The 56588-nt window shown below is 40.7% G+C and overlaps 1 protein-coding gene across 2 annotated transcripts; it reads left to right on the top strand.

The window, feature by feature from the left end:
* The first annotated feature begins 30640 nt into the window (after positions 1-30640).
* On the top strand, positions 30641-46974 carry SKA1 (spindle and kinetochore associated complex subunit 1). 2 transcript variants are annotated; one of them, XM_032602810.1, is made up of 7 exons: positions 30641-30866; positions 31501-31599; positions 34266-34390; positions 36530-36627; positions 40074-40211; positions 44154-44323; positions 45167-46974. In XM_032602810.1, the coding sequence occupies exons 2-7, from the start codon at positions 31512-31514 to the stop codon at positions 45313-45315; spliced, it is 768 nt and encodes a 255-aa protein (XP_032458701.1). In that variant the 5' UTR covers positions 30641-30866; positions 31501-31511; the 3' UTR covers positions 45316-46974. The 2 variants fall into 2 exon arrangements, with proteins under 2 accessions (XP_032458701.1, XP_032458702.1); XM_032602811.1 differs by lacking the exon at positions 30641-30866 and adding an exon at positions 31007-31030.
* Positions 46975-56588: the final 9614 nt, after the last annotated feature.

Here is a 56588-nt window from a genome sequence, read left to right as displayed (position 1 = left end):
TCCCCCAAACCAAAGGAGACAAGCAGCCTTAACAGAAACAGCCAAAAGACCATTTTTCATCCACCTTCTCAGTTGCAGTTGACTTCAGGACTTCATTTCATCTCCTCGTTGGATATGGCTGCAGGTTATAGAAGCCCTTGGCTTAAGTTTAGAGCTGACTCTTCAGTGAAAGAATGACCACCATTCTAATTACCCATTATATGGCTCCTCTGTTTTAGTGTTTTCCATGGGACTAGGGATGCAGGAAATTGATATCATGATGATTGTGCTTTTGCTAACCACAATGAACTGTCTGAATGTATTTGGGCTTGTTGTGTCCTAACCAACTGAGTCTATGGAAGCGTGGTAAGCAACTGAACAGCTATAGTAGTGATTCATGTAACCTCATTAACCACCACACTAGTGCTTAAGGAACGCTTGTCCACTTGAGAGTTTGGGGCACTGAACACTAAGACTCCCTGGGATCCAGTAACAAATGCTCTTGCCTAAGTGGTGGGTGATGGGGGATTAAGTGTCCCCCACTGTCCAACCTGTTAATGAATGTTTACAGACTGGGCAGCAAGAAGTAGGATTGAAAGAAGTCACCTGACTGGTGCTTTGGTGGTTGTTCACTCACCTCCAGTGCAAGAGAAGAAAGCAATGTCATCAGGATAATGGGAGAGCAGACCCTGCTGCCTAGGTCAAAAGGCAGTGTAGGCTATGGGTAGTGAATTAGGGGATTGAAAAACTGAAAATAAATAATGTCTGCAATGAGGATATAGAGCTTTGGGTAGACTAAAAATGTTATGAGTTTGTATGCTTAGCATGAGTGGGCAGCTGCAAGAAGCTTCAAGTATATGCACAGCCTTGCTTACTGGTGCTGAGCTACTCTCTCCCTCCCTGATCTCTGCTTTACTCTGACCTTAGCTGCTTTAAAAGGGAAAATGTCAAGTAAACTGGGGAATTCCGGGTAGAGGAAGGACTCAAATTTTTACTGAGTTGGATTTGTTGGATACAGGTGCCCAAGTCTTCATCCTACCATGGTGGGTGGGGGTGGGTGGTGGTTGAGGCACAGGGGTAGCTGATTGTACCAAGGCCTGCAGGACTAAGCTGTGGCGTGTGAGGAGGAAGAAAGAGCAAGCCTCGGAACCCAGGTGCTCTCCAGACACTGGGAGATACACAGGGGTGGAGGACGCATCCAGTGGGCAAGGAGCCAAAGCATAAAAAAGGCTTCCCAGTTGCTCCAGCCAACTTCTACAGCCTAGCCTCCACCATCCTCCAGCAATCCTCAGGCTCTCAGCCAGAATGTAACATGATCTCCTGATAGAATTTGGGCAAAACTTACAGTGAAAAGGGGAAAAAAATTAAAGTTACCATATAGGTGAGGGCCCTGGGACAATTAATCTACTGTTGCTATAGCTTCCTCTGCCAAATATATAATAAAATTGATGTGTTATATGCTTTAACTATAAATGCTCATAAACTTCCAGGAAACATTCCCCCCTTTGGGGTAGAGCTACAGGTAGAGAAGTATTATGGGACAAATTCCCCTGCCATTGGCACCAGTGCAAGGTCAGGATATAGCACAAGTGCTTCTATCCCGATTCCAAAGCTTTCTCTTAATAGATGATAACCTGTTGTTTGGCAAATCAAAGTCTCAGTGTCAAGAAAGTCTCACTTTTGGGCTTCCCTGGTGGCGCAGTGGTTGAGAGTCCGCCTGCCGATGCAGGGGACACGGGCTCGTGCCCCGGTCCGGGAGGCTCCCGCGTGCCGCGTGAGCGGCTGGGCCCGTGAGCCATGGCCGCTGAACCTGCGCGTCCGGAGCCTGTGCTCCGCAACGGGAGAGGCCACAATAGCGAGAGGCCTGCGTACCGCAAAAAAAAAAGAAAGAAAAGAATGTCTCATTTTTGCATGAAAAGCTGGCAACTATGCTACAGCTGCTGTTAAAGCTGTCAGCTATGTAGAATCAAAAGCAGATGTCGTCTGTGCTCCATGGGAAGAACTCAAAAGGCATTTTCATAGTTGCAACCAGTACTTCCCTTCAGGAACCCGTTTTGTTTTGCTTTGTTTACTGATTCTTGGGCTGTTTGGTCTGCCACTTAAGCGTACAGACTGGCAGAGTAAGACTCTCTTCTCTGGGGCCATGAACAAACTGCAGCTGCTAACCAGACCTTCTGGTCGCTCATGTAGATGCTCACAGTAAGGGATTATTCTCTGATGAGACTGACTGTAATCAAGCTGCTGATCAAACCGCACTGCTCAGATCACCACCAGACACTGCAGTGCATCCACCATCTGGGATGGCCACAGAGAAAAAGACTTTGGCCCCATCTGCTCCTGATGGATTGACTACATAGAACTCTTGACCCGCTTTTAGGGATACCAAGGATGACCCACCACTCCTGACACTTTTCAGCTTACAGTGAGATTCCAGGCTAATCAGCCAACTCTAGCCATACCATTCGGCCCAAGAATTCATTGGAACCCTCATGCATTGGTGGGAGTATAGTATGGTGCAGCTGCTTTGGAAAAGATTTCGGCAGCTCCTTCAAAAGTTCAACGTAGAACTACCATTTGATCTGGCAATTCCACTCATCCAAGATAATGAAAACGTATGTCCATACAAAAACTTGTAGATGAATGTTCATAGCAACAAATAACCAAAAAGTGGGAACAATCGAAATGTCCATCAACTGATGAATAGACAAACAAAATGTATTATAGCTCTACAATGTAATATTATACCATTACATAAAAGAATGAAGTACTCATACACCATGCTATCAATACGACGTGCACGAACCTTGAAAACATTGCTAAATAAAAGAAGCAAACACAAATGGTCACATATTGTATGATTCCATTTATATGAAATGTCCAGAATAGGCAAATCTATAGAGACATAAAGTAAACATCTTTGCTTTGTTGCCAGTCTTGAGGGAAAGTATTCAGTATTTTCCTATTAAGTATGATGTTAGCCGTGGGGTTTTTTGTAGATGCCTTTTATCAGGTTGAGGAAGTTCCCTACTATTCCTAATGTGTTGAGTGTTTTGTTTTTGAATCATGAAAGGCTGTTGAATTTTGTCAAATGCTTTTCTGTGTCTATTGAGAAGATTAATATTCTATAAATTTTTATTTATAAAGATTAATTTTTTTTTTCGCGGTACGCGGACCTCTCACTGTTGTGGCCTCTCCTGTTGCAGAGCACAGGCTCCGGACGCGCAGGCTCAGCGGCCATGGCTCACGGGCCCAGCTGCTCCGCAGCATGTGGGATCTTCCCGGACTGGGGCACGAACCCGTGTCCCTTGCATCGGCAGGCGGACTCTCAACCATTGCGCCACCAGGGAAGCCCAAGATTGATTTTTTATGTTAAGCCATGCTTGCATTCCTGGGATACAACCCACTTGATCATTGTGTATGATCTTTTTTATATGTTGCTGGATTTGATTTGCCAGTAATTTATTGAGGATATTGTTTTATATTCATGAGAAATCTTGATCTATAGCTTTATTTTCTTGTGATATTTTTGTCTGGTTTTTGTACCAGAGTAATACTAGCCTCTTTTGATAAGTTGGAACTGTTACCTCCTCTTGTATTTTTTTTTTGAAGAGTTTGTGAAGAATTGACATTACTTAAACATTTGGTAGAATTCACCAGTGGAGTCATGTGGGCTGGGCTATTCTTTGTGAGAAGTTTTAAAAATTACTAAGTCTCTTTGCTTGTTATAGGTCTACTCAGATTTTCTATTTCTGTTATAGTCATTTTTGGTAGTTTGTGTCTTTCTAGGAATTTGTCCATTTCAACTGAATTATCTAATTTATTGGCAATGATTTATACTATTTTTTAAAATAATCATTTACTTCCGTAACGTTGCTATTTCGCTTCTGATTTTAGTAATTTGAATCACTTTTCTCTTGGTCATTCTAGCTAATTTGTCCTTAAAGAAATCTTTTCATGGGAATTCCCTGGCAGTCCAGTGGTTAGGATCCCATGCTCTCACTGCCAAGGGCCTGGGTGCAATCCCTGGTTGGGGAACTAAGATGCCACAAGCCGTGTGGTGAAAAAAAAACCAACAAATCTTTTCAAAGACCTAGCTCTTTGATTTTGCATCTTTATTAACTTACACTTTAATCTTTATTATCCTTCCTTCTGATCACTATGGGTTTAATTTGCTTTCCTTTTTCTATTTATTTTAATCTGAAAATCTACATTGTTGATTTGAGTGTAATGGACTCTAAAAAGAAAAACTATATAAGTGGGCAACCAAAACTCAGTTTCCAGTAAAGCACACAAGATAGGCAATAATGTGGAAATTCTAGGAAGCATGCCACCAATTTGATAGAATGCTCAGCCTCATGGTTGGGTAGGGGAATAAAAGTCCCAAGCTGGCTCTAAGAGACCCAAACCACATTATTAACTCACTCTTCTTTTACTTTCCATGCTTACCCCTGGGAAACTGGGCTACTGGAATTTAACCGTGGCAAATAAGAGCAAGGTGTGGGTGAGGACTCAGATCTGGTGCTTCCTTTACCAGTTGGCTATGTTGTCCGAATGTGAGCAGTTGTGGGTATTGTTGACAATGATCATGCATATGAAAGCTCTAATTTTATCATTGGCAACAAATGCCATCAACTGTTTTATTTGAAGTGATGGTCTCACTATCATAGATTGTTTATTGATTATTTGCCTCTGACAGTTTTGAAAGCAGGAAGTGTGAGTCCACCAACTTGTTATTCTTTTAAAATATTGTTTTGGCTATTCTGAGTTCCTTAAATTTCCATACAAATTTTATGATCAGCTTGTTTAATTTTTCAAAGAAGTGAGCTGGGATTTTGATAGGGGTTGTGTTGAATCTGTAGATCAATTTGGGGCAGTACTATCAGGTAACAACATTTAAGTTTTCCATCCAGAAACATGGGATGTCATTCTTTCCCCTTAACATGAGCCCTGACTGCAGGTCCAGCTGGGCTAGTCTGGGCCCAGGAATTGGAGGCAGCTGGACAACTTTCTAGGGTCTAGGGCCCAGGTCATTAACTCCCTTCTTTCCCCTTTCCCTTCCCATGTCCAGCTCCCTGCCCTCCAACTCCTCAATTGCCAGGGTTGCCAAGTAGGGAGTGTCAGGCCTTTCACCTTCCTGTGCCCCAGAAAGCCAAAACGTTGGCTTTACATTTTAGAGCCCCTGGTACGTCAGCCGCCGCCACACTGGCAGGATGTCACAAATTGCAGCGACCAGTGAGGAGTGCTTCAAGGTTCGGCGTCCTGGTTGCCCCGGGCTACCAGCTCCAAGAGGAAGGTGTGTGGCGCTGTGTCTACGTCTGGCCGGAAGTGGGCAGCGTGACCATGGGAACCTGGAACGCCGAGACCAGGTACTTGCTCTTGGCTCGAGGCTTCGAGATTCTCTCCTCCACCTCTGGATATTTTCGGGGTTCTGCCCGGAAGGCAAACCATGTTCTAGTACGTCTTTCCCCTTGGCAAAGTCGAAGGTATAAATACAACTCCAATTTATACAACTAATTGTATCTTATAATAGGTATAAAGGTTTGGTTAGGTCGCACCTGGTACCAGGAGTGCACAGTTCGGGCTTTCTTAGCACGTCGGGAAGATTTGTGTTATTTTGTTGTTTATTGTACTGGCTTAAAATGGGGGTGGGCGGGCAGGAGTGCCCCTCCCGGATCAGGCGGAGGAGAGCGAAGGTCGTGGTAGCATCCCTTCCCCGCCTCCCACAGCAGCCGCGGCTCCGCCCCCCGCCGGGTCCCCTCCGCTGCCTGCGGGTGCCTCGGCTTTGGCATCGGCGGGAGGGGCCCCAACCGGAGACCTCGGGCACTCCAAGAGCTCCACAACCCGCCAAGGAGCCCCGGAAGTCGAGTCCCGCGTGAGGTCCGTCCGCCCTCTGCATGTTTGTCCAACGTCTGAAACCGCTCCTGGGAGGATGGGTCTTCATATTGGAAATCCTGCATGCCCCGGCAATCAGCGCGTACCTGGAGCTGGAGGGGCCTCGGCTCAGCGACAGGATGCCCGGGCTGTGCCCGAGCCCAGCACTCTCCTGGGGAGACTCCTCCAGACACTACCCACCGGCAGGGTAGCTCTCAGCCGAGCCCCGGGGACCGGGTGGAGGCCGGGCGTCTTCCTGGCCGGGTCTGCAGCCGGCCGCCGGGCGCCCTTCACTCTTACGGAGAAACCCATGTCGACATAACGGAGAGTTTAACTGAGCTACTACTCCTGGGTATTGCTGCCTCCTCATCCATTTTGTTTGGCCAAGTGGTTTGCAGGGACCTTAAACTGACACTAGCCCCCTCATGCAAGCGCACACCCTCCATGGCAGCCACAGAGTCACAGGCAAACAGAAGTTCCTGGTATGCCTTCCCCAACAGCTCTTTTGATCAACAGTCTCCCCCGCTTCCCAGCGCCTGTATGCCTTATGCACCCCTTAGATAGAACTCCTTAGGCTTACCAAAATTCTGGTTTGAATTGACCTATCGGATCCTAGCCTGGGAAGCCCAAAGCACTCCACCCAGGGACCCTAGCAAGGGCATGTGCCCCTGTGTCCTGCCTTCTTGCACTCTACCTTGACCTGACAGCTGCTGTAGAGATGAAGTGTACTTTCTCCAGGACCTGTGAGTAATAAACTTCTCTAATTATTCTTGTGGTCCTGTTGTCACCAACCAGCACCCTGTGCCTCACTTAACAAATGTTAATTTAACAAAGTCACAAGACAGTGCCACTCTCTTCCCCCTCAAGGACTCACCCCTCTGCCGCTGCCTAGGGAGAGCCAGATCACAGAGCCCTGGCCCAACCAGTTCAGATCCGGTGACAGGTGGCATAAAGAGCGTGTGGCTTGGGAACTGGGTTGACCTCAGTAAGCCAGGAAGTGCATCACGGGTCCCTGGGGGACCATGACACAAGGAGAAGCAGGAGTCAGAAAACCTGCATCACTGGCTGGCTGGAGTTTGCAGCCCATCAGGGATAGGTGTCACCTGGACAGGGGACGTGAGGCTGCTTCCTTGGGTATCTGACTGCGTTTGTCAGCCTCCATCCTCTGTACCTTCTGTGGGCCATGAGTACTAGGATAGAAAGAGGAATCTCATCAGCAGTGGGAGATCTGCTGGAGGCCGCTGTGTGATAATTGTTATTCTCTCCCAGGCACCACCTTTCACAACACAACTGAATTAAAAGTTACTATCACCACTTGCCAGATTGTCTTTTTTTTCTAGTATTGTGATATGACTTTGTTTCCCTCCTGTGTCCCCAACTGACCCTTTTCTTCTCTTGATGATTTAGGAAGATAAAACAAATGTTTGCAAGTTTCAGAATGTTTATGGTAGGCTACCATGTTATGTCTCTGCTTTGCGCTGTTTTAAAAAGTGTAATTGTCCCAACATTCTTTTGATCTCAAGCATAACAGGGAATTGTGTGAAAACAAAACAAAGAACCAAAAAAAAAATTCTTGTAATTTCTTTGAAATAGTTTGGAACGGTTTTTACTGTTTTATCTTAATATAGATAGTGTTTTTGTTTGCATTTCAAAAAACAAATGTAGTTATGAAACATTGTATTGTTTGTTCTTAAATGTATTATGTAATCTTTATGAATTTACAATATATGTGCTTATATTTGCTCATTAAATAAAGGATTTTTTGAAAAATCATTTGTAATACTACAAAGAAGAATGGCAAATACAAAGGTTACTGTTTTCATTTCATAAATATTTTCCTTTGATCTGACAAAAACGGGAGAGGAGGGAAGTCACTGACTTTTTTTCTACCATTATAGTATTTTAAGATTAGTTACAACTCTTCCTTGATAAGGTAACTGTTTTTAACCTCAGCATTGTACAAGCAACTTCTTCAATCCATCAGGAAGAGTCTTTGGGCCAGACCCTTCCTTTTAGGGTGTTTGGAACTCCTTTGCTGCAACATGTTAATAATTATACTATTTATAATTTCATCTTTACCAAAATGTCATATAAAAGGAAACTTTTCACATGGGCCTCTTTCACTTGGATTAATACTTTTGAAATCCAGCCAAGTTGTTGCATGTATCAATAGTTCCTTCTTTTTAATTGTGTTAGTATTCTTTGTATGAATGTACCATATTTTATCTATCTACTGAAAGGCATTTAGGTTGTTTTCAGGTTTTGGTGGTTATGAATAAACTTGCTATAAATATTTGCGTACAATTTTTTACGTGAACATAAATTTTCATTTTTCTTGAGTAAATACCTACTTGGGATTGTAGGGTGATTTGGTAAGTTTTTTAAAACTGCCAACTTTTCCAGAGTGGCTGTACCAGTCTCATGAGCAATGTATTTTATTTATCTCATTGTTTTTTGGAAAACATCTTTATTAAGATATAATTCACATGTCATAAAATTTACCTGTTTACAGTGTACAATTCAGTGCTTTTTGTAAATTCACAGTTGTACAACGATTACCAAAATCAATTTAGAACATTTTCATCACCTCAAAAAAGGAACTCTGTACCCATTAACAGACATTCCCCACTTCCCTTCAACCACTCCATCCCTAAGCAATCACTAATTTACTTTTTGTTTTTATAGATTTGCTTAGACTGGACATTTCATATTAACGGAATCATACAATATGTAGACTTTTGTGACTGGTTTCTTAGCAAAATTTCAAGGTTCTTTCATGTGGTAGCATGTATTAGTACTTCATTCCTTTTTAGAGCCAAATAATATTCCATTATTTGGATATACCACATTTTACCACTCATTCGTTGATGGACATTTGGGTTGTTTCCACTTTTTTAGCAGTTATGAACCGTGCTGCTATGAACATTTGTGTACAAGTTTTTACATAGACATAGGTTTTCATTATTCTTGGGTATATACCTGGGAATGGAATTGCTGGATCATATGGTAACTCTACTTTTAATCATCTGATGAACTGCAAGGCTGTTTTCCAAAGTGGCTGCATCATTTTACATTCCCACCAGCAATGCATGGGATAATTGTGACCTCCTGTGTCTTCCATCATACTGTACACATTGCAGAATCAATGTGGGGCTAAATCAGTATGTCTGTAATTGCATAAATGCAAATGGAGGGGTTACTAGAGTGTTGTACTGGTTAGGCAGAAACAAAGGAATTTGGGTGCTTATACCAACAATTCTACGGTGCTATGCAGAAATTATCAATATTCTATGGCAAGCAGCATTCCCTTGGTCTCTTCCACAACCATAGTCCTTCCAGGCGCCTGTCCTTCCTCCAGTTTCCAGGTCTGCAGGGTCAGTTCCGCCAAGCATCTCTCAGGGTAGAACTGGTCACATAAAGAAGTCATAGAAGGCTGAGGGACATAGGCATGAAATTCACAGCTCCATCACATACCACAGACCACACTCCAAGAGGTGCAGAACTAGTTCCATATCTCAAGCTGGTTAACAGCCAGCTCAGAGCCCAGATCTCCTGCCTCTCAGCCCTGTCACTTGGGACATAACCTCTCAGCCCTGTCTCTTGGGACATAACCTATCACAAGTGGACAGCATCCCCAACCCCCCTCCCCGATGTATCTTGGACACTGAAGGACATTCAAGACCTCAAATGATGATTTTCCAGAGACATAATTTATATGTTGAGTCTGACTAGTGGGGTATATTTCTTAGGAGTAGGGTACGTAGTGAACTCACCTGCCAAACCGCCCTAGTGAACCAGAGCACAGTCCCCTCTTAACTGGAGCCCTGACTGCGATCCAGTTGGGTGTGCTAGGTTGGGCCTAAGGATGGGGAAAGCCGGAGAAATCTAAGGGTCTCGCACACTCCCGCCAACCCCCGAGTTTTACCATGATAACCATTGGGAGTGGGGCCCTACACCTCCCGCTGCAGGACGCCTATCAGCGCCCTGCGCTCAGAGGGGATACTTTCCAAGTAAGAGACCGGAAGCGGCTCTGTCTCCATGGGAACCGAAGACTCCAGGACTCGCGACTTCCTTGAATGGCTGAGTCTGCGCAGTTCTCATCTCACCATTGGTCACGCCCATAGGCTCCGTTCTTCGCTTGCTCTCAGGTTCTGATGGAAAGGTGCAGACGCTCAGGAAATCGATTATGTAACTACCATAACAGTCCTTTCCCATGAGAAACTCACGATGTAGTTGGAGAGACGATATAAAAGCAAACACTTTCATTAAATTGTTAAAAGCGCATCAATAATAAAGGAACGCAAATTTCAGAAAAATATGACCTAGTCTAAACGGATCAAGGAAGATTCCCTGCAGAGGTAATTATTGACTTAAATTTTGAAAGATGATTCGAATTATTCACAGAGGATAAAAAGATTTTGTGGGCCGAAGGATATTCTGGACAGAAGAAGGTGATGAACAGAAACTCAGAGGTGTCAAAGAGCATGCTTGTACTGGTAGGGTGCGGTTGGAGGCACACAGAAGTGGCAACCTCCAGAAGCAGCTGTTTGGGTGGGATTAACTGCTTGGCTAGAGAGGCTGGTTGCTGAGGTAGGCAGGAGCCAGGGCAACCGGTATGTCATACCAAGGAACCTGGGCTTTCCTTTGAAGATGATAGGGAGCCATGAAGGCACTTTTTTCAGGGGGAAAAAAGAGTGAGTCCTGCCACAATCACTGTGCTCACCCATGACCATTGTGTATCAGACATTCCTGATCTGGTTCCCCTCCTGTCAGCTGAACTCCAATTCTGACCCTGTTTTTCTTTCTTTTCACTTAAAAATTTTTTTTATTTATTTAATTTATTTTTGGCTGCATTGGGTCTTCGTTGCTGCCTGAGGGCTTTCTCCAGTTGCGGTGAGCAGGGGCTGCTCTTCCTTGCAGTGCTCAGGCTTCTCATTGCAGTGACTTCTCTTGTTACGGAGCAGAGTCTCTAGGCGCACGAGCTTCAGTAGTTGTGGCGCAGGGGCTTAGTTGCTCTGCGGCATGCGGGATCTTCTTGGACAAGGGCTCGAACCCATGTCCCCTGCATTGGCAGGCAGATTCTTAACCACTGTGCCACCAGAGAAGTCCCTGACCCTGTTTTTCTAAACAATAACAAATCTGAGTGTGATGAGGATATTGTCAATTCCAAATTTGTCATGAACATCTATGCGGCAGGCCAGATGGAAGGGCAGGACCTCCAGGAGCTGGTCAAGAACAGAACAGCACAGTAGATCATGGGCCAGATAATCCAGACATTCCATTTTGGATGATAAATAGCTTAGCAATAGAATGTACAGGGATAGCGGATCCTGTATTGCACTGCCCTGTGGGACATATTCCCCCAGCTGCAGGTAGTGTTGTTAGAAAATTCACCAAGAGGCTTTATTGAGGGTCTAAAACATGCACTGGGAAAAATGTTCATGGAAAACAATGCTAAAAGCAAAATGATTAAAGGCTGGGATATTTAGTTGTATAGAATGATTTACTGATGGGCTGATTAATTGATCTGAGCTGGGTTTTTGTTTGTTTTGTTTTTGTTTGTTTGTTTTTTAAATTCAAGGGGGAGGGGGTTAATTACATAGGAAACAGAGGGCAGAATCTAATGGGCAAAGTCCAGAACAAAGAGGGGGACATTGGTCCTTAAGGGGAGGTTGTTTGTTTTTTTTGCTATTGAGCTGCATGAGCTGCTTGTAAATTTTGGAGATTAATCCTTTGTCAGTTGCTTCATTTGCAAATATTTTCTCCCATTCTGAGGGTTGTCTTTTGGTCTTGTTTATGGTTTCCTTTGCTGTGCAAAAGCTTTTAAGTTTCACTACGTCCCATTTGTTTATATTTGTTTTTATTTCCATTTCTCTAGGAGGTGGGTCAAAAAAGATCTTGTTGTGATTTATGTCATACAGTGTTCTGCCTATGTTTTCCTCTAAGAGTTTTATAGTGTCTGGTCTTACATTTAGGTCTTTAATCCATTTTGAGTTTATTTTTGTGTATGGTGTTAGGAAGTGTTCTAATATCATTCTTTTACATGTAGCTGTCCAGTTTTCCCAGCACCACTTATTGAAGAGACTGTCTTTTCTCCATTGTATATTCTTGCCTCCTTTATCAAAAATAAGTAACCATATGTGCGTGGGTTTATCTCTGGGCTTTCTATACTGTTCCATTGATCTATATTTCTGTTTTTGTGCCAGTACTATACTGTCTTGATTACTGTAGCTTTGTAGTATAGTCTAAAGTCCAGAAGCCTGATTCCTCCAGCTCCGTTTTCCTTTCTCAAGGTTGCTTTGGCTATTCAGGGTCTTTTGTGTTTCCATACAAATTGTGAAATTTTTTTGTCCTAGTTCTGTGGAAAATGCCATTGGTAGTTTGTTAGGGATTGCATTGAATATGTAGATTGCTTTGGGTAGTAGAGTCATTTCACAATGTTGATTCTTCCAATCCAGGAACATGGTATATCTCTCCATCTGTTTGTATCATCTTTGATATCTTTCATCAGTGTCTTATAGTTTTCTGCATACAGGTCTTTTGTCACCTTAGGTAGGTTTATTCCTAGGTATTTTATTCTTTTTGTTGCAATGATAAATGGGAGTGCTTCCTTCATTTCTCTTTAGGATCTTTCATCATTAGTGTATAGGAAGGCAAGAGATTTCTGTGCATTAATTTTGTATCCTGCTACTTCACCACATTCATTGATCAGCTCTAGTAGTTTTCTGGTGACATCTTTAGGATTCTCTATGTATAGTATCATGTCATCTGCAAACAGTGACAGCTTTACTTCTTTCCAATTTGGATTCCTTTTTCTTCTCTGATTGCTGTGGCTAAAACTTCCAAAACTTCCAAAACTATGTTGAATAATAGTGGTGAGAGTGGACAACCTTGTCTTGTTCCTGATCTTAGAGGAAATGGTTTCAGTTTTCACCATTGAGAACAATGTTGGCTGTGGGTTTGTCATACATGGCCTTTATCATGTTGAGGTAAGTTCCCTCTCTGCCTACTGTCTGGAGGGTTTTTATGATAAATGCGTGTTGAATTTTGTGAAAAGCTTTTTTTGCATCTATTGAGATGATCATACAGTTTTTCTCCTTTAATTTGTTAATATGGTGTATCACATTGATTGATTTGTGTATATTGAAGAATCCTTGCATTCCTGGGATAAACCCCACTTGATCATGGTGTATGACCCTTTTAATATGCTGTTGGATTCTGTTTGCTAGTATTTTGTTGAGGATTTTTACATCTATGTTCATCAGTGATATTGGCCTGTAGTTTTCTTTCTTTGTGACATCTTTGTCTGGTTTTGGTATCAGGGTGATGGTGGCCTCATGGAATGAGTTTGGGAGTGTTCCTCCCTCTGCTATATTTTGGAAGAGTTTGAGAAGGATAGGTGTTAGCTCGTCTCTAAATGTTTGATAGAATTCACCTGTGAAGCTATCTGGTCCTGGGCTTTGGTTTGTTGGAAGATTTTTAATCACCGTCTCAATTTCAGTGCTTGTGATTGGTTTGTTTATATTTTGTATTTCTTCCTGGTTCAGTCTCGGAAGGTTGTGCTTTTCTAAGAATTTGTCCATTTATTCCAGGTTGTCCATTTTATTGGCATAGAGTTGCTTGTAGTAATCTCTCATGATCCTTTGTATTTCTGCAGTGTCAGTTGTTACTTCTCCTTTTTCATTTCTAATTCTATTGATTTGAGTCTTCTCCCTTTTTTTTGAGTCTGGCTAATAGTTTACCAATTTTGTTTATCTTCTCAAAGAACCAGCTTTTAGTTTTATTGATATTTGCTATCATTTCCTTCATTTCTTTTTCATTTATTTCTGATCTGATCTTTATGATTTCCTTCCTTCTGCTACCTTTGGGTTTCTTTTTTTTTTTCTTATTTCTCTAATTGGTTTAGGTGTAAAGTTAGGTTGTTTATTTGAGATGTTTCTTGTTTCTTGAGGTAAGATTTTATTGCTATAAAGTTCCCTCTTAGAGCTGATTTTGCTGCATCCCATAGGTGTTGGGTCATCATGTTTTCATTATCATTTGTTTCTAGGTATTTTTTGATTTCCTCTTTGATTTCTTCAGTGATCTCTTGATTATTTAGTAGTGTATTGTTTAGCCTCCATGTGTTTGTATTTTTTACAGTTTTTTTTTCCTCTAATTGATGTCTAGTCTTATAGCATTGTGGTCAGAAAAGATACTTGATATGATTTCAGTTTTCTTAAATTTACCAAGGCTTGATTTGTGACCCAAGATATGATCTATCCTGGAGAATGTTCCATGAGCACTTGAGAAGAAAGTGTATTCTGTTGTTTTTGGATGGAATGTCCTGTAAATATCAAGTAAGTCCATCTTGTTTAATGTATCATTTAAAGTTTGTGTTTCCTTTTTTATTTTCATTTTGGATGATCCGTCAATTGGTGAAAGTGGGGTGTTAAAGTCCTCTACTATGATTGTGTTACTGTCGATTTCCCATTTTATGGCTGTTAACATTTGCCTTATGTATTGAGGTGCTCCTATGTTGGGTCCATAAATATTTACAATTGTTATATCTTCTTCTTGGATTGATACCTTGATCATTATGTAGTGTTCTTCTTTGTCTCTTGTAATAGTCTTTATTTTAAAGTCTATTTTGTCTGATAATGAGAATTGCTACTCCAGCTTTCTTTTGATTTCCTTTTGCATGGAATATCTTTATCCATTCCCTCACTTTCAGTCTGTATACAGCATATATACGGGTCATGTTTTTGTATCCATTCAGCCAGTCTATGTCTTTTGGTTGGGGTATTTAATCCATTTACATTCAAGGTAATTATCGATATGTATGTTCCTATTACCATTTTCTTAATTGTTTTTGGTTTGTTATTGTAGGCCTTTTCCTTCTCTTGTGTTTCCTGCCTAGATAAATTCCTTTAGCATTTGTTGTAAAGCTGGTTCAGTGGTGCTGAATTCTCTTAGCTTTCACTTGTCTGTAAAGGTTTTAATTTCTCTGTCGAATCTGAATTAGATCCTGGCTGGATAGAGTAATCTTGATTGTAGGTTTTTCCCTTTCATCACTTTAAATGTGTCCTGCCACTCCCTTCTGGCTTGCAGAGTGGAGATAAATGAAATATAGAATAGAAAAATAATAGAGAAAATCAACAAAAATAAAAGTTAGTTCTGAGGAAAGATTAACAAAATTTAGGTAGAGAGTGTGTGTGAGAGAGAGAGAAAACACAAATAACTAAATCAGAAATGAAAGTGGGGACCTTACCTCTAATCTTGCAGAAATAAAAAGGGTTTTCAGAAAATACTATGAACAAATTTACACCAACAAATGAAATAATCTATATGAACTAGACAAATATCTACAAACACAAAAATTACCAAAATATCTCAAGAAGAAATAGAAAATCTAAAAAGAACTATAATAATTAAAGAAATGGAATGAATAATAAAAAAATCTCCCAGGTAGTTGCCAGCTGCAGGGGAGGAGGGGAATGGTGAGTTATTGCTTCATGGATGCAGAGTCTCAGTTTGGGAAGATGAAAAAGCTCTGGAGATGATGGTGGTAATTGTCACAGAATAATGTGAATGTATTAATGCCACTGAACTCTATATTTAAAAATGGTTTAAATGGTAAATTTTATGTTATGCATATTTTACCACACAAAGAAAGTGTGAAAATTCTTTTTTAAAAGTCTCCCAACAAAGAAAAGTCCAGGACCACACGATTTCACTGGTAAATTTTACCATACTTAAAAGAAGAATTAACACTAATTGTTCTCTAACTCTTCCAAAAAAATAGAAGAGGGAACACTGTCTTAGTTATTTGTGCTGCTACAACAGAATACCATAGACTAGGTGGCTCATAAACAACAGAAATTTATTTCTTACAGTTCTGGAGACTGAGAAGTCCAAGATCACGGCACCAGGAGATTCTGTGTCTGGTGAAAGCCTGCTTCCTCGTTCATAGGTGACAGTCACCACGCCGTGTCTTTACATGGTGGAAGGAGCAATGGCACTCTCTGGAGCCTAAGAGCACTAATCCCATTCGTGCGGGCACCACCTCTTGATCTAATCACCTCCCAAAGGCTTCATCTCCAAATATTGTTACATTGGGGATTAAGTTTCAAGATATGAATATAAGGAGAGACACGTTCAGTCTATAGCAACTTCATAACTCATTTTATGAGGCCAGCAGTCCTGATACCAAAGTATAACAGGAAAAGACATCACAAGGAAACTACATACCAATATCCCTTAAAAATATAGAGGCAAAAAATCCTCAACAAAATACTAGCAAACTAAATTAAACAGCATATTAAAAGAATTATACACCATGATCTAGTGGGACTTACTCCAGAAATGCAAGGGTGGTTCAACAAAAGAAAACCAACCAATGTAATATGCCACATTAATAGAATGAAGGGGAAAAAATGGTCATCTCAATTGATGAAGAAAAACATTTGACAAAATCTAACACTTTTTGGGCTTCCCTGGTGGCGCAGTGGTTGAGAGTCCGCCTGCCGATGCAGGGGAAACGGGTTCCTACCCCGGTCCGGGAAGATCCCACATGCCGCGGAGGGGCTGGGCCCGTGAACCGTGGCTGCTGAGCCTGCGCGTCGGAGCCTGTGCTCCGCAATGGGAGAGGCCACAACAGTGAGAGGCCAGTGTACCGCAAAAAAAAAAAAAAAATCTAACACTTTTTCATGGTAAAAACACCCAGAAAACTAGGAATAGAAGGAAACTTCCTCAACATGATAAAGGGCACAGCTTTGAAAAAAATCCACAGCTAGTATCATAGTAAATGGTGAAAGACTGAAACCTTTCCACCTAAGATCAAGAAGAAGACAAGAAATGGCCACTCTCACCACTGTTTTCAACATTCTACTGGAAGTTCAGAGTTATTAGGCAAGAAAAAAAAAATCCAGATTAGAAAGGAAGAAGTAAAACCATCTCTATTCTTTGATGATATAATGTTATATATATAAAATAGCAAAGAATTCACAAAAAATAAACTATGAGATATAATAAACAAATTAAGCAAAGTTGCAAGGTACAAGGTACAGGATCAACTTTTTAACCTGATAAAGTGCATCCATAAAAAAAAAATCTATAGCTAACACCACACTTAAATAGTGAAAGACTGAATGCTTTTTCCTTAAGAATGGGAACAACGCAAGGATGTCTGCTGTTGGGAAATGCAGTCACGTGCAGCTTCTTGCCCCTTGCACAGTTGTATAAGAGAGGCCTTTGACCTGGAACATTTCCTAGCAAAGAGATAAAGAGCCCTCACAGCCCAAGCTAGGCATATCTCTTTGCTTGGGAATATCTTGCCCTGTTCCAGGCTTAATGCGTACATCTTTGTTCTGCTTATGGGTGTGTGTCCTATAGTACCTGGCCAACCCCATTGCTATATCTGTTCTTGGAGGGGAGGTAATGGATTCCTTTACCTGCAGCACAAGTGGGGTGCATGCAGACCATTTCCTTGTGTCAGCTGCTGGGCAAGCCCTGCTGGCCATGAGGGACAGACACTATTGAAGCTGATCTTGCTCTGTCTCTTCTCTACGTGAGGAAAGCATTGTTCCATCCGGCACCTATGCAAGTCATGTCTTTCTCTGCTACCCTGACATTTGCAAACCAGGAAGTGTTGACACCCTGGGATTGTTGCTGCTAGCCAACAGGTGTCACTTGCTCAACATCTGCTCTTACCATTCCTATTACACATCATACTTACAGCCTAGTCAGTAAAATGAGAAAATAAAAAGAAGTAAAAGGCATACAGATTGGAAAGAAAGAAATAAAACTTCCCCTATTCTCAAACAACATGATTTTCTATGTAGAAAATCCAAAAAAAACTTTAAAAAAGGCTTCCATAACTTATAAGTAGTTTAGTAACACTACAAGATAAAAGGTCAACAGACAAAATTAATCGTGTGACCATATGAACATCATACCAACGTGAAAGCAAAAAAATTTAAATAATACCATTTAAATAACTCCAAAATAATGAAACACGTAGTATAAATCCAACAAAATATGTGCTGTATCTGTATGCTGAAATCTACAAAGTGCTAATGAGAAAAATAAAAGAAGATGTAATTAAATGGAGAAAAATGTCAGATACGTGGGTTAGATAATTCAATATATTTAATACGTCAGTCATTCCCAAGTTGAGCAACAGATTTAACACAATTCCAGTCAAAGTATCAGCAGAATTTTTGGTGTATATATACACAAATTTATTTTAAATTTTTATGGAAACAAAGGAACTAGAATAGCCAAAACAATTTTTTAAAATTTATTTATTTTTGGTTGCATTGGGTCTTCGTTGCTGCATGGTGTGCGGGCTTCTCACTGCGATGGCCTCCCTCGCTGCAGAGCACGAGCTCTAGGTGCTCAGGCTTAAGTAGTTGTAGCACACGGGCTCAGGAGCTGTGGTGCTTGGGCCCAGCAGCTCTGCTGCATGTGGGATCCTCCCGGACCAGGGCTTGAACCAGTGTCCCCTGCATTGGCAGGTGGACTCTCAACCACTGCGCCACCAGGGAAACCCCAAAACAATTTTTAAAAGAAGAAATTTGGTAGGTTCACACATCTTCATTTTAAGACATGACACTATAGTAATTCAGACAGGATGGCATTAGTGAAGGGATAGACATATACATCAATGCAACAGAATAGGAAGTCCAGAAATAGACTAACTCAAATACAGCCAATTGATTGTTTGCAAAGATGCAAAGGCAATTCAATGGAGAAAAGATAGTATTTTTCAACAAATGATGTTGGAACAGTTGGACATCCACATGCAAAAAAAGAAGAACCTCAGCCCAAACCTCACATCTTATGCAAAAAGTTACTGAAAATGTACCATACAACTAAATGTAAAACATGAAACTATAAAACATCTAGAAGGAAACATAGGAGAAAATCTTTATGACCTGGAGTTATGCAAAGAGTACTTAGACATGACATCAAATTAAGATCCATTAAATAAAAATGTAGAGAAACTGAACTTCATCAAAACTCAAAACTTTTGCTCTGTGAATGACATTGTTCAGAGGATGAAAACACAAGAAGGGCTGGGAGAATATATTTTAAAAAGACGTCTATCTAAAATATATAGGGAACTTTCAAAACTCAAAAGTAAGAAAAGCTAAACAACCCAATCTTAAAACACAGACAATAGATTTGAACAAACATTTCACCAAAGTTGAATTTCTCTGTGACATTTCCTCAGGTGTCAGTGTTTCACCTGTATTTTAAAATTACTGTTTTAAAATTAAAAATTGTTTTTCCTCGTTTGGTACCTACTGCTGCTGTTGTCACAAGATTTGGTATCCATGGTGAGTACTATGAATGGTGAATGTATCCTTTCACCCACAGTGCCAACAAATTTCAAAAAATAACCATTATACATTTAAAAGGGAGATTATGGTTTAGGTAAGGTTGGATCAGAGCTGGGATTATGGTTAGGTTTGGGTAAAAGTCATAATAAGTGAGAGAAGAGGAAACCATGAGCAGAGGGTGTTTACAGGGAATGCTGGAAATGGTCCACGTTTACGCATTTTATCCTAGGAGTAAGCACGTGGACCTACGTTTGTTTCTGACAGGTGGAGTAATGAGAGTTTTCATTTTATTCTTTATACTCTTCGGTGTTTTTCAAATTTTCAATTAAAAACATGTGCTCCTCTTATAGTAGAAAAAGCGAGTGCTAAAAAGGAAGATAGTGAAGTTTAATTTCATAAACTTTTAGAGCATGTTGACTGCCCATCTGTGGCCAAGATTCCCTAAGTTTGCATTATGTTTTGCTGGTGCCCTCAAAAGAATGGTGTGCCCTGACATCTAGTGACCATGTGGCAAGGGAGCCTTCCAACCAGCATTCCGGTAAAGCCAAAGTCTGTTTTATCAAGTTTGAAGAAGACAACAAATATACTGTGTTCTAGGTAAAACTTTGATTTGGTTGAGACTTAGTGGTACCAAACACAGATAAAGTATTCTGTTTCGTGATAATATCTCATCTTTTTTGCATCATCTGGGAATACAGTTTTCCACTCAAGGCTTAACTCTACATTACTACATAAACATTAAATGAACATTCTCACTCAATTCTTAAACTGAATATATTGGACACAACAACCTATCCTCTGGAGTTCATGGTCTTTTGAAATGATACATAGCTCCATCATCAGGAAGAACCCAGGCTTAGTTGTAGCTAGTCAGTAAATCCAGGGCATGGCTGTAGCAGTTTCTTACAGTTACGCCCTGTGTTGGTTTGCTAGAACTGCCATAACAAAGTGCCAGGCTGGGTGGCTTAAACAACAGAGATCTGTTGTCTCACAGTTCTGGAGGCTGGAAGTCTAAAATCAAAGTGTTGGCAGGTTTGCTTCCTTCTGAGGTCTGTGAGGAAAGGATTCCTTCCATGCTTCTCTCCTTGGCTTGTGGCTGGCCATCTTCCACCTGTGCCTCTTCACTCCATCTTCCCTTTCAAGGGATCTGTGTCCAAATCTCCCCCTTTTAATAAAGAAATCAGTCATATTGGATTAGTGCCCACTTAATGACGTCAGTTAACTTGGTCACCTCTGAAAGACCCTATCTCCAAGTAGGTCACATTCTGAGGTAGTGGGGTTAGGACTTCAACATATGAATCTGAGGGGTGGGGTACACAATCCAACCCATAATACCTCCCAATGTTACATTTCAGAAGGAGACCAGTTAGCCTCAGGTTGGTACCTGCAAATCCTCAGCTCCTTGGTTCTTCCCCTCTTCCTTTTCTTCTCCCTCAATAGTGTTTAACCCTGAAGCACATGAAAATTATCTGAGGAATTTTTTTTAAATTCTAATCATGAACCCTACCCGGAGATCAGTTGAATCAGAATTGCAGGAGGAAATTTGCAAGGAAACCTAACCCAAATGAAGGGGTTCAGGAAGGCTTCGGATAGAAGCGGATTTATCTGCTGAATTTTGAAAAATGAATGGAAATGCTTGAGGTAGAAAATAAAGAGGGACATAGCCAAGAACATCGTGAGCAAAGACACAGAGGGGTCAAATAACATGGATGGGCTGGCAGGGTCTGTGTGTGTCTTGGCAGGGCTCATGCACAGGGGCACGGGTGTATCCCTACAAACAAGAGGTACTGGGAGATGAAGCTGAGGAGGCAGGCAGGGCCCAAGGGTGGACTTGTGCATCAATTTCAGCATTTCAGAAAGGGAGCCTTGAGACCCACCATGATCACTGTGCTCACTCCTGACCATCCCGTCCTTGCCTCCTCTATTTGGCTGCCCTCCTGTCGGCTGAATCACAGCTCTGATTTGACTTTTGTAAACAATAACAAGTGTGAGTCAAAAGATAGGAGGAAGAATGCTGTTGCCACATCCAAAGGTGCCATGGATGGCAGTGAGTCAGGGTAGAGTGGAAGGGGCAGGACAACAGCTGGGCAAGACTCATGGAGCATAATGGATGGTGGGGAGATCCGGACCCAGACAAACAATGGGGTGGATAGTGCAGAAATGCATTGTGTGGAGGGGAGAAGGGAGGTGAACAGCTGGGTCCAGGCATTGAGGTTAAAGACATGATAAGGACCCATGCTGGGTACAAGGGAAAAGGCAGAGGGGAAAGTCTGGGCTAGTGAAGGTCCTGGGAGCAGCTTCACTGGGATGTGGTGAAGGGGAGTAGAGCCACTGCACTGCTGAATGCACAACTGCTAAGCTCTGGAGGGCCGAGCTTTGCTGCTCCAGGCACTGGCGTGGCGCAGGCACACGTGGGCTGGCGTGATGGTGCTGCTTGCTGTGAGTGCGGCCGGGAGCCCTTACCTGCAGTTCAGACTCCTGAGTGAGAGATTCCTGGTGTAATTTGACCATTTTCTAGATAATCCAGGAAGTTTATCTGGAGGTTTGGGGGATATAGTAAATCCTAAGAGTGCTCTGATGATTTCTGATAAATCTTTGAGGCAAAGATTGAAAATCTTGCAATTTATTATAAGCACCTTTGAAATGCATGAGTTATTATTAATTTAGATTTAGATAAGGCTTACACAAGATTTGTAAATGTACCTGTTATACAGAATGTACTTCAGTATGTTTGGTTGCATCCACACAGACAGAAGTTTTCCAAAACATGGAAATTACCTCATCATACAGACTTGGACATCAAAATGACAGTTAATAAAATGAAATTCTAACTGAGTTTTCCTTTTCATTGCTACGTTTTTCTTAAGGAGAAGAACTTTCAGAAGGTAAGCAAGAAAAACACCTTAGTTCCAGGAAATTAGAATGTATTCAGAAAAATGAACACACTGATATAAATGATACCCAAACAGTCTTTTCTGGCTTTCCTGTGCCCTGTTATTAGAGATCTGATCGGCAGCTATTTCCACAATTAATTGATTCTGGAAAATGTGGCAAGATTTACTCTTCTCTATCTCAAGAATGGGACAACTGCCCACTTTGTAAATATCAATATAATAATATCCTTTAAGTGCTTTGGGAAAAGTGTCTATCAAATAAAAGATACAGTTATGTAACATTACAGTACCCGATTTCAAATATTTATATATAAATATTGATGCGTGTTCTGAGAAATATTTTACCAAATTCACAAAATATGTCAATATATGAATTCTGCAATCTAACTATGTCCTGACTGCCTTCCGCTTGCCCCTCAGTAACCACTCTCCATGGCCTTCCATCCAGCCCTGGACCCAGGGGGCCTGACCTATACAGACTACTTCAAGAATTTCCTTTGCTTTCTGACTTCAGGATGGATGTAGCCAATGGGACTGGGAAGATCCACAGGTGGGAGGACAGTAGAGGAAGGTACTTATTCTCCCAGCTTCCTTACTGCTACATTCCTGACAGGTGTGCTCTGAACCTAACCAGAGGCCACAGCTCCTGCCTGGTGGCACCTCCATAGAACTGTCTCCCCAGGCTCATGTGACCGTTAGTATTCGTGCTTAGAGATAATAACTGGTCCTTGAGTTTGTGAACGCCAGGGAACCTCGCCATCACTTGTTACCTTCTGTAATCTCTGCCTACACATTGTGGGTAGCTTTTTAATTAAATTCTCCTCCTATTATCCCGTTTGAGTTTTCAGTCTGATCCTTGCCAAGGTATTGAATGATACAATGTGGTTATTCTCCTCCTCTGTGTGAACTAAGCATATGCCCAAAAAAGTGCTAAAACACAACCTCTAATTGTGAAAAACTGGAGAAATTGTGTACTACAAATGTGCTCTATTAATATTTCTCTCTTCTTCCTTTTAAGTATTGATAGAAACCAATGCTCCAATTTCCAGGCAGCTCTGAGTCTCTCTTGAGGTCAGGTCACCCACAGCCTGCCAGGATTCAAGGGATTATTCATACATTGCTAGTGTTTGCGTTGGACATTTTATACCCCTGTATGCAGCAACCGTTCTCTAGAATGTGTGAATGAGAAAGAGGATGGATTTTCTTATTATTGAAAAATTATTAAGTAATTTCTTTCATTTGTGTCCTTGTCCTTTCCTCTAAATAGGCAGCTGATCCTATGATCTTATCCTACTATTACATATACACATTATGTCACATTAAAATGCTAGAATCTAGGGATTTCCCTGGCAGTCCAGTGGTTAAGACTGCGCTTCCACTGCAAGGGGCACGGGTTCGATCCCTGGTCTGGGAACCAAGATCCCACATGCCGCAGGGAGTGGCTGAAAAGAAAATAATAATTTAAAAAATTTAAAAATTGCTAGACTCTAGAAGCCAGAGATAAAAAAGATTAGCCTCCCAGTTTCAGTTGGAGACTGCCAACCTTGCTGTGGACTGAATTGTGTCCCCTGAAAATTCATATATTGAGGCCCTAACCCAACATTGTGACTATTTGGAGATATGACTTTTAGGAGTCAATTAAGGTTAAATGAAATCGTGAGGCTAGGGAGCTTAATTCGATAGGATTGGTGGCCTTTGTAAGAAAAGGACGAGATCTCTCTCTCTCTCTCTCTCTTCCTCTCTCCCCATCCCCACCCTACCCCAACCCAACCACTCCTGCCACTGGAGGACACAGAGAGAAGGTGGTTGTCTACAAGCCGGGAAGTGGGTTCTCATCAGGAAGCGAATCAGCTGGCACCTTGATCTTGGACTTCCCAGCCTCCAGAACTGTGAGAAGTAAATGTCTGTTGTTTAAGATACCGAGACTATAAATTTTGTTAAAGAAGCTCAAGCTAAGACCGTGCGTCCTTTATTTATGTGTATTGAAAATGCAGGGACAAAAATCCTATCACAGCAGTAACAGTGGATATAACCACTGCTAGCCTACTTGACATATTTGCTTCCAGTCCAAACCCCACCCTCACCCCGTTTAAAGAAAGCCCATACTGGTTTACTTTTTCATTAAAATGACAGATGCTTACATATAAAGAGTACATCAAAAGGCAAAAGTGAAAATTAAAATGCTACACAAAGGGCAAAATCTGCGAACCACTACTCTGGGTGCTGGGTGGGGTCTTCGCGGCTGGCCCCTCCCAGCATGGACCCTCTGCCCTGTGAATGAGCTGGAGGGAGGGCCACTGGGGCCCTAGTAGTCTCAGCCTGCCAAGCCTGGGGTGGAGCCTCTTCGTAGGGAGGGGCTGCGTAGAGGAAGGGGATCCCCCGACTTTTTGGTCGCTCTCACCAGAAATTCAGCCTTTTCAACTCAGAGTTGGAGGGAATGCGCAATACTGGTGGCTTGCCCTGCTGGTGAGATACTGTGTTCCCTGATAGAAACCCGAGGGGAGAACGATCCCCACTGTCTTCTTGGCCACAACTGCCTGGAATAGAGCTTCCATCGAGCTGAGCTGGAGTTGGAAAGACAGGAAGGAGGTGGTGGCTCAAGGCCCACAAACTTTCACTGGTCTTAACTAAGTTTTAGAAGCCTTTATGAATAAATATTTCTTAATTTTCTGTATGCCCTTCAGACAACTTCCAGACATTTTAAATGGCTTTTTTTCCCTTCACAGTCTACACTAGTTATGTTTGTTCTGCTGGGGAGCAGGTCCTAGGGGCTCCCCACATTGCCATCCCAGGAGTGAAACCCTCACATATTTTATAATTTCACCTAAAATTCCTTTTTCCACCCATGTGTTGCTGAGAAGTTTGTTGTTTAATTTCGAAATATTTGAGGATTTTCCAGCTATCTTTTTACTATTGATTTCCAATTTAATTCCACTGTTGTCTGAAAACATACTATGTATTATTTCTATTCTTTTAAATTAGTTAAGGTATATTTTATGGCCCAGAATGTGGTCTCTCTTGGTGAATGGTCCATTCAAGCTTGAAAAGGATGTTTATTCTGCTGTTGTTTGATGGAGTATTCTATAAATGCTAATTAGATCAAACTGATAGTGTTGTTCAGTTAAACCATATCCTTAATGTTTTCTGCCTGCTTGATCTATTGGTTATTTGACAGAGGGTTTTGGAGTCTCCAACTGTGAGAGTGGATTTGTCTATTTTGCCTTTCGTTTCTATCAGTTTTTGCCTCATGTATTTTGATGCTGTTGTTAGGTGCATACATGTTTAGGATTGTATGTCTTTTTGGAGAATGACCCCTCTATTATTATGTAGTGTCTCTGTTTATCTCTGATAATTTTTCTTGGTCTGAAGTCTACTTTGTCCAAAATTAATATAGCTATTTCAGTTTTCTTTTGATTAGTGTTATCATGGTATATCTTTACCTCTCTCTTTACTTTTAATCTATTAGACTCTTTATATATAAAGTGGGTTTCTTATAGACAACATAAAGTTGGGTCCTGTGTGTGTGTGTTTTTCTTCTAAACCCAGTCTGACAATCTCTATCTTTTAATTGGTGTAATTAGACCCATTCACATTTAAAGTGATTATTGGTATATTTGGATTAATACCAACAATGTTTGTAACTATTTTCTATTTGTCACCAGAGGCTTATTTTCCTAACTTCCCTGGTTTTAGTTGAGCATTCTTTATTAGTAAAAAGTGATTCTTCTTTTTAAAAATTTTGGGGAATTCCCTGGTAGTCCAATGGTTAGGACTTGGCGCTTTCGCTGCCATGGTGCAGATTCAATCCCTGGTTGGGGAACTAAGATCCCACAAGCTGAGCAGTATGGCCAAATACAAGTGGTTTCCCTAGATTTTGCAATATACAATAATATTTCTGAAGTACATATATATCAAAATATGGCAAAATATTAACATTTGAAGAAATTAAGTGAAGGATATATGAGTGTTTGTTGCTCAACTGTTTCTATTTTTATGTATGTTTGAAATTTTTCAAAATAAAAAGTTAAGTGCAGTTATCTGAGGCACCCTGATATTTTCCCTTCTTGTAGCCAATTTGCTTTTTACCTTAATGCTTAAAGAACTCTTTGTCTTTAAAGTTGAATAATTTAACTTGAATATTTCTAGTTGTAGAGTATCTCTTAGTAAATTTTCCTGGAATGCAATCTAGAGGCTCAACGTTCCCCCCCCCCCTTTATTACATCTTTTGGATTCTTCTGGCCCATTTTTGGTGTACTTTACATTTCGGACACCAGTTATCCTCATGTTGGATCATTTCTATCTTCTGTTTCTGTGGGCTTCTCTGTATTTACGTTACTTTCTTTCTTTTCTTTTTTCAACTGCATGTATTGTAATCATCTTAAACTTCTCTTTTAACTTAATTTTCAATGGTGTCTTTTCTATTTCTTGCTATTTGTACTTCAGTATACTAGTTCTGTAATGGTGGTGTTTGGACCCTCAATTTATATTTTTAAGTTTAATGCTCTCCTTACATCTTTTTCTTTTGTTTCTGTTTATTCTCTTTTCTATGAGGTCTTATTTTTAATTAATTAATATATATACAATTCATATGGATATAAAATTTCTTCCATTCGTTTAAATATGTATTCCTGTCATTTTCTTTATTCATATTTCTTTATTTTCTCTGCATGGTTTCTTCCTCCCTTGCCTTCCTTTCTCCCTTTTTTCTGACACCCTAAACCAATGTTCTGCTTTTCACAATTTCAAGCAATAGTCCATTGCTTTGAGGAATAGCTCAAACTTTGGATCATTTTCCAATGGGAAACTAGACTCAGTTAGAGAGAGAGCCATGGCCGAGAAGAGGGAAAAAAGAAAAACTATCCCTCAGGTGGTAATCTTCAGATTTCCTTCAATTCTCAGATATGGAGTTTCTCCAATATGATTTCTGCGGTGGTGGTGTTGTTAGGAGCCAGGCCATGCTCTGCTTCTCCTCTCTGCTCCAGAATCTTGTTTCCCTCCTTGACATCAGTTTTAAATGTTTATTACCTTACATTATCTCTCTTTCTTTGTCGACAGTTATTAGTAGTTTTTTGGAAAACGTTTTTGTTTTTTTTTAAAAAAAAACTTATTTGAGGTACATTTGTTAAGAAGTAAGGAAAGGAAAATCCATGGGACAATCTTAGTTCTCTTTTCTAACTTAAAAGTCTATTATCCTTACCTAGTCATATTTATATTTAAAAAGCAAGTTACAGGAAGAGAGAAACATTTTTTGAAGAAAAAAATGTCTGATGCTTTGAGCCGGATGTGATCTCAGAAGTGGTTCATTTCTCAAGTTCACAGAGCCAGTTAATGACTGAGCTGGGACTATGAAAATGTCTCCTGATGGTTTTGTTTTGCATCTTCCTCTGTTTTACTACTGGGTGGAATTTTTAGATGAGAGAGAGAGAGGGAACTTTTCATGCTGGAGACTTTCCTTTCCTGCCTCTAATCACATTACATGCCTCTGGGCCTTTGTTAAGAGCAGCCTTCTGGCACAGAAATTGCGGCTTGACTATAAAACTAAAAAATTATACATAAGATAAAGACTCAATAAAGTTAAGAAAGACCACTGGGGGAAAGGGTAAGCTCTTTTTCTTTTTCCTCTCCTCTCCGCTTTAAAAAAACTCCCCTATAAATCATTGTAGGGTATGAAACATTGTAAAAGTGACAAGTTTTGATTTTCTGGGATGACCTCAGCTGCTATGACAGCTAATGAGAATTGAGAAATAGTCCCTGTGGGATCTGTATTACAAGTACATGCTTTGGATTTTAATTTTTTCATCTAGAAAATGGCTTTTAAAATCAAGGCAAAAGGGAATTCCCTGGTGGTCCAGAGGTTTGGACTTGGTGCTTTCGTTGCCATGGCCTGGGTTCAATCCTTGGTTGGGGAACTAGGATCCTGCAAGCCACACAGGGCAGAAATAAATAAATAAATAAATAAATAAAACAAGCTAAAGGAGAGTACTTTAATAGGTAAATGTAAAAACATAATCTGTCTGGATGTTATAACTCCCTAAAAGGTCAGACTTATCCTGCGTGATCAGTGAGGCATCTCAGAAAGGAAGACCCATCAGTGCTAGAGAGCTATGAACCTGTCCCAAAACTTATTGGACCCACTGGTCACTAGTCATCGGTCAAAACCAGAGGAATAAATATTTCCCAAGTTGCCTAGAGATGCAGAGGCCTGTTGCTTAACGAGATCTTTGGTCTCTAGTCTACAGTGACAGTTTAGGGACATCCAGAGGTTAAGCTCGACATTTAGCTGCAAGAGAAAGACAAAGAGAAGTACAAAAAGCATGAATAAAGTCTTTTCTGTCAAAGTCAATTGGGTATCAAAAACTTCAAATTTATAGGTAATCTAAAATTGCTCATGTTGTGATATATCATGAGGGAATTAAATGATGATGGAAGTCTATAGGTTCAGAAACACAAAACATGGGAGAAAATGACCCCTTTCTCCTGGGGAGGCAGCAGAGCATCATGGTAAAGAGGACAGTTCTGAGGTCAGGGATCCACTTTGCCATTTACTGACTTGGGCTTATAATTAAGTAATTAAGTTACTTAATTATAAGCCTCAGTTTCCTCATCTGTAAAGTGCAGATCATAATTTAAGTATTCATAAATTTATTACAAAGGTTAAACAGGATAATTTATGTAAAATGCCTGAATTAGAATAAGTACCCAATAAATGTTAATTGATGTTATTGTTATTACTATTTTTCTCTGAAGACTAGAGTTCACATTACTTTTGCTCCTATTTCTTGCAAGGAACAGTCCAGCAATTTCTTACATCTTGCTCTTTTCATTTTTTTCCCTCTTGTCATATGACTGTCCAGACATATGACTTCCCTTTCAACAGGAAAGGGCAGATAGGTGCAGGTCAGGACATTGCTATCCTGGAAGAAATAAATTATTGAGATTCCAAACACAAATAACTTTCTCTCAACCAACCATCTCAGCTTGAAAAAGAATGAAAAAAAAATCTTCTTGACATAATGAAAGAGATGGAGATGAGAATGGATGAATATATAAAGGATTCAGAACTTGACAATATCAGTATCATAAGTAAAATCCTTCTCAGAACACTATGGAAGTGAATAGTGAATTGTAGCAATGGTTCTGGAATTTTCCCAAGGAATTATATCAGCAATACAATCATTCCAATGCAGAATAGCTCTCTTTCCTACTTGTAATTTGGGCATGACAATGGAACATAGCTTCTCTGTGGAAAGAGATGGGATACCAATAAATTTTAATTCCCCATAACATAATTTCTGTGAGGCAAGTTGTCTCCTTCACCTTGAATGAGTCATAACCTTGAAGAAGACAGGTTTTTGTTTTGTTTTTACTTCTCCCTGTCCCCTTTGTCTCATAAAAGCAGCTAGATTTTCCTGAGAAACTACCTGTGTCCTACTCTCAGACTTTGTGTTTTGGGTAGGGCTGTCCTGGCTTCCAGCTCCAGGCTACCTAGTGAATCAGACCATTTCACCCCTCCAAATTAGACTGATTGATTCAGAGTGGGCAGATGACCCAAGTCAGGCTGTTGAGATTCCATCCTAGGGTTTTTGCTAGATCTCTTAGGAAAGCAAGAACTGCTAACCCATTGAGGTATAAGTCTGGAGGTACCAGAGGTCACCATAGGGAAAAGGCCGCCTGAGAATGGAACCAACAGGGAGGAACGCATAACTGAGAGATGGAGATGGCTTCCTAATAGTATTCTTGAGTACCTGGGTTCAGCTGTAACTGAACACACACACACACACACACACACACACACACACACACACACACACACTTTACAGTTTTATACACCATATAAAGTCTTTTTCCTTGCTTAAGTCAGTTTGGATAGAGTTTCTGTCATTGCAACTGAAGAAGTCCTGTCAAGTAAACCAGTCCCAGAAGGAAATAAGAAGTAGGCAGTGATCCAACTGCTCATTTCTGGTTTTTTTCCACATTTCCCCCCTCTCATCTTGTATTCAGTGCCTTTATGCTCTCTTCTTCTTGTTTATTTTCTCATGGGAAGTAGTCTGATAATGTTTGTCCTTGATGCTGCAGGGTGAATTTCTGTTATTATGTTACTTTTCATAGAATGTTGACATTTTAAGCCTTACATTTAGTCCTACAATGAAAGGCTTTGTTCCTGCTAAAAGAATTTAGCTCTAAATAAGTAGGCCTGTTGCAATTAAAAGAGATTTAAGAAATGTATCAACCAAATAACAATGTGCAAATTATTGTTTGGATTCTAATTCAAACAAATCAACACTTACAGAGTGTCTGAATTCACTGATTTGAGGTACGGCTTAGACACTGGAATTTGTAAAAGCTGCCCTGGTGATTCTAATGTGTAGCCAACTTGGAGACCCAGTTTAAGCTCGCGATTTGATCCCCCGAGCGCTTGGCCCTGGCTGAGGGACTGTCAGGATTGGGTGACCGACTGAAATCACCCGTTACGGCACGGAGTAGGAGGGGCATTTGTCCCGGCAGCCTTTCGCGCCCGAGCCAACCCAGCCCCGCCTTTTCCCCGGTCCGGCCCCGCACCACTGCCCCGCCCCTGGCCCCGCTCAGCTGCGGCCCTGGGTAAACCTGGAAACGCAGGAGGCCCCTAAGCAGTGTTCCGCGAGCGCTGATGTGCGCTTGCGCGGTACCAAGACCCAGCGGGCAGTTTGAATTTCGCTCCCGGAGCCGGGTCTCGCCATCCTGGGCTTCCGGTGGAGACTGGAGGGGTCTTCTCGCCTCGCGACCGCGCTGAGTGGGCCCTTTGCTCCTGGGTCCGCATAAGGTTGGAGTCTGGTGTTGAGGATCCCGCCTTCGGAAGCGGGCGGAAGGCATTGCTTGGGCGGGGTGGGGGGCTCGGGGCGGTGACGCGTAGGGCGGAAGAGAGGGCTTGACTTTGCTTCGCCCGGTTAGCTGGGGTGGATGCTTTAGACCTCACCAACTCTCGGAGTGAATAGCACCTGTTTTCTTTACTCCCTTCCCTCCACCTCCTTACCGACCCCAAGTAGTAAAGCCCCAAACCCAACAGCATGGGAGAAATGCTTACCTGGACCCGTTTCTTTGAACTTAGTGTTTTTCCTTAAAATTCTTGGGTCTTTGAGTTTTCAAAGAAAATACCAATGTTGTTTTTATGTGTAAGTAAAGGCATCTGTCCCCTTAAATCTATGAGGAAATGACACAGGCTTATCCCCTGTACCCTGGTTTGGGATGCATTAACTACAGAAAGTTCTAAGACAAGTCAGTGCTGGACTTTGGACAGAAACTGAATTTTGTGGAATTGAAAGATATTTCTCTTGAGTTTTTGTACTTTCTTTTCAGGGAGATGTGACTTACTGGGTATTTACCATTCTTGAATTTTGAAAGTGAATATAAATTTGTCTGGCTTCCCTTTTTTTATAAATGTATATCTTTTTCTTCAGAGGCTTAAAGGATGGCCTCCTCAGATCTGGAACAATTATGCTCTCATATTAATGAAAAGATTGGCAATATTAAAAAAACTCTGTCATTAAGAAATTGTGGTAAGTAAAACAGATTCTACTGACTTTGTACATACAAAATGCATTATGATTATTGTCCCACTTTGATATCTTATGCCTGGTTAAGTGAATGTATCTTAGAAAGGTAATTTTAAGTTTTGAATGGTGATTCTTAAAACAGTCTGCCCTCAGTATTTTGAATATTGCAGAGGATACTAAAATGTAAGTTACATTGAACAATGAACTAGCTATTAATTATATTTATTTACTTATGTTTTTCTGAGACACACAAGGCAGAATAGTAAGATTTGAGGGTTATTTAATGTTCCTAGTTCTAGAGCTAAGTAGAGATACTAAAAGACAAGGAAAAAACCAGAAGTGGAAAAGATCCACAGAGATAGAAGTAGCCCATAACCCATCTTGCAGACTGCTTTGGAGGAAGCTGATCAGTATATATCACTAGGAAACAACTAATTGAAAATGAAGTTAATTTTTTAAACATCCAGAAACTTGTAAATTGTAACCATCTTCCAAGATATTTTGAAGTGCTGAAAGTGGATGATGCAATGGAAGTGCAGAGAAGTAGGAGATCCTTGTGAAGTCTGGAAAAATATTGTTTACAAAAATGATGTACTTTCTAGCCATATGTAGGAAAGCTAAAGATTTATTGATAGGTGGAATTCCATCTGCTGGGAAGATCCTGTTGAACTTTTATTGTAGTTTGTATTATGAATTAATAATTTAAAAAAATTCAAATATGAAATTATACTGTTGGAATGTCCTTTCAAATTATACATGTCCTTCTGAGACTTTGATATTCTCCATCTCTTGTTGGGAACCACTAATAAAGAGCCTCATCCATTTTACAGTTGGTGGCTGACATATTCTGTAGAAAGTTAAAGCTGAAGGGACTGTGGGTTCATATTCTCAAGCCCCCTGGTCTCGCACATGAGGAAACTGAGGCTCAGAAGTCAGGTGACTTGCCCCGGTCCCCCAGCTTATGGACAGTCAGTTGGAACTACAGGTTTTGTGTCCCGATTCCCAGTGTAGTACTTGTCTACTTCTATGCCACTTTTATTGAATAATCTGAAAAAGGACATTTAGGTTTTTAATAAGTAGTCTTCTTTAGATTCTCTTTCTGAGGGCATGATTACTATTGGAAAAATATAATTTAGAGATCTGTTAACGATCAAACCTTGAATTCAAATGACCCCATCAAAGCATGAAGCCTAGATGAAGCAGTCTGACCTGTTAGATAACTACACACTGGGTAACCATCATTTGTACGTGGGGAGAACAATTTGTCTGTTTGGTTCCATGGCCTATTTAGGAAAGCCTAGTAATTTGTTTGCCACTTTGGCTGCTGTAATTTACTAGATCACTACTATCAAAAGTAGTGAATTTATTTTACTACAAATCAGCAAACAAGGCCCTAAAATTTAGGTGACGAAGTTATTTGAGATACCAGTATATCCAACTAGTTGTTTTACCCCCTGCAATTAATCTCAGCAGAGACATCAATACTCTAATTTACTTGTTAATTTCTTTTAGTTGTTACGAACCTACTGTCAAATGCAATTTGCATTGCTTTATTAGATTACGTCGATTAATAATAGTTTGCCTTTACTGAGTGCTTTACTAGGTTCCAAGCACAGTGCTCACCCATCTTATATGTACTTTCCTACTTCTCAGTAACCCTGTGAGGGCAGGTACTGGCGTCTCTGACTTCAGGCCTGGAGGCTTTAGCCATTTCACTCTACTGCATCCGTAATCTATAGATGTGGTCACAGGATGTTTTCAGTTATGTGTATTTCATGATTTGGTTGCTAGAAGTGAAGATGGAAAGATTTGATTGTGAGGATAGTTTTCCTTTTTGTGCTTTTGATCTGCCCTTAAAAATTCTTTTTTTTACTACTTCTCTTATTTCTAGGGCGGAGGGGACTCTGGTTTTCCCATCCTCGTATCTAGGAAGCTAGAGAGAGGGATTAGGAAGTGGGGTTGGGAATTTGAGAGCAGGCTACTCTCCGTCGCCTCCCACCCATTCTTGCAGGCCAGTCCAAACATAAGCTTTTCTTCCTGGCCAGTGATTAGAATTTTTCAGGTTTACACATTCACTGAAGATATAGCCCATGAAGAGGGATCCTGGCCTCGTTAGGGATTCTCACTTTCAGCATCCCGTGCTTTGAAGTCCCAAAGCCTTGGCTCTTATCCCCTTTAAAACCAAATATATTAGGTTGCTGAGAGTGACAGCCTCCTCTCTCCAGCATTCCTCTGTACCTCGTCCGCCGCCCCACCACCATTAGGGCAGCTGCAGCATCAGCTGACACGTACGGCCTGGTCTGTGGTTCGCTCTTGTGGAAGCCCTTGGTGATTTGCCTTTTTCTCATAAGAACTCAACTATGCATGTAAAGGGGTGTGTATTTTATCTAGCATTTCTAGGTGTTTTATTAGTGGAACAGTTCTCCAGAAGCAAAAGATTCAGGGGAAACAGTGTAATTATCTCTCCCTTCCTTTTTTTTCATATTACTTAGAAATGAGTTCTTAAGATTATCCATAGAGACAGTTCCTAGGGGCTGAAACAATAGTTCTTTCTCAACCCTCAGTGTCTCTTTAAGGCAGAGCTCTGTCCCAAGAGTTCAGTTGGATACATGTATGTTTTTTGCTTTTCTATACATTTTATTTTCCATTTTATCTTTGTTTATTAATAGGGCAAGAACCTACCTTGAAGACTATATTAAATAAAATAGGAGATGAGATCATTGTAGTAAATGAACTTCTAAATAAATTGGAATTGGAAATTCAGTATCAAGAACAAACCAACAGTTCACTCAAGGTAATGGTTTTCTAGTGAAAAAAACAAAATAATAAGGCAATAGATACAGACTCCCTAATCACCAGGGAATTCTTAAGGATTCTTTAAGTTTATAATGTCCTTAGCTTTGTAAGTTATTATTAACGGTAAAGAGTGCCATTTGCATTTTATTTTCCCAGTATAAAGGACTCCAGAGTTCCAGATGTGTTTCTTCCTCCATGCTGGTAGCCAGTCTACTTACTAAAAAGGAATATTTCCTAAATAATTCTTTTTTTTTTTTTTTTTTTGGCTGTGTTCGGTCTTTGTTGTGGTGTGTGGGCTTTGTCTAGTTGCGGCAAGCAGGGGCTACTCTTCCTTGCAGTGTGCAGGCTTCTCATTGCGGTGGCTTCTCTTGTTGTGGAGCACGGGCTCTAGGCGTGCAGGCTTCAGTAGTTGCAGCACGAGCACTCATTAGTTGCGGCACGCAGGTCCTAGAGCATGCGGACTTTAGTAGTTGCGACGCGTGGGCTCAGTAGTTATAGCGCATGGGCTTAGTTGCTCCGTGGCATGTGGGATCTTCCCAGACCAGAAATTGAACCCATGTCCCCTGCATTGGCAGGCAGATTCTCAACCACTGCGCCACCAGAGAAGTCTCTCCTAAATAATTCTTGGTAGGTTTAATTTAAATAAATGATCTCCTGGGAGTGTGGTGTAGGAGGAATGCCTGCCCTGGGGTTTGGAGATGTGGATTCTCACCCTGGCTCCCCGAAGCACCTTCTGCCACCCTGAGAAGGTCATTTTTCCTCTTGGGGCTTCAGTGTCCTCATTTGAAAAGTAATGGGTCATACTGAACTATTTCTTGGGTTCCTTCTATTCGGCATTTCTCTATTTCTATAGAATATAGTATAAGGATTCTTAAGCAAAGAAAAACTTGAGCCTCATTCACACACACGTTTTATTCTAAATAAGCCTTCACCTAATCAAAGTGCTAGTGTACTTTCTGATGGGATGGGAAAATATTCAATCTGTACCATAATTACCTCATGCTCTTAGAGCCATTGATATGGTCAAGGTGGCCTCTCTGGTCCTTTTTAAGTCTTACAATCTTCAATGTCTGTAAAGATTTTTCAGCTCTGGGACTGGGCATGATTGTGCCTATCCTACTGTCAGTTGAAATGAAATTAGTATCTCTGAACATCATTCATCTCTTTAAAAGAAAGATGTTATACAAGTTCAAAACAGAAACCAATAATGGTTTCACTTCTACGCTGCCCAAGAATGCCCACGGTTAGGTGTGGGTTTCGAGAATGTTCAGCTCAGGATTAAAGACTATTTGGAATTTTTGTTTACATTACGATTGAAAATCAGATGACGGGAATCCGAAGGTACAGAGTATTTTTCTTATTAAATTTGCGTGAGTTCATAACCTCAAGTTCTAGAGAAAGTTAAATAAAGACAACACAAAATGAAAGTGGTTATGATCAAGTAGGAATTTTCATTAAGCTGGAATATATGAAAGCCGTTCCAAGCAGTATCTCATCGTTGCATTCTGGGAATGCATTATCACTCCGGTGCTGGGGAACATTTGCTAAGTCAACAAAAGCACTTTACCAGAATGAGAAACATAAATCTTTCATATACTTTTCAGTTGCTTCCCAAGGTTAAAGTATTTTAGAAAGACATGAATGTCAACCCTGCCTGTTGTAATGTTATTCTAACAATTGTCCTCTGAAAAAATCCAGTAGAGAAAAATAATATATCGCCATCCAAAATCAGCTCGAGAACCAAAGGGCTCTTTTTAAATATTGCTGTATTCAATGCTTTTTCACCGCTCTGCATTTTGAATACTCAGAATCATTGTGATTGTGGTACATAGTCTTTCATGCTCTTTTTTTGAAAAATTAATTAATTAATTAATTTGGCTGCGCTGGGTCCTAGTTGCAGCCTGCAGGATCTTCGTTGCCTCATGCGGGATCTTTGTTGCGGCATGCGGGCTCTTAGTTGCAGCATGCGGGATCTAGTTCCCTGACCAGGGATCGCATCTGGGCCCCCTACATTGGGAGTGCAGAGTCTTTACCACTGGACCACCAGGGAAGCCCCTTTCACGTTCTATCTAACATGTTAAAGCACACATAGGCAGGACAGATGCTTATTTGTGAGCTTTTTCTTTTCTTATTTTAGGAACTCTTTGAATGTCTTGAAGAAGATTATAAAGATGTGGAACATCTGAAAGAAAACATTCCTCCCCATTTGCCTCAAGTAACAGTAACCCAGAACTTGTAAGTATGTTTATAATTATTTTTACTATCTGGTTTTATCAAACTATTAAAACGAACACTTCAAATCTTTTTGCTTTTCTATATACTTGCAATTTTGTTAGTGATTATCCAGGGTTTTGTTTTGTTTTGTTTTGTTACTTATACAAGAAATAGTCTTTCCCCCATCTTTACCAGTTTTCTTATCCCACAGTCTCTGGGAAATATGTCCCCCCTCTTTCCCAAGGGTAAATCTCCTCTAGACTGTCTTTTTCTACTTTTTCTCATTTCTTTCCCTTAGAGCAGAGTTTGTCAACCTTGGCTCTATTGGCATTTTAGGTCAGATAATTCTTTTTTGTGAAAATAGCATGTTTAGTAGCATCCCTGCCCTCTTCCAACTAAATATCAGTAGCCTCCTGTATCCCCTCCCACCTCCACCCCTCCACCCAGTTGTGACAATGAAAAATGTTGCCAGACATTGCCATATGTCTTCTGCGGGGCAGAATTTCCCCTGACCCTTGAGAACCACTGCCTTAGGGTAAAACTAAATTTAATGAGCTTCCCACCTTAAAAACAGCTCAAGGAACAAAAACTTAGCTCTGTTTTTACCCTCAAAGTACTGTCCTACCTCTGTCTGTTCACTGCCAGGGTATGTTCGTGCCTGCCCTTTTCCTGAAGCCCCTAAAACCTAGCTTTGGCTGTTAATTACTACCATACTTATGAAAATGATTGCTTGAAGGTCACAAAGAGGTAAAAAATACCTCTTCTGCCCTGATTCTTCTCACATTTTATTTTGCTGCCCATCTTTTTGAAATTCTGTTATTTGTACTGCCACTGTGCTTTCTTAGTTGTCATCCTACATCTTCGACTAGGCTGCCTCCTTTTTCTCTGCCCTCTTTTAAATTACAAGTGTGTCCTAAAGCTCTGTTTTACTCACGCTTAAACTTAACACCATTATTGATGCTCTCAAATGTCCAACTCTGGCCTTGACATGGCATCTAGTTCTGTTTTAATCGCTTGCTGGGAATCTCATGAATGAGCTGTTCTCTCCTCCAGCTTTGTGTGTCTAAGACTAAACTGTCTCCTTGTTACCCACCCATCACCTAGACAGGAACTTGGCATCTTCAACCTGTCTCTCTGTCTCGTAGCCCCAGCCGTCCATTCGGCCTCTGCGGGATTTTGTCTGTCCCTGCCCTCCCTCTGATTGTCTGGCTCCACGAGATCTTCCGTCATCTTTTGTCTTCATGATTGGGGAGCTCCTGTGTTTTGTCTTTCCAGTATTCCTCCACTCCCATCTCTCCAGTCCTCTGCCCAGAATTGTATTTCTTTTTTTCTTTAACTTTATTGAAGTATAGTTGATTTACAAAATTGTATTTCTAAAGGGGGGCTCCAAGTATGTAAAAACATTCCATGGCTAACTTAACTTTTTAACTTTCGAATGTATCATATATACAGAAAAGTAATTAAAGTAATTAGTGTAAATTAAAGTAATTAGTGTAAATCAAAGAAGCATGATAAACATCAGCGTATCCACCAGTCAGATTAAGAAATAGGACCCTCCAGTACCTACAGCACTTTTTCTATTGCAGACCCTCCCTCTATCAAAGAGGTAATCATCCTGGAGTTTATGATAATCACAGTTTTGCGTATGTGTTTCCACAAACAGCATACTGCTTAAGTTTGAAAACTAAAAGGGAGGCACGAACCTTGCTGTGTAGGAAAAGAGCCATGTTGCTGCAGGAACAGATAAGCTCCACAGAGTCCCTTGTATGTCAGGGTACCTTGGAATTTCACTCCAAGAAGAGAAAATTAGTGGGCAAGGTCATTAATAAATGCTAGGAACAGAGGTCATCATAGGATATCTGCCAGGGTTGTTGGGCTGGACATTGGCTACCCAGCAGGAATATGGCCCAAGGAATAGGAGGAATTTTATTCTAAACTCACTATGGCCTAGCGTCAGCTTTTAGGGCCAGGCCACAGCAGAACCTTTCTATAGGTAGAAATGGTTATTTTCAGTTGATACACACAGCAGGGCCTAAAGATAAGCAAGTACAGGTAAGAATCAGCCAGGCTTACCATGGAGTCTCAGGTTAGGATTCATGTAAGGATCATGCTGCCATAACATCGGGCATCTTCATCTTGACAACCCACCACGCGGCCGTATCCTCATCACACCACCTCAGTCAGGCCTGGTGGCCCTCTGTGTCTGGTACTCAGCTGTCGTCTTGGGATCTCACCTCCCTGTCTTTCCTGGGATTCCCTTCCCTTGCTCCTGGGTTGGATCTTCTCTTTCCTGTACTCCATCTCCATTTATCGCTTGACTTGCTGCTGGCAACAGGGCTCCATTCCTTCCTTGGCAGTTAAACAACCTAGAAGATACAGCCTACTTGTAGACTCTATTTGCTTGTGGGTAGGAGCTATATCGGGCTTCTCATTGACTCCAGAAATTGGGCAGGACTGAGCCAAGGGTGATCCATGCTAATTGCTGGCAACTAAAATGAGTCTGTAGCAGGCAGGATTGATATAGTAAGTCCTTACTTACGAACCTTCAAGTTGCAAACTTTCAAAGATGTGAACATGCTTTCGCATGTCCAATCATGTTAGTTAGTTCATGTGTCTGGCGTACATTGCCACATGTGTGCATTGTCACATGCGTGCGTCCTCTACAAGTGGTTGTGCTTTTGTGTACTTTGCTGTACAGTATTGTATAGAGTACAGTAGTACAGTATCTTTATTTCAAGCCCGGGATATCCAGAAACGAGTAAAAGCAGCGGTGATACAGCTGGTACTGCTAAGAAGCGCCAGCTGTTTGTACGACTGTACTTTTCAAGGTACTGTCCTGTAAGATTAAAAATGTGTTCTTTATTTTTTGTGTGTGTTTTTTAGGTATTATTTGTGTGAAAAGTATATAAACCTATTACAGCCCAGTACTACATAGCTGATTGTGTTAGTTGGGTACCTAGGCTAACTTGTTGGACTTAGGAACAAATTGGACTTACGAACGCACTCTTGAAACGAGACTCATCTGTATGTAGGGGACTACTGTACTAGCAACCAATGGGATAAATTAGAAAGATAGAAATATAAGGTGATCGATGTTTCCATGTCCAGAAATAGGGAAGTCAGGAAGAAAAGCCATTTAGAAGTTAAATTCAACTTTACGCACATTGACTTTGAGGAACCAGTGGGGTAACTGATGAAGATGTTTGGCGCGTGTTCTACTTACACCATGTTTTGAGTGTGTAAACAACAATTATATTACTGAAGATTTAGGGACTTGCTTTTTTAACATTCTCACTATTCAGATCTTCATGAGCATTAGGGGTAGGGATAGAAAAAAAAAGGTGGGCTATAAACTTATAACAAGATGAATCATGTGTTTGATACTGATCATTTTCAGTTGCAAAACTTTCTGGTATGCTGCAGAATTCTGACGATTACTTGTACATCTGTGCATCTCTATTTTGTAGTGTTAATGGATCAGATCTTGACCCTGAAGAACCCATCAAAGTTGAAGAAGCTGCACCCACAAAGAAGCCCTCCAAAGAACAAAAACATGTTAAAGAAATGCCATTTGTAACTTCTGATGAGTTTAATGGCATTCCTGCGTAAGTATTTAAGATAAATTTTAAGATAAATTCAACTCTTTAATAATCAACATACATGTTGATAAGTATAAGCCTTGATTATATTAATTGTAACATGCTGTGTTCCAACATCGATCTTTTCTAAAATAGTTTTACATTGTACTGTGAAAATGCAGGAAATCTTTTGTTGAAGATGTTTAAAACTATGTTTTTTGGGATTCCCTGGTGGCGCAGTGGTTGAGAGTCTGCCTGCCGATGCAGGGGACACGGGTTCGTGCCCCGGTCCGGGAAGATCCCACATGCTGCGGAGCGGCTGGGCCCGTGAGCCATGGCCACTGAGCCTGCGCGTCCGGAGCCTGTGCTCCATAATGGGAGAGGCCACACAGTGAGAGGCCCGCGTACCGCAAAAAAAAAAAAAAAACTATGTTTTTTGTTTAGTTGTAAAACCTTTTCATAGAGAGATCTAGAGATGGATCAATTTGTTGTTGAGTCCTCTCAGGGTCATTTTATGATACAGATTTATCCAGTTACATTTCGGAAGTAGCTTCAGTTTTGCTGCAATTTTAAGGAAAGTGAGTGTGTTGTATAGGTTTGAGAATTAGAACAGAGAGTGCTGTGTTTGTTTGGTTTCCATTTGTCCATTAATTTATGCCACACACTTGTTTGAGTCTGTGCTGAGGAAAAGAATACAGGGTGAATAAAACAAGATGCCCCCCCTGAGAGAGGGCTCCTTTGCTCTTCACAGATGACATGGGGAACCAATTATGGAAATCGTGTTTTTAAACTCTCATAATTCCAGGGCTTTACTTAACTTCTGGCTTTATATTATTACATTTCGTTTTACTTTCTTATACAAATAATGCACGTTGTTAGAAAATGTTTGTTGTTAGAAGATAACTCATCTGTAATTCCACCACTCAGACAAGAGAGAGTATTTCCTTCTGTATTTTAACTTCACCTACATAACAAGTTGTTTCTGATTGTCATTACAACAACGTAGTTATTCTGTGAATATAGTTTACTTCCTTTTTTTTATCATGAGCATTTTTCCATCACTAACTATCATGGAAAACTTGGATTTTAATAGTTATATAATATTTTATTGTGTGGCTACTCTATAAGTTATTTAAGCATGACCTTATTAAGTATTTGGGTTGACTGCATTGTTATGAAGAATGGTACAATGAAGTTTCTTTTGGACAAGTCTATTTTATAATTCCTTATTTCCTTGAGATAGTGTCCTAGGAGGAGAATCCCTGGGGCAAAGGGCATGATTATTTTACTTGTCTGAGAGTTGTCCATCTTGATTTTGTTGTTTGTTTTTTAATTAATAGACTTTGTTAGAACAGTTTTAGGTTTATAGAAAAATTGAGCAGATAGTACATTGTTCTCATACCTGAAAACAGTTTCCCCTATTACTAACATCTTGCATTAGTGTGGTACATTTGTTACCATTGATAAACCAGTCTAGATACTATTAACTAGATATTAACTAAAGTCTGTAGTTTATATTGGGGTTCACTCTTTGTGTTGTACAGTCTATGGATTTTGACAAATGCGTAATGTCATGTGTCCATCATGATAAGAATAGTTTCACTGCCCTAAAAGTACCCTGTATGCCACCCTTTCATCTCTCCCCGCTGAGCCCCTGTCAGCCACTGATCTTTTTACTGTCTCCATAGTTTCCCTTTTCCTGGGTGTCATATAGTTGGAGTCATACACTGTAGCCTTAGTAATATGCATTTAAGGTTCCCCTCATGTCTTTTCATGGCCTGATAGCTCATTTCTTTTTATCACTGACTAATATTACGTGGTGTAGATGTAGCACAGTTTGTTTATTCACTCATCTGTTGAACAACATTTTGGTTACTTCCAGTTTGGGGCAATTATGACTAAAGCTGCTGTGAACATTCACGTGCAGGTTTTTGTGTGGCCATGTTTTCAGCTCACTTGGGTCAACACCTAGGAGTATGATGGCTGGATCCTATGGTAAAACTGTTCAGCTTTGTAAGAAGCTGTCAAACTGTCTCCCATTGTGGCTGTACCATTTTGTATTCGAGCAGAATGAGAGTTCCTGTTGTTCCCCACACTCACCTGCATTTAGTTTTGTCAGTTTTTTCTATTAGCTATTCTAGTAAGTATAATGTACCTGACTGCTTTACTTTTCAGTTTCCTGATGACAGAGGATGTTGACCATCTCTTCATATGCATAGCAGCCACTTGAAAAGTATCTGGCAGTTTCACTGTTCTGAGACTAGGAATGAGGCTGACAATTCTCTTTAGTTTTTTGGTTTGTTTGATTTGGTCACTTGGTCCTTTCCTTAATTGACAGCTTTATTGTCGCTAAAATTCTGTTTGATGCTATTCGGTTTTTTAAATTGTCGTTGTTATTGTTGCTCGTCGGCTGAGCTAAAGGGAAGAACAAATGGCTGTGAGAACATTGGAATAGAAGGGTCTTCAGAAAATGCTTCCTTGAGGGGAGGATATTAGAATAGTCACGGTAGAATATTCATTTTTTTTTTTGCCGTACGCGGGCCTCTCACTGTTGTGGCCTCTCCCGTTGCGGAGCACAGGCTCCGGACGCACAGGCTCAGCGGCCATGGCCCACGGGCCCGGCCACTGTGCGGCACGTGGGATCCTCCTGGACCAGGGCACGAACCCGCGTCCCCTGCATCGGCAGGCAGACTCCCAACCACTGCGCCACCAGGGAAGCCCTAGTGTATTCATTTTTAAACTAAGGAGTTATTTAACGAATGAGAGAAGTTAGAAGATTAGGATAAGGAAGAATGTATTCCAAGCATAGGACTTTATTTATCTTTAAAAAGTTAATACTGAGATGGAATTAAAGTGGAAAACATTGGCACTTGTTTTGAGGAAATTAGGAAATAGTTCACATGATTTAAAGGAATTGCATTGCGTTGTGCTGTGGCATCAACTGTGGAAATTGTGGTTAGAAAAATGAGTGGTGAAAATGAATCTAGAAAGGAAGGGAATAATGAAAATGAATGGGTTTTGGTCAATATGAACATTTTCCTTTAAACATATTTATATATTATTTTATCTTAAGGAAGTTTCGATTAGAAAACTGCCCCTTTGAATAGAGGCAAAGGACAGAGTTTAACATAATGAATCCATGATTTGTTGAAGGGAAAAATTGAAGCAGATCATGAAAATTTTGTTTTTGGTCTGTACAGACCACTCAGAATCAAGGGTCTCCTATTCTTATATTCTAAGACCCTGGTGATTGGGAGGGCGGGCAGGAGGGAGATTGGATTGGAAGAGTGGGCTTTAGAGTGAAAGAGACAATGCTTAAGGGCATTTGAGTTCAGAATGAATAGTGAGCTGTCCGTCGAGGCTGCCTGTAGTTCTCCTCTGCTGGCCAGCTGTGCAGCTTAACTTCCGGGCCCTTTTGTCCCTTTGCAGCCCCTGTACCATCAGTTCTTCTTCGTCTCAATCAGCATGGTCATCTTTGTTGTCACATTTGTCATCCTTCATCTTCTCTTCCCTCTCTTCCTCCTCCTTTTTCCTTTTTCTCTCTGAACAGATCCATTTTTGCAGGAAACTAGAGGGATATGAGTTATATAATTTATTAATATTAAAATTTTTCTTTCCCTTGCTCACAAACGTTTAAAAATATGTAAATAAACTTCTATTTGCAATTAATCAGTCTATTTGAATCAGAGTTTGAAAGCCTATTTTAAATTGTAATGTTAATTCTGTAGGTGGAGAATAGGAATTTATGTATCCAGACATAACTAGGGAAGATAAGCACTAATATATTGTGGTCTCTAATTTTTCAAAAGTTGAGATGTGTCTGGTTTATTTGGAAGTTGGTATAAAATTTTTTATATAGAGTACTAATAGCTTTGCTACTGTATAAAGTCATCATATGTAAATGTTTTGCAAAGAAAACAGTTGTGTATGATGATTCTTTAGAAAAATTAATCATTTTCTTTTTTACAGGTACATGAAATCACGCTTAACCTATTGTCAAATTAATGATGTTATTAAAGAAATCAACAAGGCAGTAGTTAGTAAATATAAGATCTTACATCAACCAAAAAAGTCTATGAGTTCTGTGGCCAGAAATCTCTATCACAGATTTATTGATGAAGAAACGAAGGAAACCAAAGGTAAAATGAGGGTATATATATATGTGTACATGTCAACTGTTTGGAATGCAACTAAACATGAGAAACAAGATTAATTCCAGAAACTTCTAACTCTAGAGAGGTAGTTCTCAATCAGGGGCAGTTTTCCCACCAGGGAACATTTGGCCACCTCTGGAGACATTTTTGGTTGTTATAGCTGGGGTTGGAGGTGCTACTGGCATCTAGTGAGCAGAAACCAGAGATGCTGCTAAAGTACCCTATAATGCGCAAGACAGCCCTGACAAAATGAATTATCAGCCTAAAATGTCTGTAGTGCCGAGGCTGAGAAATACGGCATTAGAGCCTATTACGGAATGATATCCAGTATTTTCAGAATTAGAATAGTAATGATAACAGTTGTTCATGCTTATACTATAGCACTTACTAGGTGCCAGATAGTGTACTAAGGGCTTTAGTCCTCACAGCACCCTTATGAGTTGTGTACTATTATTATTCCTGTTTTTCAGAGTAGGTAAAGAAGGCTTAAGTTACTTGCCCAAGGTCATTCAGTTAAGTGATAAAACTGCTGTGGGTTTCATTCTCTTAACCACTACCGTATGGCATCTTGAAAAGTGAATTGTTCAGAAGATACCAGCAGATAGCCAGTGATATAATAAGCAGGGCTACGTTTCTGAAATGCTACAGTAAACATTATGCAACTTCAGTTTAAAGAATAATTATTTTAGCAAGAATACCAGTTCTCACTGTGCTTGGATAATGATAGGAAAAAGTGATTAATGCCATTCATAGTCATAATGTAATACATTAAAGACTCATCTTGAAAGTTGTCCTAGTAAAAATTAGCATTAATATCTTTTTTTTCAGGCCATTATTTTGTAGTGGAAGCTGACATAAAGGAGTTCACAGCTTTGAAAGTTGACAAGAGATTTCACGTGATACTGAATATTTTACGACACTGCCGGAGGCTATCAGAGGTCCGAGGGGGAGGACTTACCCGATATGTTATAACATGAGCTTTTGAACCAGCCAACAGTAGGGTATAGAGGCTATTCCTATAGTTTCCTTGTATGTAATTTCTTTATATATAATTTCTTTAGCCGTTTCATTTTCTTTGTTTCTTGTAAAAATAAAACTTAAAAATAAATAAAGCATGTATATTTTAAAATCTACTTCCTTACAGTGAATATTTAATCACCTACCATGTGAGCCTCTGTTCTAGGCATAAAAATGTTCATATTTAGTTTTTGTGCTTAGTGACAGTGCTGCTGACCCCAGTAAGATGGTTGCAAATGTGATAATAAAAGTCAAAGTTCAAGAAGATAAGATCAAGGATATCCAGGCTCTTTGGAATTAAAGGTCATGAGTGTCTAAATTCCACTAATGATATTTCAGTCTATAGGCAAAAGTTGGGTTTGGAGGCAGCCCATCCACGTGGTTATTCTGCTTTCCCATGTGTGGTTAAGGAACAGCTTACCTGAAATGCATTCAGTGTAAGTCAGTCTGTAAACATTGGCCTGTAATGAAATTGTAATAAAAGTATTTTGAGATGAAAAAGATGATAAAATAAGACGTGTAAGGTCATGGAAAATGAGTGGTTGGATTGTAAGAATTTAATGGAGTTTCTCTTGCGCACTTAGGGAGGTTGTTAGTCTATCTATGTCTTAGTGAGCGTTCTCCAGAGAAACAGAACCAAAAGGCTATCTATCTATCTATCTCTATCTCTATATCTATCATCTATCTATCTTTCTATCTATCTATCATCTATTGACTCTCTCTTCTATATCTATCTATCTATCTCTCCTATCTCCCCAATCTATCTCTCTATCCATTCTATCTATCTATCTACCTTTCTATCTACCTATCTATCTATGGAGATTCATTATGAGGGATTGGCACATGTGATCATGGAGGCTGAGAGGCCCTCAGGTCTGCTGTCCACAAGCTTATGGATTATGGAGGCCCAGGAAAGCTGGTGGTGTGATTCAGTCTGAGTGTGAAGGCCTGAGAACCAGGGGAGCCAGGCCAGAGCAGATGAGACGAGATGTTACAGCTGAGCAGTGAGGCAGGAAAAAAGAGCAAATTCCTCCTTCCTTCCTCCACCTTTTGTTCTGTTCACGTCGTGGATGGACGGGAGGATGCCCACCCACACAGGGGAGGGTAGTCTGTTTCACTGAGTCCACTGATTCCAATGCTTATGGTTTGGTTTAGCTGTATCATCTGGTTTGTAGGAAACACAAGGAATAGAGAAAAAAGTTAAATGTTATCACGAAGAAGCAATCAGACAAATCCAGATATGACATAAGTAAGGTGGTGTCTTAAACACAAGTCAGTAACAGAAAAGAATAAAGGGCTCTTGTTCTAGATAAAAAGATGAAGAGCTTAGTGAAATATAAACCGTGAACCTTGATTCCGTTTGAAAAAAAGATTGAGGGACAATTATAGAAATTTTAATATAGGTTGTGTATTAGATGCTGTGAGAGAACTAGTATCCGTTTTCTTAGTTATGATAATAGTCATGGTTATGAAGGAGAGTATCCTTATTTTCTGCAGGTGCATCTGAGGTATTTATTTAGGGATAAAACAATATGCTTTAAAATGGCTAAGCAATATAACTGGTTACATACATACACACATAGAGCGGATATGGTCAAGTGTTAATTGTTTGATCTAGCTGACGGTTAGAACAGCGTTCGTTGTATTATTCTCTCTAATTTTATGTGTTAACATTTTTTTCCTAATAAAATTTAGAATACTTGTGAAACAAATGTACTGAGTAGATATTTACATTTCATGAAAACACAGATCAGAGCTTGCGGGCTGGTGACGTGAAGCTGGGAAGGAAGGATTGTGAGCCATCAGTCATGAGCTCATGTGCCCCTTCGGGCACTTGTGAACTTCGAGTTCCTGTATCCATGCTTCCCAGCACTGCTCACTGAGCCCAGGCTGGGTGTTTGAACTTGATGCGTTAGATGAAATTTCTTGAATTATGCTGGATGTAAATATGATTATGTTTACACACAAAACAATGCATTGGGCATCTAACTTCTGCACTGAGTAATAATGATACACGGTGTACAAAGCTTGATATCTGGGCAATGTGTCACTTTTAGTGAACCATGTTTTCAAATAAGCTTAGGCAGGACATATGCTCTGCTGGTGATGAACACGGACAGATGTTCATTTCTAATGCAGGTTTAACTCGATGAACCTACTTGCCTGTCTTTTTAACAACTGTAGTGCAATTTCAGACTCATATTTTAAATTCAGGATCAATGCAGCAACTCACAAAGCTCAAGTAATTAAAATTCCCTTCCTCTGATGGGTCAACATGACAAATGTGGACACTTCTAATTACAAAAGTTTTCTTGGCAGAGTGATTGTGAGCTGTGCCTCAGCTGTATACTAAAAATTACAACTCTGATCCTTAATCGTGACTCAGAAATCAGATTATTTCTTGGGGATACTCTCTTTAACTTTACCAAATAATTCAGCAACATGGTGCATCAAAAAGAAAACTTAAGCCTCAGAAACCTGGTTTTAGTCCTACCTCTGCCATTTGCTCTCTCTTGGTTCTACCTTCAAAAATTTGACCCCTTCTCAGGGACTTCCCTGGTAGTGCAGTGGTTAAGAATCTGCCTGCCAATGCAGGGGACACGGGTTTGAGCCCTAGTCCGGGAAGATCCCACATGCTGCGGAGCAGCTAAGCCCGTGCGCCGCAACTACTGAGCCTGCACTCTAGAGCCTGCGAGCCACAACTACTGAGCCTGCATACCACAACTAACTGAAGTCTGCATGCCTAGAGCCCATGCTCTGCAACAAGAGAAGCCACTGCAATGAGAAGCCCGCGTGCAGCAACGAAGACCCAATGCAGCCATAAATAAATAAATAAATAAATGATATAACCATTCTTCAAAAAAAAAAAAAATTGACCCCGTCTCACAAGCTACCACCCTGGTTCCAAACATCTCCCCTGGATTAATTCAAAGCTTCCTAACTGGTCTCTGTGTCAATTCTTGCCCTACTGCTGTCTATTCTCCACATGAACCAAAGTTAGATTAGGTCATTCCGCTACTCAGAAACCTTAAGTAGCTCCCCATTTCTTACAGAGTGAAGGCTGAATCCTCACAAAAGCCCATGAGGCCCTTCATGGGTCCCTCGTCAGCACAGTGGCACCGTCTCCTACTTGTCCATTTCCCAACTCTGTTCCAGCCACTCTGGCCGCCATGCTCTTTCTGGAACAGGCCCAGCATGAGTCTCCCCAGACCTTTGCACTGGCTGTTGCCTCTGCCCGGAAAGTTCCTCATCCTTCACCCATGTGACCCTCCCCCTTACCTCTTTTATATCTGCTCAAATGTCATTTGATCCCTTAGGGCTTCTTGGACTACCTTACATTTATATTTACATCTCCCTCTGCAACATTTTCCCTCCTTCCCTGCTTTATTTTCCTTCCTAGCACGAATGTCTATCTCACGGTTTATATATTTTACCAATTTATTTGTCTTTCTCTTCCCACTAGAATATAAACTACAGACACTAGGAGTTTTTGTCCCTTTTATTCACTGTGGTGTCCTCAGCCACTTTCACAGGGCTTTCCAGTAGAGGGCGCTAAATAAACATTTCCTGAACACACTAACTGGCACAGTTTGTGGCCATGGGCAAGTGATTTCATCTTTCCAGGCTCCAGTTTTCTCCTGTATATATTGAGATGGTTGAACAAAAATTTCTCTCAGGACCTTCTAGTTTTAATATTCTATGGTTCTAATATTCCCAGTTACTTCCGGGAAATACACTTATGATGAAATCCTTCTCTCTGACAGGATTATAAAAAATTGTAAAAAAAAAAAAATTCTGCTGATAAGTACATGGAACGCTCATCTTTTACCCAAAGAATATGGAAAGTATTAAGCTTCAAGAAATGCTGAAATTCTAAGTTACTAGTTAAATAATAAAAAGAAGCTTCCATTGACTAAGGAAATTTATTAAAATTTTTTCGGCCAACATCTTTAGTTTTCTAATTAATTTTGCTTATTAGAAATAGTTTTAAGATTTCACAATTTATAAATGTTACGCTTGATCATAATGGAAACTTCTGTGGTATGTTGAATAGACCTATATGTTATAGAACGCAGTTTTGCTTCATAATATTAAAATTATTTTTAAAGTTTTCTCCCTTTTTAATTTTTTTTTTGGCCATACCACGTGACTTGTGGGATCTTATTTCCCCAACCAGGGATGGAACCCAGGCCAACTGCAGTGGAAGTGCAGAGTCCTAACCACTGGACCACCAGGGAATTCCCAAATGATTTCTTTTATGAAACATTCCATCTCCTAATAAATGATTGCCATTGTTCCATAAATATATCTATTAATACAAGTGGCATAAAAGAAGTGTTACTCAAGATATTGAGGACTCTTCCTGGATATATTTCAAACAGTATTACTCAAACTGGTTCCAAGACTATATGCATGATTAGAAAGTAGAAATAATTTAATATAGTATCAGTTGGCGTTTGTTCAAGTTAAGTCTCTAAGGAACACACACGAGAAATATTTATCAGAAATTATGGTATGGGCTTCCCTGGTGGCGCAGCGGTTGGGGATCCACCTGCCAATGCAGGGGTCACGGGTTCGAGCTCTGATCCGGGAAGATCCCACATGCCGTGGAGCAACTAAGACCGTGCGCCACAACTACTGAGCCTGCTAGAGTCTGCGAGACACAACTACTGAAGCCTGTGTGCCGTGCCTAGAGTCTGTGCTCTGCAACAAGAGAAGCCCGAGCACAGCAATGAAGAGTGGCCGTTGCTCGCCACAACTAAAGAAAGCCTGCACTCAGCAACAAAGACCCAATGCAACCAAAAATAAAATAAATTTATTTAAAAAAGGAAATTATGGTATTTAGCAAGTTGTACCTCAAATTCTTTATTGTGAGCACCCTTTTGCTCTGCTGTATTAAAAAGTAGTAAATTAGGTGGTTAGGAGGCTACATCATTTCTTTAAAATTGAGATTAAATTCACCTACAGTAAAATGCACAGATCTTAAGGATACAGATCAGTATTGACCATTGCATATACCCATATAAACTACACCTGTATCATTTTTTGTTTTTTTCTTAAACTTTTTATTTTGAGATAATTATAGGATCACATGCAGTTGTAATAAATAATACAGAGAGAGCCCTGTACTGTATACTTTTTACCTCAATAGTAACATCTTGTACAATTTTTGTACAATATCAGAACCAGGATATTGACAGTGATACAGTGGAGACACAGAACATTTTCATTACCACAAGGAATCCTCACGCTGCCCCTTCATAGCCACACCCACTCCCCTCCCACCATCACCTCCTCCTTAGCCCCTGACAACCACTCATCTGTTCTCCATTTTTTGTAATTTTGTCACTTCAAGAATGTTATATAAATGAAATGATACAGTATGAAACTGTTTGAGACTGGCTGTTTTCACTCAGTATAATTCTCTGGAGATTCATCCAGGTGGTTGCACATATCAACAGTTTCCCTGGTTAAGAATCTACCTGCCAACGCAGGGGACACAGGTTCGATCCCTGGTCCAGGAAGATCCCACATGCCACGGAGCAACTAAGCCACAGTAGTTGTGAGCCACAACTACTGAGCCTGCGCTCTAGAGACCATGCGCCACAACTACTGAGCCCATGTGCTGCAACGATTGAAGCCCACGTGCCTAGAGCCTGTGCTCTGCAACAAGAGAAGCCACCACAATGAGAAGCTCGCGCACTGCAACGAAGAGTAGATCCCACTCGCTGCAACTAGAGAAAGCCCGCATGCAGCAACAAAGACCCAACACAGCCAAAAACAAAAAAAATAAAAGTTAAAAAAAAACCAAACAGCTGTTCCTTGTTATTGCTGAGTAGTGCTCCCCGGTGTGGATGTACCATAGTTAGCTTAATCGTTCCACCTGTAGAGGTATAGCTGCCTTGTTTCCACTTCATAGTTCTCATGAATTCAGCTGCTACAAACATTCACGTACAGGTTATTGTGGGAACGTAAATCCTCATTTTTCTGGGACTGCAATTCCCAGGAGTTCAATTGCCGGATCCCGTGGTAGCTGCATGCTTAGTTTCTTTTTTTTTTGCGGTACGCGGGCCTCTCACTGTTGTGACCTCTCCCATTGCAGAGCACAGGCTCTGGACGCGCAGGCTCAGCGGCCATTGCTCACGGGCCTAGCCGCTCCGCGGCATGTGGGATCTTCCCGGACCGGGTCACGAACCCGTGTCCCCTGCATCGGCAGGCGGACTCTCAACCACTGCGCCACCAGGGAAGCCCATTAATGCCCATCTTTATCTCTAGTAATTTTCCTTATTCTGAGGTTGGCTTCGTCTGAAATTAATATAACTACCCCACCTTTGCTTTGATTATTATTAGCAAGACATCTCTCTTTCTACTCCTTTACTTTTATCTGTCTTTATAATAAAGTGGGTTTTCTGTAGACAACATATAGTTGAGTCTTGATTTTTTATCTACTCTGTCAGTCTCTATCTTTTAATTGGTATATTTAGACAATTCACATTTAAGGTGATTATTGATATATTTGGATTAACATCTGCCGTACTTGTTACTGTTTTCTATTTGCTACATTTGTCTTTCATTTAAAAAAAAATCTTCTCTTTTTTCCTGCCTTATCTGGTTTTGAGTGTTTCATATGATTCAATTTTCTCTTCTCTCTTAGCTTGTAAATTATACTTCTTAAAAAATTTTTTTTAGCAATTGCCCTAGAATTTGTTAACATACATTTGCAACTAATTGAAGTCCACTTTCCAATAACATTATAACAGGTAGTGCACGTAGCTTATAAGAGAATATTTCCAATTGCTCCCTCCCATCCCTTATAACATTGGTGTCATTCATTTCACTTATCCATAAGCTATAATCACCCAATACATTGTTGTTATTTTTTTAACATCTTTATTGGAGTATAATTGCTTTACAATGGTGTGTTAGTTTCTGCTGTATAACAATGTGAATCAGCTATACATATACATATATCCCCATATCTCCTCCCTCTTGCATCTCCCTCCCACCCTCCCTATCCCACCCCTCTAGGTGGACACAAAGCACCGAGCTGATCTCCCTGTGCTATGCAACTGCTTCCCACTAGCTATCTATTTTACATTTGGTAGTGTATATATGTCCATGTCACTCTCTCACTTCACCCCAGCTTACCCTTCCCCCTCCCTGTGTCCTCAAGTCCATTCTCTACGTCTGCGTCTTTATTCCTGTCCTGCCTCTAGGTTCTGAAGAACTTTTTTTTCTTAGATTCCATATATATGTGTTAGCATACGGTATTTGTTTTTCTCTTTCTGACTTACTTCACTCTGTATGACAGACTCTACGTCCATCCACCTCATTACAAATAACTCAATTTCATTCCTTTTTATGGCTGAGTAATATTCCATTGTATATATGTGCCACATCTTCTTTATCCATTCATCTGTCGATGGACACTTAGGTTGCTTCCATGTCCTGGCTATTGTAAATAGTGCTGCAATGAACATTGTGGTACGTGACTCTTTTTTTTTTTTTTTCCTGCGGTACGCGGGCCTCTCACTGCTGTGGCCTCTCCCGTTGCGGAGCACGGGCTCCAGACGTGCAGGCTCAGCGGCCATGGCTCACGGGCCCAGCCGCTCCGCGGCACGTGGGATCCTCCCGGACCGGGGCACGAACCCGCGCCCCCCCCATCAGCAGGCGGACTCCCAACCACTGCGCCACCAGGGAAACCCTTTTTTTTTTTTTTTTGCGGTACGCGGGCCTCTCACTGTCGTGGCCTCTCCCGTTGTGGAGCACAGGCTCCGGACGCGCAGGCTCAGCGCCATGGCTCACGGGCCCAGCCACTCCGCGGCACGTGGGATCTTCCCGGACCGGGGCACGAACCCGTGACTCCTGCATCGGCAGGCGGACTCTCAACCACAGCGCCACCAGGGAAGCCCCTACATGACTCTTTTTGAATTATGGTTTTCTCAGGGTATACACCCAGTAGTGGAATTGCTGGGTCATATGGTAGCTCTATTTTTAGTTTTTTGATATTGCTATTTTTATTTGAACCAACAGTTATCTCTCAGATCAGTTAAAAATAAGAAAAATATAAGATTTTATCTTCATTTATTTCTTCTCTAAAGGCTCTTCCTGTCTTTATGCAGACCTGAGTTTCTGACCTGTATAATTCTCCTTCTCCCTGAAGAAATTCTTTTAACATTTCTTGAGAGGCTGGCCTACTGGCAACAAATTCCCTCAGCTTTTGTTTGTCTGAAAGAGTCTTTATTTTCCATTAAATCTTGAAGGATAATTTTTACTGGTGTTTTATTTTTTCATTAAGCCATCCCCTTAAATATGTCACTCCACTCTCTACATGTTTGCTTGGTTTCTGATGAGAAGTTCAATGCAATTCTTATCCTTGTCCCTCTCTAAGTGAGGTATTTTTTCCTCTGACTCCTTTCAAGATTTTCTCTTTTTCTTTGGTTTTCTGCCATTTGAATGTAATGTGCCTGGGTGTAGATTTTGGGTATTTATCCTGCTTGATGGTCTCTGAGATTCTTGGATCTGTGGTTTGGTATCTGTCGTTAATTTTGGAAAATTCTCATGAATTATTACTTCAAATATTTCTTCTCTCCTTCTTCCCCTTCTGGTATTCCCACGATGTGTATGTTCCCCATCTGTTCACTCATTAGTCCTGGGACATAGGTTGTTTACTCCTAAGGCCCTTTCGCCGTTTCAATGGAAAGCTAGCAACGTTTAGTAAAGCCCTCTAACCCAGGAAGATTCAATATCCAGCTCTGTCTCCCCTTTATGAGCAGCAGCTGATAGCTTTACTCGACTTTTTCATCCTTTCAGGGGTTGCTGCCCACGTGCTCCTCGCAGATCCCTCCTTTCCTCAGTGCACAGCAAGTGCTTGAGTGGAATGTATGAGTAGATCTGGGGACTTCTCCCTCCGTGGCTCCTTCGTTTCTGGGATTTCACCCTTTTATTTCCAGCGCCTCTGGCACTCCCAAAGTCCTTCCTGTGATACCTTGAATCAAGAAAAGGTTGCAGCTTTCTATTTGAATTTTAGTTTACCTGCACACAGCTGCGAATACCTTCGGGGAAAAACCTCTCTAAATATGGAAGTTACCCAGTGCAATTCCTTTTTCCCAAGGGGCATAGTCCTTCCACTTCTCCCTGCTTTTGGTCATTTTCCAGAGCCTTCAAACAGTTGTTTTTCTTTAAATAACTTGAATAGAGTTGACTGTTGTTATCTGTGGGAGAGTTAGTTCATTTTATTCCTCCATTACTGGAACTAGAACGTAGGAAGCTGTCTCGACCTTTTTGATGAGAACAGCAAGGTAACCTTCTAGGATATAGACAGATTACATGTATTATTTCCCTGGATCACTAGTAATAAAAAATGTCATGTGCCTGCTGTGTGCTCTGAAGGATCCATTAATATTTTCCTACTGAGAGTAAAGAGTAATGAGAGCCACAATTTTCTGTTTTAGACATGTGTATTTTGGATTTAGGAATTTCTTCCAGCAGGACACATATATACCTAGACTTAATCCTGGCCTGTTTCTACAGCTTGGAAGAATATTGACAGAAGTGTACTTCTGTTTATACTTTTATTATCAACTCTAATAATTGAGGAATGTACATTTGCCAGCTCTCTCTTCTTCTCTGGTCCTTTGTATTATCAGAAGCAGCTCTTGGTATCAATAAGCTAGAAATAATGATTCATTTCTGGTAATCCTTTCCAAGTTGGAGACCATGATAGATCACACAATCATTTGTTTCCCTAAATTGGAACACCCAAGCCTTGCTGTTATGTGTGGGCAGGGCATGGAAGTGGGCGGTTCTCTTCTATTCTGAGGTTCTCCTCGGAGGTGGGGTTGGATTCAGAGACGCTTATTCACAAACACCATTGCCATTTGTGAGTGTGAGCTGACTTTTGTCTTGGGGGAGTAGAGAGAAGGGCATTTACCCTTTCTGCCTCTTTGACCTGCTCTGAGTCAGAAGAGACTCCATGCCACGTGAACTGCCGTGTTTCCAAGATTCTGAAGCCCAGAGCACCAGTTCTGAGATGAGTTAACAGCAGTGTTCTGACCCTACAGGTTGGGAATTCATGAGTCAGATGTGATTTTCTGCTTGTGTATACCACCAGAGCAAGGACACAATGATAAAAACAATCTTCGTGTTTTTAAAATATTTGTTCACAACATTAAGAGATTGGACCCCAAGAAACTTGGTGGGGTATAATGTTTAATTTAATAAAAGGTTAAATCTCATGTTATGTGGACCTCCTGTAGGCGACTATAATCTTAGATGGTGAAATATGTCCCCTGCCATAGTGGATCGTGTGGATTATTTGTGAGGATGGAAAGTGATTGCCCAGTTTTCCTAGCTACTAATTTCTCTTCGTTATCTGATTGGATCTCCTAGTTTGGCCATCTCTGAATCATCCTTTGTATCTACCCTTTGGCTCACTCTGCATCTATTCCTAAACCCAACCTTATTCTCAGCCTATTCTGGCTGCATGTGGTCTGAACCCTTAGCCTCCTGAGGTATGCTCCCTCATGCCCCTTTCAGCCAGTGTGACTTCTATGGAAGATCCTGCGAGAAGCTTTAGCACAGTGGTCCTCCATCTTTTTTTTCCAAACTGATAGACAAGATAGATCCGTTTCTCCAGTTGACAAATATTTGTTGAACATCTACTTTGACTCAGATGTGTTAGAGCCTGGAGATCAGTGATACAAAAAAAAAAACAGATATGAGTTTTTACTTCCATGAAGCTTATATTCTAGGAGGAATTACAGCTAAGTAAGTGAAAAATATTAGTGCAATGAATGCTTTGATGTGCGTGTACAGGATATTGTAGGGACACACAGAAACACCAAACATAAATGTATAGGGATCAAGGAAGTGTTCTGGGAGGAGTGATATCTAGGTCAAGGCCCAAGGGTGGTTAGGAGGAGAGGGGTCCAAGCAGAAGGATCGTGCACATCCTCATGTAGGACACGTGCCCAGGAAGGATCCAGGGGTAATGCCTAATCTCCAGCTACCTCCTCTACCCACCCTTCTCTCCTGCTTAAGAGAGTACGTAGACTACAAGGGGAGCAGTAAAGTCATTGTGGGGATAAATCAGAATCTGCTCTTTTTAAAAAGATAAATCATAAATTATTTACAAACTGCCTGCTCACTAGGAGTCCAGGTATGATCCATAGTTGAGAAATGTACTTCAGAAATGGTTTAATGTACCAGATGTGGTGCCTTACACATAGCA

The sequence above is a fragment of the Phocoena sinus genome, chromosome 14 (genome assembly GCF_008692025.1).
Source record: "Phocoena sinus isolate mPhoSin1 chromosome 14, mPhoSin1.pri, whole genome shotgun sequence".
Lineage (NCBI taxonomy): Eukaryota > Metazoa > Chordata > Mammalia > Artiodactyla > Phocoenidae > Phocoena > Phocoena sinus.
The sequence above is the reverse complement of the archived record's forward strand: the minus strand, read 5'-3'. Positions and strand labels throughout refer to the sequence as shown.

Coding starts and splice junctions, on each gene's coding strand:
- SKA1 (XM_032602810.1), top strand. CDS start 31,512: ATGGCCTCCTCAGATCTGGAACAATTATGCTCTCATATTAATGAAAAG. Junction 34,391..36,529: donor AAACCAACAGTTCACTCAAG/GTAATGGTTTTC, acceptor TTCTTATTTTAG/GAACTCTTTGAATGTCTTGA. Junction 36,628..40,073: donor GTAACAGTAACCCAGAACTT/GTAAGTATGTTT, acceptor TCTATTTTGTAG/TGTTAATGGATCAGATCTTG.